General features: G+C 31.8%; 5 protein-coding genes across 6 annotated transcripts; 3 read left to right on the top strand and 2 right to left on the bottom strand.

Annotated features, from left to right (window-relative positions):
- Nucleotides 1-17,446: 17,446 nt before the first annotated feature.
- LOC119609106 (gustatory receptor for sugar taste 64a-like) lies at nucleotides 17,447-18,312 on the bottom strand (the record flags this gene model as incomplete). The annotated part of the gene is made up of 3 exons (XM_037963802.1): nucleotides 17,970-18,312; nucleotides 17,708-17,899; nucleotides 17,447-17,641 (listed from the first exon to the last, which is right to left on the bottom strand). Coding segments are annotated over exons 1-3 (730 nt in total), but the record flags the coding sequence as incomplete, so codon positions are not given.
- An 8,927-nt stretch (nucleotides 18,313-27,239) lies between these two features.
- LOC119609105 (gustatory receptor for sugar taste 61a) lies at nucleotides 27,240-30,751 on the top strand (the record flags this gene model as incomplete). Its single annotated transcript, XM_037963801.1, has 6 exons — nucleotides 27,240-27,390; nucleotides 27,570-27,739; nucleotides 29,667-29,789; nucleotides 29,933-30,087; nucleotides 30,166-30,418; nucleotides 30,662-30,751. Coding segments are annotated over 6 exons (942 nt in total), but the record flags the coding sequence as incomplete, so codon positions are not given.
- A 2,908-nt stretch (nucleotides 30,752-33,659) lies between these two features.
- Nucleotides 33,660-46,604, top strand: LOC119609104 (centrosomal protein cep290). The gene is given in 17 exon segments (XM_037963800.1): nucleotides 33,660-33,885; nucleotides 33,937-34,037; nucleotides 34,109-34,205; nucleotides 34,208-34,278; nucleotides 36,392-36,814; nucleotides 36,872-37,458; nucleotides 37,520-37,881; nucleotides 37,943-39,094; nucleotides 39,151-39,304; nucleotides 39,368-39,599; nucleotides 39,667-40,379; nucleotides 41,880-42,030; nucleotides 42,105-42,622; nucleotides 42,698-42,830; nucleotides 42,888-43,915; nucleotides 45,971-46,166; nucleotides 46,226-46,604. Coding segments are annotated over 17 exon segments (6,489 nt in total). The 3' UTR covers nucleotides 46,571-46,604.
- LOC119609110 (nedd8-activating enzyme E1 catalytic subunit) lies at nucleotides 45,630-48,436 on the bottom strand. Of its 2 annotated transcripts, none has more exons than XM_037963805.1 (5): nucleotides 48,171-48,436; nucleotides 47,125-48,105; nucleotides 46,200-46,951; nucleotides 45,939-46,119; nucleotides 45,630-45,867 (listed from the first exon to the last, which is right to left on the bottom strand). In XM_037963805.1, exons 1-3 carry the CDS (start codon nucleotides 48,322-48,324, stop codon nucleotides 46,743-46,745), a joined length of 1,344 nt encoding a protein of 447 aa, XP_037819733.1. In that variant the 5' UTR covers nucleotides 48,325-48,436; the 3' UTR covers nucleotides 45,630-45,867; nucleotides 45,939-46,119; nucleotides 46,200-46,742. The 2 variants fall into 2 exon arrangements, with proteins under 2 accessions (XP_037819733.1, XP_037819735.1); XM_037963807.1 differs by having other exon boundaries at nucleotides 45,630-45,798.
- Nucleotides 48,437-49,555: 1,119 nt separating this feature from the next.
- LOC119609115 (lactosylceramide 1,3-N-acetyl-beta-D-glucosaminyltransferase-like) lies at nucleotides 49,556-54,871 on the top strand. The gene is made up of 6 exons (XM_037963812.1): nucleotides 49,556-50,152; nucleotides 50,382-50,827; nucleotides 51,583-51,739; nucleotides 52,495-52,516; nucleotides 52,552-52,644; nucleotides 52,856-54,871. Exons 2-6 carry the CDS (start codon nucleotides 50,464-50,466, stop codon nucleotides 53,705-53,707), a joined length of 1,488 nt encoding a protein of 495 aa, XP_037819740.1. The 5' UTR covers nucleotides 49,556-50,152; nucleotides 50,382-50,463; the 3' UTR covers nucleotides 53,708-54,871.
- The last annotated feature ends 312 nt before the right edge of the window (nucleotides 54,872-55,183 follow it).

The following is a 55,183-nucleotide window of genomic DNA, read 5'->3' as shown; positions in this document are numbered from 1 at the left end:
TAATAACTAACAACGAACTAATACAAACTAACTAACTAACTAACTAACTAACTAACTAACTAAACTAACTAACTAACTAACGAACTAACTAACTAACTAATAACTAACTAACTAACTACTAACTAACTAACTAACTAACTAACTAACTAACTGACTAACTGACTAACTGACTAACTAACTAACTAACTTCCTAACTTTTACGATCTTAGGGATGTCTACATACAAAATTAACGAATGTTTATCAAGGACCGCGGAAGACAAGGCCAAGAAATTTTCGATAATTTGGTAAAAGTGAAAAGTGGTTTTAATTAAATGTCGATACAGTATCGTCTAAGTTGGGACAGGAAGTGAATCACGGCCGAGATGAGAACCATAAGAGGAGAAGAGATAAGAGTTTTTTACAAAATTTAACCGAGACTTTGATCCTCGTTTTCCCCCTAAGCCACCACCCAATTGCTCTTTGATATTTGAAATCTATTCAATAACAATTCGTTCTCACCAATACAGGTGACCCATATTTAAAGGGAACCGAATAAGATGTCATGTCTGGTATGATAATGATAATTAGATCCTTCTAAGGAATCCGAATCCGGCTAGATCTAGAATCACAAGTTATATAAGTAATATAATTAAGCTGAGAAACCGTCTCAACAAAAAAAATCCTAAGAATAAGACTAAAAATTCCCCAACTCTTATTAGATATTACTTTTGTTCCAAAGTCTGTGGGTGGATAAATCGCCATCACGAGTAACTTCAAATTCGAAAACTGTCAAAGGAACTTGCTCATTTGAACCAATTTTTGCACCAGGAACCATATCGAGTGAAGGGTGTGCTAGAGTTCGAATGTTCACAAACCGCTGGACTAGTTCCTTCTAATCAAATTTCCTAAAGGGTTTCATGCGAATTGTGTTTGAATATTCACAAATTGCTGTACTATTTTCTTTAAATTAACTAACAAAAATTTATGTCTTCTTTAAGAGCCAAAAAATAATAATTAATCCAAAACCAAAGTTCTTCTTCAGGCTCTTTCTCAAACACTCTAAATATTTTTCATAATATTAAGAAAATCTCTATATATTCATTAAACTCAAATTTCATTAAAGATTACTACAGACATTTTGGAATGTTTGGAATTTTATTTTAACAATTTTTTGTGTGTGTCACTAAATATTCCTTCCCATACCATAACCATTTCATTCCAAAAACACCACATATGGTCTTACAACACGCACTATTTGATGATGTTATTTAATGTGGAGCATTTATGTTTGAGGAATTTATTGCAATACAATTTTTATTACTTTTTTTTAATATTATTTTTCTATTATTTAGAACTTTCTGTTGGCAGGAAGAAGAATCCTTTATTGTACTGACACAGGAAGAATCCTTTATTGTTAAGATTGTGGTAGTATTTTGTTGAGACAAATGTTTGCTATTGTTAGGAAAAATTTAAAGTTTTTTCGGTTTTGAGAAGGTCACTTCAGACTCTTCATTGTTTGTAGCTAATCAAAGGTCCTGCGTACTACTGCAGAAATTGGATCTATGCTTAGGAACGACTCCAAAGAATTAGTCATGGGATTAGCTACACATGAATTTCCTTTAGTGAAGAGGTCAAGGTCTGTCAGAGAGTACCTTAAAGTAATAGATCCCTAATGTAACCAGTCACAGGAATAGTTTTGTTCAAACACATCGTATTTGTAGACCAATTGAATAGGGTCTTGAGTTGTCGACTTAACCTTACACATTTTTTACTTTATTCATCCTATATTCCTGATTAAGTAGGTGGGTATATTCATTATTATGATTATTATTTCTGTCTACTTGTAAGACTGTTCAACCATTTATTATGATCTATATTTTCTTTCCACAAACTGCTGTTGCTGCTGCTGGCGGCTTTAAATCTGATAACAGTAGGTGGTGGTTGCAAAACTTTTTAGTGTCACTTGTATTTCTTTTAAATTTGAAACTTCTGTCATTTTAACTGACTTTTCTTCTCTACTGAAAGTCTTTTGTGTAAGAATTTTCTTTAGAATTCCGGCGAAAGCAACAATTGTGTCCTTGTTCGAGAACATGCATGTGTATTTTTATTGTGAATTGTAAAGTTTTTTTTTATTTCAATATGGTATTTATGTGTTTCGTTTCCGGAACTCTTCCTGCTGCTCTATACAGTTTTACATATTTTCCAGGATTGTAGAAGAGAATGGTTGTTCTTTATGTTGATTTTATTGTCGTCATATAAGAATAAGGCAGGCATACAGAGAGGAAAAGGATTGGACACTTTTAAAGAAGATTTCTTTCATGAAAACCTATTTAGGCAACGACAACTTAACGTCGTCAGTTTGGTAACACATTATTATTTTTTTTTTGTTAATTAGTTAATGCTGTTGATTTGCTTGTTGTTAGTTTGACAACTATCCGTACATAATTTCACAACGGATGTTATTCAAAAATTATAAAACACTTTGGTGTCAATTTGGTACCAGACGTGTATAATTTTAAAACGTCTTTTTTTCCTCTGTGTAAATAACGCTTCAATAACTTGCTTGAATTCTATACACAAAAATACTAAATTGTATCACATCGCTACTGGAAGTACGGAGTACATGTTGCTGAGGTATAAGTGCGAACATGAACTGGACACATTGGACCACTATATACAAACATTGGACGTTCGCGATCTCATAACAGAGACAGAAATTGTTGGCAAGTGTAAGGCACGACGTGAGAGAGAAGGTCAAGGTCATGCGGAACATTAGAGCAAACATCTGTAGGCATATGTTTCGTCACTGATAGCTGGGATCTACTCTGAAAACACAGAAACTGATCATAACACTAGCATCAGGAACCGAGCTGTAATGTAATCTATAAAATAGAGTTGCGCTAACATATTTTCCCTAAGCAGAAGGCAATTAGGGCGATATTGGTAAATGAAGTTAAAGCTAAGACCGTATTAGACTTCAATAGAGCCATAACCGAAAACTGTTCCAGTGGTAAGCACCAGATCGCTCGGGAAAATAGTTAATGAAAGAGCAAACATGGAAGGAAACAGAAGAGTACGGAGAATGTCGAGATGAGAAACATGAAACACTTTCCGTTATTCCGTTATCTCATACGCTCACTTAGAATAATGGAACAGAGATCCGATGGGTTGACCCTCACACAAAATTGCACGAACGGATTCAGAGTATAGAGAATGTCGATATGACAGTGAAACGCTGAAACATTTTCCGTTATTCTTATACCATACGGTCACTTAGAATAAAGGAATGGTGGATAGGACCACAAAGATTCAATGGTGTGACCCTACAAAAAATTGCACTAACGGATTCAGACGAATACAGAGAGACAGTGAAACGCTTAAACACTCCGTTATTGCCAGGTGGTCGCTCAAATTAGATTAAATATAATTATTTCTGAACTTCAGCCGCTCAGAACTATACATTTCATCCAATTCGGATTCGGATGAATGTAGAGCATGCGGATATTACAATACAATTCCGGAACACTTCTTAGAAGAGACATCAGTCAGGAACAATGATTATAAATTCTGAGAAACTACGTTCAAGAATCTATGTTTCAGACAATAATAACTCTTTTTCATAGATCTCTACATTTAGCAACATTTTTCATGTATAGCACCCGATGTAGTGTACGTACATCCCACCTTCAGCCTATTTAAGTCAAACCTTTATCATGAATTTTGAACTTAATCTATTTTGTCCATTTAGATTAGTACAGGCTACCAGAAAGAAGACAATTCTATTAAGACATCGCCATGTTAAAGTAACGCGTACCTTTAGGTTCTGAATCGGTCCCTACCTCGAAATGAAGAAACCTAAATTTGTCTATGGCGATGTAACTAATTGCTGGATTTATTAAACGCAACTTTAGTTAGCAACTAATTTCGGTTTTTGAATCTATTAAGTGTCCTATAAAATTGTGGGATTTAACTCGTTTAATACCTCGTTTAAGCTAGAGGAGATTGTCTACTTGAAGGGGACCATTTGAATGGTGCCCCAAATATTTTTGGAACAGTTTTTTGTTAACGCATAGGTTTGGTTTATAAAATTCTACTGGAAGGTTTTGGGTTTAATTTTAATTTAAGTTTTCCTCCCATTTACGATTTAAATCTTTCAAAGCGCTGGCCTTAATTTATGTCCTAGTATCATTTTATGTTGTAGAGTATTTATTTATATATTCGTATTATTTTTTATTTTCGTTACTGTCTCACTGTCATTGCATACTAGAGTACTATTTGGTTGTAGGTGTGCATAAAATAGGATTCCTTTTTCATTTCATGTCTTTTTTTCTTTATCTTCTCATTGTCATTTTTGTCATCATTCTTTCTATCGTTGGTTGGTGTTGGTGGTGTTCGTCGTATTCCTCATTTTTCTAGAGTCATAAATGTAGTACTTTAAGCCTTTGAATGACATTTTAATGATAATTTTCCGTCTGACAGTGGTAAAACCATTATGTGGTTGCGGTACGTTTTGTTGGTGATATTTTATTTTTATTGTTCTATTTATTTATGTGGGGAAATTAGAAAAATGTACAACAGGACTTTTAAATCGGAGGAAAATTAAATTAAAGAATTGAAATAAACATTTTTTTTTAAGTTTTTTATAAACTTCACTGTTCTAGTTTAATTCTAGAACAGTTCTAGTTCAGTTCTAGTTCAGTTCTAGTTCAGTTCTAGTTCAGTTCTAGTTCAGTTCTAGTTCAGTTCTAGTTCAGTTCTAGTTCAGTTCTAGTTCAGTTCTAGTTCAGTTCTAGTTCAGTTCTAGTTCAGTTCTAGTTCAGTTCTAGTTCAGTTCTAGTTCAGTTCTAGTTCAGTTCTAGTTCAGTTCTAGTTCAGTTTAGTTCAGTTCTAGTTCAGTTCTAGTTAGTTCTAGTTCAGTTCTAGTTCAGTTCTAGTTCAGTTCTAGTTCAGTTCTAGTTCAGTTCTAGTTCAGTTCTAGTTCAGTTCTAGTTCAGTTCTAGTTCAGTTCTAGTTCTAGTTCAGTTCTAGTTCAGTTCTAGAGTTCAGTTCTAGTTCTAGTTCGTTCTTATTCTGTTGTAGTTCTGTTCTAGTTCTGTTCTAGTTCTGTTCTAGTTCTGTTCTAGTTCTAGTTCTGTTCTAGTTCTGTTCTAGTTCTGTTCTAGTTCTGTTCTAGTTCTGTTCTAGTTCTGTTCTAGTTATGTTCTAGTTCAGATCTATTCTAGTTCTGTTCTAGTTCTGTTCTAGTTCTGTTCTAGTTCTGTTCTAGTTCTGTTCTAGTTCTGTTCTAGTTCTGTTCTAGTTCTGTTCTAGTTCTGTTCTAGTTCTGTTCTAGTTCTGTTCTAGTTCTGTTCTAGTTCTGTTTTAGTTCTGTTCTAGTTCTGTTCTAGTTCTGTTCTAGTTCTGTTCTAGTTCTGTTCTAGTTCTGTTCTAGTTCTGTTCTAGTTCTGTTCTAGTTCTGTTCTAGTTCTGTTCTAGTTCTGTTCTAGTTCTGTTCTAGTTCTGTTCTAGTTCTGTTCTAGTTCTGTTCTAGTTCTGTTCTAGTTCTGTTCTAGTTCTGTTCTAGTTCTGTTCTAGTTCTGTTCTAGTTCTGTTCTAGTTCTGTTCTAGTTCTGTTCTAGTTCTGTTCTAGTTCAGTTCTAGTTCAGTTCTAGTTCTGTTCTAGTTCTGTTCTAGTTCGTTCTAGTTCTGTTCTAGTTCTGTTCTAGTTCTGTTCTAGTTCTGTTCTAGTTCTGTTCTAGTTCTGTTCTAGTTCTGTTCTAGTTCTGTTCTAGTTCTGTTCTAGTTCTGTTCTAGTTCTGTTCTAGTTCTGTTCTAGTTCTGTTCTAGTTCTGTTCTAGTTCTGTTCTAGTTCTGTTCTAGTTCTGTTCTAGTTCTAGTTCTAGTTCTGTTCTAGTTCTAGTTCTGTTCTAGTTCTGTTCTAGTTCTGTTCTAGTTCTGTTCTAGTTCTGTTCTAGTTCTGTTCTAGTTCTGTTCTAGTTCTGTTCTAGTTCTGTTCTAGTTCTGTTCTAGTTCTGTTCTAGTTCTGTTCTAGTTCTGTTCTAGTTCTGTTCTAGTTCTGTTCTAGTTCTGTTCTAGTTCTGTTCTAGTTCTGTTCTAGTTCTGTTCTAGTTCTGTTCTAGTTCTGTTCTAGTTTTGTTCTAGTTCTGTTCTAGTTCTGTTCTAGTTCTGTGCTAGTTCTGTTCTAGTTCTGTTCTAGTTCAGTTTAATTCAGCTCTAATGTTATAGGATGTTTTATATATGTATTTCTTATTATAAAAGATTATTTGATACAACTTTAAACGTTTACATGCCAGTAATGTAATTCATAATTTATTCCCTCCTCTGCAAAGCAATATTTTTAAAAACTTGATTTTTGCTCACAAAACCCGTTAAAATTTCCTAGAAATGTGGCAAAATATGTATTTTGAAACATTTTTTTACGTTTCTTTAAAAAGTAATGAATTCTCCAAATTTAAATTTCAACACAAGTGCAAGTAAAGAATACACAGTCTGTTATATCAAAAACCTTTCAAAACAAATATCTACAGACATACGTTTAAAAGCGTATGTTAAACGTAACATTCAGCTATATGAATTTTTCAAAATTTTAAATATTTGATTCTAAAAAACAAACACCCACACAAATTTACATACGCAAACAGTTACCCACACACGAACTCTGACATGACACAATGCCCAGAAACCAAGTCATAACATTCGTCAGTTGTACAACATTATAATCGTGAGAGTACGTGCGAAAACGTCTGTTGCCATTTTTGTGGCAAATAGAAAATAAATAAAAAAGTTTAGATGATGAAATGTTAAATGAACACACAACCGCCAAAATATTTTGAAAACACATACGCGAGACATTTGAAGGCATATGGATGTGATTCCACTGAATGAACGTTTAATGTGTGGCACTTAGATTGTTACAACAATGGAAAAGAAATAGAAAAAAAATTTAAAATTTTCTGAATTTTACCAAAAAAATCTTAATCAATTCCATCTCTGCTAAAATATTTGCCAAATGCGTATATGTGTGAGTACGTTTTCGTAGGAATGAGTGTGTGTTTTTGTATTTTCCCTGCATGTTTATTTCCGTTTCCTGTTATCATAATATTACGAATAAACACACGTCTGTCATGATGAGAACGATTATGATTTACATTTATTCCATTTTATTTAATATTTTCTGTGTATTATTGTTGTAATAGAGGAAGTAATGTTTGTTATTGTTGTTATTATTGCTTATTTTGCCCTAGATAAATGCCAAAGAAAAGGGCTGCAATACATGAATATTTGTAATAACAATTCACAAAAAAATAATAAGTACATAAATATGTATAATGATTTGAAATTAGACAACAGGGCAGAACATAAAAGGCACCTGGAGGAAAATGATAACTTTAAAGGTTATTCGTCTTCAAATTTATGAGTTTAAGGAAAAAATGTCTAGTGCAATAAACTTTGATTACACTGGTACAAACTGGTACCAACTGGTACCCAACTACTATTTGAAACGGTTATTCCCCAAAAATTCCTGTATCAAGTGTTATCTTATTTCCTCACAAACCCTTGGCACCCCTTAAGCAAAAGTTTGAACATTTTCTTTCAAATAGCACCTCATGTTTATTTAACAATATAAGAACATGTGAAGAATTTCTTCCCCTATTTGTGGGTTCATAAAACGTGTACCAGAGAATTGTTTTTTTGGCTCGAACCGTGTTTTCTTTCTTTTGTTTTTTTTTTGTATTTTGTTGTAAGAAGAAGCCTTAAAGGCATCCAAATACAATTTTCCGCACGCACTTACAATTTTCGACATAAAAAATAAACGAATAAAATTGGATTTTTTCGTTTAGCAATTCAACTGCTAAACTGCACGAAAATAGAAAAAAACGAGACACTTGGAACAGAAAATTATTGGATAGAAAAGAAAATAGAATTGAATAAAAATACCATAATAATGATAAAATAGAATAATGTGAAACAGTCATGGATAGAAGTGTTCGAACAATAACATAGTGTATTCTATCGTTTAGTCTACAGTCTAGTCTATAGTCTAGTCTATAGTCTAGTCTATAGTCTAGTCTATAGTCTAGTCTATAGTCTAGTCTATAGTCTAGTCTATAGTCTAGTCTATAGTCTAGTCTATAGTCTAGTCTATAGTCTAGTCTATAGTCTAGTCTATAGTCTAGTCTATAGTCTAGTCTATAGTCTAGTCTATAGTCTAGTCTATAGTAGTCTATAGTCTAGTCTATAGTCTAGTCTATAGTCTAGTCTATAGTCTAGTCTATAGTCTAGTCTATAGTCTAGTCTATAGTCTAGTCTAGTCTAGTCTAGTCTATAGTCTAGTCTATAGTCTAGTCTATAGTCTAGTCTATAGTCTAGTCTATAGTCTAGTCTATAGTCTAGTCTATAGTCTAGTCTATAGTCTAGTCTATAGTCTAGTCTATAGTCTAGTCTATAGTCTAGTCTATAGTCTAGTCTATAGTCTAGTCTATAGTCTAGTCTATAGTCTAGTCTATATAGTCTATAGTCTAGTCTATAGTCTAGTCTATAGTCTAGTCTACAGTCTAGTCTATAGTCTAGTCTAAGTCTAGTCTATAGTCTAGTATACAGTCTAGTCTATAGTCTAGTCTATAGTCTAGTCTATAGTCTAGTCTATAGTCTAGTCTATAGTCTAGTCTATAGTCTAGTCTATAGTCTAGTCTATAGTCTAGTCTATAGTCTAGTCTATAGTCTAGTCTATAGTCTAGTCTATAGTCTAGTCTATAGTCTAGTCTATAGTCTAGTCTATAGTCTAGTCTATAGTCTAGTCTATAGTCTAGTCTATAGTCTAGTCTATAGTCTAGTCTATAGTCTAGTCTATAGTCTAGTCTATAGTCTAGTCTATAGTCTAGTCTATAATCTAGTCTATAGTCTAGTCTATAGTCTAGTCTATAGTCTAGTCTATAGTCTAGTCTATAGTCTAGTCTATAGTCTAGTCTATAGTCGTCTATAGTCTAGTCTATAGTCTAGTCTATAGTCTAGTCTATAGTCTAGTCTATAGTCTAGTCTATAGTCTAGTCTATAGTCTAGTCTATAGTCTAGTCTATAGTCTAGTCTATAGTCTAGTCTATAGTCTAGTCTATAGTCTAGTCTATAGTCTAGTCTATAGTCTAGTTATAGTCTAGTCTCTATAGTCTAGTCTATAGTCTAGTCTATAGTCTAGTCTATAGTCTAGTCTATAGTCTAGTCTATAGTCTAGTCTATAGTCTAGTCTATAGTCTAGTCTATAGTCTAGTCTATAGTCTAGTCTATAGTCTAGTCTATAGTCTAGTCTATAGTCTAGTCTATAGTCTAGTCTATAGTCTAGTCTATAGTCTAGTCCATAGTCTAGTCTATAGTCTAGTCTATAGTCTAGTCTATAGTCTAGTCTATAGTCTAGTCTATAGTCTAGTCTATAGTCTAGTCTATAGTCTAGTCTATAGTCTAGTCTATAGTCTAGTCTATAGTCTAGTCTATAGTCTAGTCTATAGTCTAGTCTATAGTCTAGTCTAGTCTATAGTCTAGTCTATAGTCTAGTCTATAGTCTATAGTCTATAGTCTATAGTCTATAGTCTATAGTCTAGTCTAGTCTAGTCTAGTCTATAGTCTAGTCTATAGTCTAGTCTATAGTCTAGTCTATAGTCTAGCCAATAGTCTAGCCAATAGTCTAGCCTATCGTCTGGTCTATAGGGTTGTCTATAGTCTAGTCTATAGTCTAGTTCTTGTATATAATCTAGCCTACTATCTAGCATACACTGCAAATTTCGTATCTTTTCACTTTGTATGAAAACGTTTACCTTTCACTGTCCAATACAGGACAAAGTGTATATGAACTTATATCCTGTATTAAAACCACAATTACACAACCACATCTAACAATAATATTTATCTAATGCCACCACTACAGGTGCATAAATTCATATATTTTTAATTTTTTTTTTTTTTTGTTATTGTAACTGTCATTAAGTATGAATTTCGATAAGTTTTTGTCTATCCATAGATACCACAACAGCACCAAACATACATACATACACCTGTGGGTGGTGGTTCACGTGAGTTCATGTGTCTATATGTATAATAATGACATTTAATATAATTGTTTACATTTTTATCTATTTCCTTCCTTCCGTTTAAATGTAATTTGAAAAATGACAAAAAAAATAAAAGTAAAACAAATCACTAACGTTATTTTTGTTGGTGTTAAAAATCAATTTCTGTTAAAACGAAATGATTGAATTTATTTTAAACGAAATCACTTCAATTATACGTAATTTTCAACTTGATTTATTTTGAAATAAATAAATTATTTATTAAGCATTTATTGCTTCGTCGTATGTAGTATGTACATTTAATATTAAGGCGATGTTAAAAATGAATTTCAGATTTTGATTGTTTTTTAATAACTAGATTACTGAAATCTGTTAGAAAGGAAGCCATAGAAAATCACTTACCTTATTTAAATCCATTAGTTAGCTTAATATGTTGGTATGATGTCTGGTAATGAATTCGAGTCCAACGTTGAGTAGATTCCTTGATGATATGTGGTCCATTTTGTGGTTCATTTAGGTGGTTTGTTGATAATTCCCTTCAACTGTAAAATATTGATTTTGTACTTACTCTTCACTGTAAAGAAATAATAAAAGTGAATTAATTAATTTAGTCATTAGATATAAAAAACATTAATATTAAATAAACAATTGGGAAATGATGGCATAGACTATAACGTGATTGTAATGACTAAAATGAACTAGATAGATAGTCCTAACGATCGTCATCCTGTAGTCTTAACCATAGTCAATCTACAGTATGACTGTTGTCCAGAATACAGTCAATCTACAGGCTAGACTATAGTCAGAACATAGTCCAGAGTATAGTAAGTCCATGATTCGGATTTTAGTCAATCTATAGCCAGCCATTAGTCTTGACTGCAGCCAGTCTATAGTCCTGTGAGTTCTAGTCAGTCTATGATCTAGACTATACTCAGTCTGTAGTTCAGATAATAGTTAGTCTATAGTCCAGACTATTGTCAGTTTTTAGTGCTGACAATAGTCAGTCTATAGATTTAACTATAACCAGTCTATGATGTGGACTTTCTTCTGTTGACGGACGAACTAAAGAAGCTTTAACTCATATTTAATACAGATTTTCTACTTGTCATATAAATTGTAAATATTATTCCAACAATTAGATAAATTAAGCAAATATTTACTATATAAATACGATTTACAATAACGCATCTGGCAAATGTTCAAGTTGTTTGCAACCACATTTCACAAGGATTTATTATTTTTTCCCCATATTCCCATTTAAATTAATTAAATATTTAGAAACTATACTAAGTTGCAGCAGGGAGGTGATGAATATCAGTTATTAGTTAAACAAAACTGAAATTAAAAGTGAAATACAAATGCAAATTTAAATACAAATGTTAAAAGACAGCATGACTAAATGCATGACGGACTGGCTGACTGACTGACTAGCTCGCTAACTAAACAAACATTCATTGTAGCAAAGCTGTATTTGCTGCATCAGTAGTCTGTTGTTGTAGAGATTATTTGCTCAGTTTCGTTGTTTATTGTTTTGCAAATTCAGTTAGAGATGTTAGTAGTTGATACCCATTTAAAACCTTTTGAATACACCCGTCGTTTACCCCTGATCAAACTTAGCAATTAACAAATAAGCCATAGAAACTTTGCAACAATTGCAAGGGGATTTTTTTCTATTTATTTCATTTATTCAACAGCTATTTGCATAAACGGCAGTTGCAAGTTTTGCAACAGACACTGTATCAGTAACTGAAGCATTTTTTAACATGACAAACGGGTAACGGAAATTGGAGATTCCCCCATCAACGACCAACAACTCTTTGCAGGACAAAGTATATCGAGTCAGGTTAGCAGCTCGAGTAAGTTTTTTTAGTCTATAGACAAGAATATAAACTTAACTATAGACTAGACTATAGACTAGACTATAGACTAGACTATAGACTAGACTATAGACTAGACTATAGACTAGACTATAGACTAGACTATAGACTAGACTATAGACTAGACTATAGACTAGACTATAGACTAGACTATAGACTAGACTATAGACTAGACTATAGACTAGACTATAGACTAGACTATAGACTAGACTATAGACTAGACTTAGACTAGACTATAGACTAGACTATAGACTAGACTATAGACTAGACTATAGACTAGACTATAGACTAGACTATAGACTAGACTATAGACTAGACTACAGACTAGACTATAGACTAGACTATAGACTAGACTATAGACTACAGACTAGACTAGACTAGACTATAGACTAGACTATAGACTAGACTATAGACTAGACTATAGACTAGACTATAGACTAGACTATAGACTAGACTATAGACTAGACTATAGACTAGACTATAGACTAGACTATAGACTAGACTATAGACTAGACTAGACTATAGACTAGACTAGACTAGACTATAGACTAGACTATAGACTAGACTAGACTATAGACTAGACTATAGACTAGACTATAGACTAGACTATAGACTAGACTATAGACTAGACTATAGACTAGACTATAGACTAGACTATAGACTAGACTATAGACTAGACTATAGACTAGACTATAGACTAGACTATAGACTAGACTATAGACTAGACTATAGACTAGACTATAGACTAGACTATAGACTAGACTATAGACTAGACTATAGACTAGACTATAGACTAGACTATAGACTAGACTATAGACTAGACTATAGACTAGACTATAGACTAGACTATAGACTAGACTATAGACTAGACTATAGACTAGACTATAGACTAGACTATAGACTAGACTATAGACTAGACTATAGACTAGACTATAGACTAGACTATAGACTAGACTATAGACTAGACTATAGACTAGACTATAGACTAGACTATAGACTAGACTATAGACTAGACTATAGACTAGACTATAGACTAGACTATAGACTAGACTATAGACTAGACTATAGACTAGACTATAGACTAGACTATAGACTAGACTATAGACTAGACTATAGACTAGACTATAGACTAGACTATAGACTAGACTATAGACTAGAGACTAGACTATAGACTAGACTATAGACTAGACTATAGACTAGACTATAGACTAGACTATAGACTAGACTATAGACTAGACTATAGACTAGACTATAGACTAGACTATAGACTAGACTATAGACTAGACTATAGACTAGACTATAGACTAGACTATAGACTAGACTATAGACTAGACTACAGACTAGACTATAGACTAACTATAGACTAGACTATAGACTAGACTATAGACTAGACTATAGACTAGACTATAGACTAGACTATAGACTAGACTATAGACTAGACTATAGACTAGACTATAGACTAGACTATAGACTAGACTATAGACTAGACTATAGACTAGACTATAGACTAGACTAGACTAGACTATAGACTAGACTATAGACTAGACTATAGACTAGACTATAGACTAGACTATACTAGACTATAGACTAGACTATAGACTAGACTATAGACTAGACTATAGACTAGACTATAGACTAGACTATAGACTAGACTATAGACTAGACTATAGACTAGACTATAGACTAGACTATAGACTAGACTATAGACTAGACTATAGACTAGACTATAGACTAGACTATAGACTATAGACTAGACTAATAGACTAGACTATAGACTAGACTATAGACTAGACTAATAGACTAGACTATAGACTAGACTATAGACTAGACTATAGACTAGACTATAGACTAGACTATAGACTAGACTATAGACTAGACTATAGACTAGACTATAGACTAGACGATAGACTAGACTATAGACTAGACTATAGACTAGACTAATAGACTAGACTATAGACTAGACTTATAGACTAGACTATAGACTAGACTAATAGACTAGACTATAGACTAGACTATAGACTAGACTATAGACTAACTATAGACTAGACTATAGACTAGACTATAGACTAGACTATAGACTAGACTAGAATAGACTAGACTATAGACTAGACTATAGACTAGACTATAGACTAGACTATAGACTAGACTATAGACTAGACTATAGACTAGACTATAGACTAGACTATAGACTAGACTATAGACTAGACTATAGACTAGACTATAGACTAGACTATAGACTAGACTATAGACTAGACTATAGACTAGACTATAGACTAGACTATAGACTAGACTATAGACTAGACTATAGACTAGACTATAGACTAGACTATAGACTAGACTAGACTAGACTATAGACTAGACTATAGACTAGACTATAGACTAGACTATAGACTAGACTATAGACTAGACTATAGACTAGACTATAGACTAGACCAGGGGTCGGCAAACTATGGCTCGCGAGCCAAATGCGGCTCTTTGGATGTGGAGCTGTGGCTCTTTAGTTTCATACACAAATTTTATTTATTTTATAAAAAAATATTTGTATGCATATTTTAAAATCTTTCCGAATCGATTAACGAGCAATGTATTAAAACTAACAAAACACTTCGCAAACGTTTCTACAATATACAAAACTTTTTAACTTTGCTTAATCGTTCTGTGCATGAACAATACAAAAACAAATACTTTTTGAGTGAGAAAGAAAGAACACAATTAGCTTTTCGCTCATTTCCTTGCTTTTATTTGCCCCTACAATTGTACATTTGAGAATAAATCCTCATTGAGCCATTTGAAATTGGTATTGGATTTCTAGAAATGCAGTTGATCAATTTAAAAAGTAAAGCTTTATGTTGTGGAAAATTGTCAAAGTTTAAAAGCAAGTTGGAAGATTTAGGTAAAAAGCCAACTAACAAATGAAAATTTAGAGTCATTTTTGAAACTTTAAACAACAAGTTATGATCCAAGCTTTCTAAAGGCATACAAACCTATCACTCCCATTGCATTTGTTCTATGTACAAGTTAATATTGTAAGAAAATGTTTAATTCTTTAAAGTGTTAATTGAAAAGTTCCCTATAAACGAATGGGGTATCATATCAGTGATCCTACGAGGTGCCATTAGATAAGATGTAAATCATGATCATACATTCCGAAGTTTTCGTGTTTTTCGATTTAAAACATATATTTTGGAAATTTAAAATATAGTAATTAATTAATAATGTGGAGAATTTTGATACAGTTAAATACTAAAAACTTAGTCTATCTCAAAACTTTAAACTTTAATCTTTTTTTTATAAAAAGGTGCAAAAAATTATAAATTTTTGTATATTGCACATTTTAATGACAGTGATCTATGAAAGATTGATATATTTTTGACATAAAATTTTTGCCTATAAATAAGGGACCAGAAAGCGTATTAAGGACCCATCCTTACAAAATTTGGTAATGAAGTTTTGTTTGTGTTGATTTTCATCACTATACTTGTATTTTAGCCTGTTGTAAGTCGGAACTTTCGAAAGTGGACTCCATATGGGGGGAAGGGTCAATTTTGAATCCATCCTTTTTAAATTTGGTACAGATATTTTTTGTTCTTATAAAACCTGTTTGTGTCGAATTTCGTCGCTTACTGCTATTATTAAGTCACTTAAGAGCGATAGGGACATTTTCTAATGGGGATGTAATATGGGGGGTAGGATCAATTATGAGCCGATCGTCACCAAATTTGGTAAAGTGATTATTGTTCCTGTTTGTGTTGAATTTCGTCATAAAATTGTCATTATTAAGCCAATTATGAGTGTTAAAATCAAATTTGGAAGATAGATTTTTGTTCTTATACAACTTGTTTATGTCGAATTTCGTCTCTATACTGCTACTGTTAAGTCAATTATGATCGTTAGAGTAATTTTCTGAATGGAACCTTATATTGGGGTTGGTCAATTATGGTTCAATGTCCGCAATACATCACAGTATAATTTCTGTTTGTATAAAAAGCTTGTGCAAAATTTTATCTCGATTGCTGCCTAATTAATATACATACTGAATTATGACAAATGCATTTTAAATTGTATCACTGTCGCTCCACTCTAATAAACTGTTATATATTTATATAACAAGTGTTAAAAAACGCATTCGAATGACCCATAAAAATTCTAAAAGTGTTTGTAGTCAAAAATCTATAAGAAAGATTCCTTGCAGAATCGTCTTGTAGATAATTAAACAAAAAATATGTTTTTGAAGTGAATTCATAAAGTATTTGTAAAGTTTTAATCAACAAACATTTTGTGGCTCTTTTAAAACCCATGTTTTGTAAACTGTAAATTTTGGCTCTTCAGACTCAAAAGTTTGCCGACCCCTGGACTAGACTATAGACTAGACTATAGACTAGACTATAGACTAGACTATAGACTAGACTATAGACTAGACTATAGACTAGACTATAGACTAGACTATAGACTAGACTATAGACTAGACTATAGACTAGACTATAGACTAGACTATAGTCTAGTCTATAGACTAGACTATAGACTAGACTATAGACTGTAGTCCAGAATATAGACTAGACTATATACTATGGTCCAGACTATAGACTAGACTATAGTCCAGAATATAGACTAGACTGAACTGCAGATTATAGTCCCCACTATAGACTAGACTAGACTATAGTTCAGACGTTAGACTATTATTCAGACTAGAGATTAGACTATAGTCCGGAATATAGAATATATTATAATCCAGACAATAGTATAGAATAGACTATAGTCCAGTGTATAGACTAGAATATAGTCCAGTCTATAGACTATAGTCCAGAATATAGACTAGAATGTAGTCCAGACTATAGGTTAGACTATAGTCCAGACTACAGTCCAGACTATAGACTAGACTATAGTTCAGTCTATAAACGAGACTATGGTCCAGATTATAGACTAGACTAAAGTCCAGACTATAAACTAGACTATAGTTCGGACTATAGGCTAGACTATGGTACAGACTATAGCTATTAATTAGTCAATAGAAAAAACGATAGACTATATAGAATATACTCCAGACTAGCCAATAGCCTTGACCTAAGTCTAGTCTGTATCCCTTACGACAGATTAGTCTAGATAGTACTTTGTCTATAGACTAGACGATTCTCCAGATTATAGACAGTACTCCATAATAATTACTACAGATTAGTCTAGATAGTACTTTGTCTATAGACTAGACGATTCTCCAGATTATAGACTGTACTCCATAATAATTAAAAAAAAAAAAACGTTTTTACACGAACGGATAATAAATCCGTCTCAAACTCACCAATATAAAAATGCCGACTGACATATTATAAGGTAAAATTTCAAAAACATAATTATAATTTCGATGAATATAATCTTCGAATGAAATCGTTTCGGTATAATTTCGTACAGTTGCACATAACTCAATTCCTCTCCTATAGGAAATAACGGCCGAGCACAAATACAAAGCATGTTCCACTAAAAATTCCCCAAATAATAAAAAAAATTAATGAAATATTTTAATTTCCCTTTGTACTCACCAGCTGAACCAATTATGATCAATAATGCTGAAACTCTCACTCTACTGGCCAATGATTTTTTTGGCATTTCATAGGGTTTTTGGGTGAAAGTTGTTTCCACTCGAGACCAATAACGCATTATATTGGGCCAACGTGGAGCCAAAGAGGCAAAAAGTAAAGTGGAGCACTGAACACAGCTAAAGAAAACCAAACCCACTGGACGGAAATTATTGGGAAATTAATTGTAATTCTGTAGTATAGTATTTATATTAACAGACTTACCAAAATTCTTGGCATTAATGCCAACTTTAACTAAAAACTTCAGCATAGTTAAGGTCAGTATAGAGCTGGAGCACAAGAAAAATATTGTGAAAATAACTTGTAGAGATTTATAGGAAAATTTTAAACGTTTTGGATTTGGATTTAAAACACCCATAACAGGCATTAAGGCAAAACATTGGCCCAAGAAGAGAACTGTAAATAATATTGTTAAAACGAACTTTACATAAGACCTTTGTCAGAAGGTCGTTTTACATTAACTTACTTGGACTCACTGCCCTGTGGAAAGTATCTTCAGTGCTATTTTTAATTTCAAATTCATCCTCTTCATTGAAATTCTCCTCGACAACATAATTTTTATTCGGTTTAATAACACTAAAACTATCTTCTGGCACTGAAACATTTTCCACCGGAGTCTTGTTGTGTCTCAAGGTCAAAGTACGATTAGTATCAACATCACTAATATAACGATTATCGGATAAAAACTCAACATCTTCCACCTCTTCGACACTATAGAATCTCTTCGCTGAAGGTTTGCTTAAACTTTGTTCATCATCACTATTTAATTTGTTATTTAAAACATTTATATTCTGCACTTGATTATTCATGACAACTTTAAAATAATTGCTAATATTGTTACTTTTCGTTAAACCGTCTGGATTGTTTTTAAAAAATTTTTGTAATTTTTCACGAGACAACATTTTTTAATGATTTTTCATTGCTAACAAACAAACATGTCGGTTGTTGACGTTTTAAACTGGTTGCAGGCAATGAAAGGTTATGTTAAATTTGTTAAAATACTCAAAGGTTTTTCTGTATTTTGTTATTGTTTTTATTTTGTTTATCACAAAATAAAATACCACATTATTATAAATATTTGATTAACTAAATGGCGGGTAGTTTGCAAGCACAACAACAACAGTTTTATAAACGATTGTCATGCAAATATTGCTAAAAACTGCAGACAAGAGTATGTAACGTACAGAAAAAGGTGCCAACATGTTGAATGTTCATAGTAATTTAGGAAGACCGTATGTAAATTTTTAGCAAATGAAAAATTTGAAGGTAAAGTGTTTTTATGACAATAAAATTGGTTACGTATGATTGATATTTCTAACAAACTGCAATTACACATCAATCATAAGTTTAGTATACATATCTTATATTCTCAAAATATTTAAGGCGTATGAATAATTTTCAGGAACAAATTAAATGTCACTCATTCAGTTTGTTATTTCGTTAGAATAAAATAGACTAGACTATAGACTAGACTATAGACTATAGACTAGACTATAGACTAGACTATAGACTAGACTATAGAGTAGACTATAGACTAGACTATAGACTAGACTATAGACTAGATTATAGACTAGAGTATAGACTAGACTATAGACTATACTATAGACTAGACTATAGACTAGACTATAGACTAGACTATAGACTAGACTATAGACTAGACTATAGACTAGACTAGACTAGACTACAGAATAGACTATAGACTAGACTATAGACTAGACTAGACTAGACTAGACTATAGAATAGACTATAGACTAGACTATCGACTAGACTATAGACTAGACTATAGACTACACTATAGACTAGACTATAGACTACACTATAGACTACACTATAGACTACACTATAGACTAGACTATAGACTAGACTATAGACTAGACTATAGACTAGACTATAGACTAGACTATAGACTAGACTATAGACTAGACTATAGACTAGACTATAGACTAGACTATAGACTAGACTATAGACTAGACTATAGACTAGACTATAGACTAGATAAGGACTAGACTATAGACTAGACTATAGACTAGACTATAGACTAGACTATAGACTAGACTATAGAGACTAGACCTATAGACTAGACTATAGACTAGACTATAGACTAGACTATAGACTAGACTATAGACTAGACTATAGACTAGACTATAGACTAGACTATAGACTAGACTATAGACTAGACTATAGACTAGACTATATGACTAGCATAGACTAGACTATAGACTAGACTATAGACTAGACTATAGACTAGACTATAGACTAGACTATAGACTAGAATTAGACTAGAATATAGACTAGACTATAGACTAGACTATAGACTAGACTATAGACTAGACTATAGACTAGAACTATAGACTAGACTATAGACTAGACTATAGACTAGACTATAGACTAGACTATAGACTAGACTATAGACTAGACTATAGACTAGACTATAGACTAGATTATAGACTAGACTATAGACTAGACTATAGACTAGACTATAGACTAGACTATAGACTAGACTATAGACTAGACTATAGACTAGTACTATAGTCTAGTACTATAGACTAGACTATAGACTATACTATAGACTCGAATAGACTAGACTATAGACTAGACTATAGACTAGACCTATAGACTAGACTATAGACTAGACTATAGACTAGACTATAGACTAGACTATAGACTAGACTATAGACTAGACTATAGACTAGACTATAGACTAGACTATAGACTAGACTATAGACTAGACTATAGACTAGACTATAGACTAGACTATAGACTATAGACTACTATAGACTAGACTATAGACTAGACTATAGACTAGACTATAGACTAGACTATAGACTAGACTATAGACTAGACTATAGACTAGACTATAGACTAGACTATAGACTAGACTATAGACTAGACTATAGACTACTAGACTATAGACTAGAATATAGACTAGACTATAGAACTAGACTATAGACTAGAATATAGACTAGAATATAGACTAGAACTATAGACTAGATATAGACTAGACTATAGACTAGACTATAGACTACACTATAGACTAGACTATAGACTAGACATAGACTAGCACTATAGACTAGACTATAGACTAGACTAGACTAGAATATAGACTAGACTATAGACTAGACTATAGACTAGAATAGGACTAGACTATAGACTAAACTATAGACTAGACTATAGACTAGACTATAGACTAGACTATAGACTAGACTATAGACTAGACTATAGACTAGACTATAGACTAGACTATAGACTAGACTATAGACTAGACTATAGACTAGACTATAGACTAGACTATAGAGCTCGACTATAGACTAGACTATAGACTAGACTATAGACTAGACTCAGACTAGACTATAGACTAGAATATAGACTAGAATATAGACTAGAATATAGACTAGACTATAGACTAGACTATAGACTAACTATAGACTACACTATAGACTACACTATAGACTAGACTTAGACTAGACTATAGACTAGACTATAGACTAGACTATAGACTAGAATATAGACTAGACTATAGACTACACTATAGACTAAATATAGACTAGACCTATAGACTAGACTATAGACTAGACTATAGACTAGACTATAGACTAGACTATAGACTAGACTATAGACTAGACTATAGACTAGACTATAGACTAGACTATAGACTAGACGATAGACTAGACTATAGACTAGACTATAGACTAGACTATAGACTAGACTATAGACTAGACTATAGACTAGATTATAGACTAGACTATAGACTAGACTATGACTAGACTATAGACTAGACTATAGACGAGACTATAGACGACTATAGACTAGACTATAGACTAGACTATAGACTAACTATAGACTAGACTATAGACTAGACTATAGACTAGACTATAGACTAGACTATAGACTAGACTATGACTAGACTATAGACTAGACTATAGACTAGACTAGACTAGACTAGCTATAAGACTAGACTATAGACTAGAATAGACTGACTAGACTAATAGACTAGACTATAGACTAGGACTATAGACTAAACTATAGACTACACTATAGACTAGACTATAGACTAGACTATAGACTAGACTATAGACTAGACTATAGACTAGACTTAGACTAGACATAGACCTAGACTATAGACTAGACTATAGACTAGACTATAGACTAGACTATAGACTAGACTATAGACTAGACTATAGACTAGACTATAGACTAGACTATAGAGACTAGACTATAGCCTAGACTATAGACTAGACTATAGACTAGACTATAGACTAGACTATAGACTAGACTATAGACTAGACTATAGACTAGACTATAGACTAGACTATAGACTAGACATAGACTAGACTATAGGACAGACCTATAGACTAGACTATAGACTAGACTATAGACTAGACTATAGACTAGACTATAGACTAGACTATAGACTAGACTATTAGACTAGACTATAGACTAGACTATAAATAGACTAGACTAGACTAGACTAGACTATAGACTAGACTATAGACTAGACTATAGACTAGACTATAGACTAGACTATATAGACTAGACTATAGACTAGACTATAGACTAGACTATAGACTAGACTATAGACTAGACTATAGACTAGACTATAGACTAGACTAATAGACTAGACTATAGACTAGACTATAGACTAGACTATAGACTAGACTATAGACTAGACTAATGACTAGGACATAGAACTAGACTATAGACTAGACTATAGACTAGACTATAGACTAGACTATAGACTAGACTATAGACTAGACTATAGCTAGACTAGAGACTAGACTATAGACTAACTATAGACTAGACTATAGACTAGACTATAGACTAGACTATAGACTAGACTATAGACTAGACTATAGACTAGACTATAGACTAGACTATAGACTAGACTATAGACTAGACTATAGACTAGACTATAGACTAGACTATAGACTAGACTATAGACTAGACTATAGACTAGACTATAGACTAGACTATAGACTAGACTATAGACTAGACTATAGACTAGACTATAGACTAGACTATAGACTAGACTATAGACTAGACTATAGACTAGACTATAGACTAGACTATAGACTAGACTATAGACTAGACTATAGACTAGACTAGACTAGACTATAGACTAACTATAGACTAGACTATAGACTAGACTATAGACTACTATAGACTAGACTATAGACTAGACTATAGACTAGACTATAGACTACTATAGACTACTATAGACTAGACTATAGACTAGACTATACTAGACATAGACTAGACTAGACTAGACTATAGACTAGACTATAGACTAGACTATAGACTAGACTATAGACTAGACTATAGACTAGACTATAGACTAGACTATAGACTAGACTATAGACTAGACTATAGACTAGACTATAGACTAGACTATAGACTAGACTATAGACTAGACTATAGACTAGACTATAGACTAGACTATAGACTAGACTATAGACTAGACTATAGACTAGACTATAGACTAGACTATAGACTAGACTATAGACTAGACTATAGACTAGACTATAGACTAGACTATAGACTAGACTATAGATAGCTAGACTAGATAGACTAGACTAGACTATAGACTAGACTATAGACTAGACTATAGACTAGACTATAGACTAGACTATAGACTAGACTATAGACCAGACTATAGACTAGACTATAGACTAAACTATAGACTAGACTATATAGTACACTATAGACTAGACTACAGACTATTGACTGTAGTGTAGAGTGTGGACTAGACTATAGTCCAAAAATTAGTTGCATATCTGGTCTTATTAAAAATATTTACACATCATTGTACAGTTATTAAGCCTAATTATGTGCTGTCTATTTTTTGTTCAAAAACTGTAACAATAGTTCAGTTAATATTACTGTGCACTATGGGATATTAATGGAATTAAAATTATATATTCTTTTAAATCTGTCTGCAAACTTTTTCTTACAAGACTAAATTCCCATTTAATGTATAAAAATGTCAAAATTCATTTGAAATTATTGAAAAGCGTATAAGAACTGCTAGACTACAAAATACATTGAAAAATATGATTAAAACACTTTATTTATTATACAAAGATACTTAACACCAGCTTTACTGGGAAAGCAGCTTAAACACCTTTTAATTCTTTTTTTCTGGAAAGCTCAAAAAGGCAATAATTTTTTTAAATACAAAATATTATTCCAATTTAAAAAATAAATAAGAGGATGGATTATATATTTAACGAATGTGTATATAAGAGTCTTAAAGTCAATAAAACATAAAATTTTCTTACGGTCTTAAAACGAAAATGCCACAAGAAATAAGTAAACATTAACACAAGAATTATTTATTTATTTTGCAATAGAAAAGAGAAAAAAAATTAAATAAATATTTAATGAAAATTTAAGACATGAACACACTGGACAAATTTAATGACACACATAGGAGCATATAATGAATAATATGAGTATTTGGAAAAAGAGTTATCGGGTAGTTCCTGAACTATTCGTTATAGTGAATTGCTAGAAAAGATATATTTTTCGCTCAAAAACTGGTAAATTAAAAATTTATTTAATTATATGCAGTAATATTTTTATTAATCAACTCCTAAAACTATGCAATTTATCTGCGTAGTTTCAGTTCTTGGAATATTCTCGAATGGAATTTGAATGTTGACACAATGGAATTAAAAACTAATTTACAGTCCATATAAAAATTGTATTTGTATTTATTTAACAAATATTAAAACGCCACAACTCAAAAACAGAACATCCCAGAAGAACAAACAAAACTGTTTAAATAAATCCACATATTTCCCTAATGTGTAATTTTTATTTCAAATAAATTAACACTTAAAAGTAAATAAATATTTATTTAAAACTGTTAATTAAACTGTACATTTTAAATGATTATCATGTAACAAAAATCAACATGCAATAACAGAAATTTAACAAAATTCTACAAACAACAACTCCTTTACGTTACATCCAAAATGGCAATAAAACCTCCTAGTTTGTGTTTTTCAATTGACCATTTCACAACGCAAAATCATGAGTTTCGGTAGAAATTTAATTTGGCAGAAATTAAGACAAAACAATCATTTGCACAAAGAAAACTCTCGTAATTTTTTTATTTTACATTCTGTTAAATCCTTTAAACATTTGGACACTTTTCATCGTGCCACCAGGCCATGTAAGTGAAACGTTTTTAACAACTACTATGTATTTGTTTTATTCCCTGTAAATTCAGTAAATCCTCTTTTGAATATTGTTATCATTAGGTTTATTGTTTGCTCATATATTTGGTGTAATGCCATTGGTGAATACGTGGGAATACAATCCATATCGTTTGAAATTCAATGTACCCTGCTGGGCCATGACAACAACGGCATTATTTTTCATATTTGGTGGATGGAAGACAATGCATTTTACAGCACAAATGTTTAAAAGTGGCATAAATGCCAAAATATAGGTAAATCAATAAGTATTTTGAAAAGTTTATTAAAGATATTTTCGCTTTCTGAGTATTTAAATATATTTAACATTTGTTGAAGATATTTTTACACACTTTATAAGGTAAAACAAAAAATTTATTTAGTTTAAATCATTCGAATGATAATAAACAAGTACAAAACTAGAATAGAACTAGAACAAAACTAGATCAGAACTAGAACGGAACTTGAACAGAACTAGAACAGAACCAGAACAGAGCAGAACTAGAAACAGAACTAGAACAAGAACAGAACTAGAACAGAACTAGAACAGAACTAGAACAGAACTAGAACAGAACTAGAACAGAACTAGAACAGAACTAGAACAGAACTAGAACAGAACTAGAACAGAACTAGAACAGAACTAGAACGAACTGGAACAGAACTGGAACAGAACTAGAACAGAACTAGAACAGAACTAGAACAGAACTAGAACAGAACTAGAACAGAACTAGAACAGAACTAGAACAGAACTAGAACAGAACTAGAACAGAACTAGAACAGAACTAGAACAGAACTAGAACTGAACTAGAACTGAACTAGAACTGAACTAGAACTGAACTAGAACTGAACTGGAACTGAACTAGAACTGAACTAGAACTGAACTAGAACAGAACTAGAACTGAACTAGAACTGAACTAGAACTGAACTAGAACTGAACTAGAACTGAACTAGAACTGAACTAGAACTGAACTAGAACTGAACTAGAACTGAACTAGAACTGAACTAGAACTGAACTAGAACTGAACTAGAACTGAACTAGAACTGAACTAGAACTGAACTAGAACTGAACTAGAACTGAACTAGAACTGAACTAGAACTGAACTAGAACTGAACTAGAACTGAACTAGAACTGAACTAGAACTGAACTAGAACTGAACTAGAACTGAACTAGAACTGAACTAGAACTGAACTAGAACTGAACTAGAACTGAACTAGAACTGAACTAGAACTGAACTAGAACTGAACTAGAACTGAACTAGAACTGAACTAGAACTGAACTAGAACTGAACTAGAACTGAACTAGAACTGAACTAGAACTGAACTAGAACTGAACTAGAACTGAACTAGAACTGAACTAGAACTGAACTAGAACTAAACTAGAACTGAACTAGAACTGAACTAGAACTGAACTAGAACTGTACTAGAACTGAACTAGAACTGAACTAGAACTGAACTAGAACTGAACTAGAACTGAACTAGAACTGAACTAGAACTGAACTAGAACTGAACTAGAACTGAACCAGAACTGAACTAGAACTGAACTAGAACTGAACTAGAACTGAACTAGAACTGAACTAGAACTGAACTAGAACTGAACTAGAACTGAACTAGAACTGAACTAGAACTGAACTAGAACTGAACTAGAACTGAACTAGAACTGAACTAGAACTGAACTAGAACTGAACTAGAACTGAACTAGAACTGAACTAGAACTGAACTAGAACTGAACTAGAACTGAACTAGAACTGAACTAGAACTGAACTAGAACTGAACTAGAACTGAACTAGAACTGAACTAGAACTGAACTAGAACTAACTAGAACTGAACTAGAACTGAACTAGAACTGAACTAGAACTGAACTAGAACTAACTGAACTGAACTAGAACTGAACTAGAACTGAACTAGAACTGAACTAGAACTGAACTAGAACTGAACTAGAACTGAACTAGAACTGAACTAGAACTGAACTAGAACTGAACTAGAACTGAACTAGAACTGAACTAGAACTGAACTAGAACGACTAAACTGAACTAGAACTGAACTAGAACTGAACTAGAACTGACTAGAACTGAACTAGAACTGAACTAGAACTGAACTAGAACTGAACTAGAACTGAACTGAACTAGAACTGAACTAGAACTGAACTAGAACTGAACTAGAACTGAACTAGAACTGAACTAGAACTGAACTAGAACTGAACTAGAACTGAACTAGAACCGAACTAGAACTGAACTGAACTGAACTGAACTGAACTGGAACTGAACTAGAACTAGAACTGAATTAGTACCGAACTAGAACTGAATTAGTACTGAACTAGAACTGAATTAGAGCGCATTATTTTATTTTTTTTTACATTGAACCAAATATCCATATTTATTTACCACATCCATTAAGGAAAGTCTTCTTGATCATTCAAGCTTCGTTTTTCTTTATGATTTATTTTTAAATATGAAAATAAAATTCTCACATTTTCCTCGCCCTTCTTCTTTCTTACAGTTGGAATTGTTTTCTTTTACATGTGTTTTATTATTTGCATAAATTTCTTAAATTTAGCCAGAAATTGGCCACAATTAATACATTATTGGACACGTATCGATTTGCTGTTTTTAATGCCTCCCTATAAACCACCTAAATGGTCATTACGTAAACAATTACATACACTACTAATTGGTTTTTGGATAACGGCTTTGGGTAAGTTCTGAAAAAACACGTAATACATGTTTAACAGAAAAAATTCTCTTACACCAATAAACACCTTTATCTCAACAAATATTTTCAATTTGTTAGTATTTTGACTAATTAAAGACAATTTTTCATTTTATTTTTGGGCATGCATGTGCGTGTCTTCCTTATTCTTTGTATAAATATAGTGGAACATTGTTTATTTTATGCTTCCGGTTATTATAATTTCCGTATGCGTCGTATACACTGCCATCCCGATGAAGAAAAATACTCTTTCAAGGACTATATACAGCTGGATATATTCACAGATATTTTTACATATTTTCCCTACAATATATTTGTGGCTGTTTATGCATTTGTATTGAATATCAATTTATTTTTTCATTGATTTTTATTTTTACTAAAACTATAACTTTTTCATGGAAGACACTTTTCTACTTTTAGCACTAAATGTTGGCAAAAATTACTCAAAGCACGCAAAAAATGTTCACGTTAGTAGGGAAACTTAAACAAAACTTTAAGAGAAGTAAATTTTTTTGTGAAAAGAATTAATTTATTTTTGCTTGTGGTTGAGATACGAATTTCTGTTTGTGTTCAATTACTATTAAGGAAAGTCTTATGTCTTTATCATTAAATTCAAAAACCTCTTTTTAATAAATTTTTTGCACAAGACTGTCGACTTCGGCAATACTTTATAGTATTTTGTTGAACAGAACTAGAACAGAACTAGAACAGAACTAGAACAGAACTAGAACAGAACTAGAACAAAACTAGAACAGAACTAGAACAGAACTAGAACAGAACTAGAACAGAACTAGAATAAAACTAGAACAGAACTAGAACAGAACTAGAACAGAACTAGAACAGAACTAGAACAGAACTAGAACAGAACTAGAAACAGAACTAGAACAGAACTAGAACAGAACTAGAACAGAACTAGAACAGAACTAGAACAGAACTAGAACAGAACTAGAACAGAACTAGAACAGAACTAGAACAGAACTAGACAGAACTAGAACAGAACTAGAACAGAACTAGAACAGAACTAGAACAGAACTAGAACAGAACTAGAACAGAACTAGAACAGAACTAGAACAGAACTAGAACAGAACTAGAACAGAACTAGAACAGAACTAGAACAGAACTAGAACAGAACTAGAACAGAACTAGAACAGAACTAGAACAGAACTAGAACAGAACTAGAACAGAACTAGAACAGAACTAGAAACTATACAGAACTAGAACAGAACTAGAACATAACTAGAACAGAACTAGAACAGAACTAGAACAGAACTAGAACAGAACTAGAACAGAACTAGAAACAGAACCTAGAACAGAACTAGAACAGAACTAGAACAGAACTAGAACAGAACTAGAACAGAACTATAACGGAACTAGAACTGAACTAGAACAGACTAGAACAGAACTAGAACAGAACTAGAACAGAACTAGAAACGAACTAGAACCTGAACTAGAACTGAACTAGAACTGAACTAGAACTGAACTAGAACTGAACTAGAACTGAACTAGAACTGAACTAGAACTGAACTAGAACTGAACTAGAACTGAACTAGAACTGAACTAGAACTGAACTAGAACTGAACTAGAACTGAACTAGAACTGAACTAGAACTGAACTAGAACTAACTAGAACTGAACTAGAACTGAACTAGAACTGAACTAGAACTGAACTAGAACTGAACTAGAACTGAACTAGAACTGAACTAGAACTAGAACTGAACTAGAACTGAACTAGAACTGAACTAGAACTGAACTAGAACTGAACTAGAACTGAACTAGAACTAGAACAGAACTAGAACATAACTAGAACAGAACTAGAACAGAACTAGAACAGAACTAGAACAGAACTAGAACAGAACTAGAACAGAACTAGAACAGAACTAGAACAGAACTAGAACAGAACTAGAACAGAACTAGAACAGAACTAGAACAGAACTAGAACAGAACTAGAACAGAACTAGAACAGAACTAGAACAGAACTAGAACAGAACTAGAACAGAACTAGAACAGAACTAGAACAGAACTAGAACAGAACTAGAACATAACAGTACTGGAACAGAACTAGAACAGAACTAGAACATAACAGTACTGGAACAGAACTAGAACAGAACTAGAATTAAAAGACTGTAGATTTTGTACAATATTTCGATATGTGCGTTAATATAGATGTAAATTCGTTTATTGCTTTCGTTTAACACGATACATACTAAACACAAATTCACCTAAAACTGCAGTTTTTCTTTAAATTTTTCCCCACATTTCAAGTTTTTAAGCAGTACTTTTACGTTTTTGTGGAATTTTTTGGATTTTTTCATAATGTGCATAAGTTTGGGACTGGCAACACGTTTTCAACAATTTAATACTCGTATAGAAGTTTTGGCGGGTTGTGTAAGTTATCATTCATTCAAAAGAAAATACAATATGAAAAAAAAAAACTTTTTTAATTTGAATTTATTTTACAAATAAAGATTTTAACACATGTTAGTTACATAATATTTACATATAACTGTATATTTATTTTTTGCCATTAGTATGTACCAGATGCTGTTTGGTATAAAATACGTCGTGAACACATCATATTGTGTGAATTCATGGAAAAAGTTAATGATCAAGTATCAACAATTGTGTTTCTATCATCACTTAACAACATGTATTTCATTTGTAATAATTTATTAAATATATTTACGTGAGTATTCAGCAGATTTATTGAATGTAATTTTTAAACATATGTACATATGTTTTATCTATGTTTCTTTATTTTTAGAAAACTTCGTTATCTGATTAACTATGTTTACTTTTGGTATTCCTTGATATTTCTTTTAAGTCGTACCATTTGTGTTTTTATGTTTGCTTCGAAGATTCATGATGCCTCAGTGTTACCTTTGCAGACTTTATATCTGGTTCCCAGTGGCTGTTGGACCGAAGAGGTCCAACGTTTTAGAGCACAAATTTTAAATGAATTTATCGGTTTGACAGGCAAACGATTTTATGGAATGACTCGAAAGAATTTATTTGGGGTGAGTTTTTTGTTTTAATATGAGAGAAATACTTCTTAAAACAAATAGAACATGGAGATTTGCAATTAGAATATCGAAAAATGCCCCAAAAGACTAAGAGAATTCGTTCTTAACAGCATACATCTTATTAGAACTTTACCAAAGTATTTAGAAGTATCCTCTCTTTGGATTTCCTTATTTATTATAAATAAATTTTATAATTTATATATTTTAAAAATCTTAAATATTCATTGTTTTTTCCAGATGATGGCTACCATTATAACTTATGAATTTATGCTTTTGCAGTTAGATAATAAAAATAAAGAAAATTCTTTACCCGATTTATGTACTTAAATAAAGATAAAATGTGGATTTATTAATTCTATTATTCTTTAGATAAAGGATTTTTGAAAATTAACAGCATTAGATTAAATGATTAATATAATATGGAAAACTAATCGAGAATTACCATTCAATTCAAAACAGATCGAACGAACAATATTCTCTAGAATTAATCAAGCGATCACTAATGTATGGAAAACTAATCGATCGATCCATCTTATAGAAATAGTATAGAGTAGTGTACGATTCTATAGAAAACTAATCGATCGATACCATTCTACAGAAAATATATCGAACGATCACTATTCTATAGAAAATTTATCGAGCAATCACTATTGTGTAGAAAACCAATCAATAGATTTTCTATTCTATAGAACTGATCAAGAGATCATTATTCTATAGAAAATGGATCGAGCGATCACTATTTATTTATAGAAAATTGTTCGAACAAGCATTATTCCTTAGAAAACTGATCAAACTATCACTAGTCTATAGAACTGATCACTACTTTTTAAAAGACAAATCAATTGATCTATTCTATAGAACTGATCGAGCAATCATTATTCTACAGAAAACTGATCGACCGATTAATATCACATAGAAAATTGATCACTATTAAATCGAAAACTAGAACCATAGAAAACTAATTGAAAAATCACTATTCTATAGAAAACCAATCAATAAATATATTCCATAGAACTGATTGAGTGAACATTATTCTATAGAAAATTGCTCGAACCATCATTATTCCATTCAAAACTGAACTAGTCCTTTCTATAAAACTGACCAAGCGCTCACTATTCTACAGAAAACTAGTCCACTGTTCCATATAAAATTTATCACTATTCTGTAAAAAATTGATCGTGCGATCACTTTTCAATGGAAAACTAGCAGAGCTATCACTTTTCTATAGAAAACTTATCCAGAAATCAATATTCTAAAAAAATAGATTACAATTCTATAGAATACAAATCAAGCTATTACTTTTATATAGAAAACTTATCGAACTTATTCATTGATAACTATTCTATAGAAAACTGATCAAGAGATCTCTATTATATAGAGCTAATAAAGAGATAATTTTTCTATAGAAAACTGATTGAGCTGTAACTATTACATAGAAAATTGATCGAACGAACCCTATTCTATAGAAAATTGATCGAACAAACACTATTCCAAAGCAAATTGATCAAACCATCACTATTCTATAGAAAACAGATAGAGAAATACCTATGCGATAGGAAATTTATCGATACATCTATTTTATAAAACTGATCAAGAGATCATTATTCTATAGAAAATTGATCGAGCGATCACTATTATATTGAAAATTTATCGAACAAGCAATATTCTATAGCAAACTGACTACTATTCTTTAAAGGACCAATCAATTGATCTATTTTATTGAACTGATCGTGCAATCATTATTCTATAGAAAACTGATCTAGCGATTAACTCTTAAATCTTATTAACAGATCTATTCCATTTAAATCATCGAGAAATCATTATCACTTTTCTATACAAAACGGAACTGGCGATCACTTCTCCTTAAAATATCCTATCAATTGGTATTTATCAAACTTATCCAGAAAACTTATCAAGCGATCACTATTCTACAGAAAACTAGATCATTGTTCCATAGAAAATTGATCAATATTCTATATAAAACTGATCGTACTATCACCTTTGAATAGAAAACTAGCAGAGAAATCAATATTCTAAAGAAAATAGATCACAATTCTATAGACAGATCAAGCTATCACTTTTATATAGAAAACTAATTGATCATTGATCACTAATCTATAGAACAGTGATTGAGCGATAACTATTCTATAGAAATATATTCGAATCTATAGAAATCTATTCGAACTATCTCTGTTCTATAGAACAATTATAGAGCGATTACTTCTCCAAAGGAAACTGATCGATAGATCATTTTAGAATTGAATTCTGATAAAAATATCAGTAGAACACTGCTCGAGCAATCACTATTCTTTAATCGAGCGATCACTTTCTAATTAAAAATTAATCGAACGACTACAATACCGTTCAAAAACGAGGGAACGATCAGTATTTTAGAGCAAAAAGGTCGAGCTATCACTATTCCATAGAAATATGATCAAGCTAACTCTGTTATAGAAGTACATACTATCATATGATTAGGTTATTGAGGCAGTCGACTTATGACCGACTCAGTTGGGTCTTAATGGTCCCGTTGTATGTGATTACTATTCTATAGAAAAGTGTATGAGCGGTCACCTCTGTATACATATACCACTGATACCTGCGATTCTAGTCTAATAAATCACATTTATTAGACTTTAACTGAATGCCACGTACAAAAAATTAATAGAAATTTAAACATTAAGTTGTGATATAAATGACATTTACAATAAAACACGGTATTTCAATGTCAATGTCCTTCTGGACATGATGTACACTACTCATACAAAAATAATGACACTTTACTCTACCACTCTCCTTTTACTTGACTATTCTAAACAATAACAAACTAAACAGGTAATCAAAATAAGAAACGAAATAAAAAATCAAAACAAAACTGAAATACTACTCTAACTAACCCACCCTTAAAAACACCTAACCAATGAACCCACTCAGCACGTGATACAGGTTCAAAACATTAAACCACCACTAATGCTGGTAATGTGTTTTACCGACACTAGACCGGTACAAACTTTTACATGCACAAACCCTCCCGGCTAGTAAGTTAACACTTGTGTTTTGAGTGAAACGGTAGTCAAGGTAACATGGTAAAGGCACTCAAGGATCTAAGGAATAAAGAAAAAAAGTATACTTTTCATTTTCATTATTCATTGCCGTCAAGAATATTTACCATGTCATATTGGTAGAAATAAATTATTAAATAAAACAGAAAAAAAATAATTATATTTTTCCAAACATGGATTTACCCGATGTGGTGTCTTTAAGAAAATTTAAAGATTTTTCTAAACAACAGAAAGAGGAACTTTACGAGACCTTATTGGAACTTTCAGAGGCCATAGAAGAATTACCTAAGAAATCAATACGTAAGACTTTGGAATTGACATTGGCGGTTTTGGAATACAAAGGTGAACAGGTTAAGGACTTGGAAGAGCAATTAGAAACTAAAGATAAGGACAGTTTGGGTAAGTTACAAAAGTTATGTATTTTTTTAGTCTAAATTCTTGTTTTAATAGAATCCCAACATGATCGTTTAATGGATGAAAATGAAAAATTAAAACGCATGGTAGCCAATTTGGAGGATGACAAAATTGAGTTAAAGCATAAAACCAAAGAGGTGATGATTCATTTCTTTGTTCATTTCCGCAGTTTTATTAAAATAGCAAATTTTATTTATTTCTTTACTAGTTAACTGAGGAAATTTTTTCTTTACAAAAACGTTTACGTGATGCTGCCAATGCTGATGTCAGCGATAAGGATTCTTCCGATCCCTTATCCGAATTAGATAACAAGAAGCTTTGCTGCGCAATATAAACACCAAAAATAAACATATTAAACGTTTGCTCAGAGAAATCGAGGTGGGCAGTGATTTTAAGAAAGTCTAGTTCAGTTTAGTTCAGTTCTAGTTCAGTTCTAGTTCAGTTCTAGTTCAGTTTCTAGTTCAGTTCTAGTTCAGTTCTAGTTCAGTTCTAGTCAGTTCTAGTTCATTCTAGTTCAGTTCTAGTTCAGTTCTAGTTCAGTTCTAGTTCAGTTCTAGTCAGTTCTAGTTCAGTTCTAGTTCAGTTCTAGTTCAGTTCTAGTTCAGTTCTAGTTCAGTTCTAGTTCAGTTCTAGTTCAGTTCTAGTTCAGTTCTAGTTCAGTTCTAGTTCAGTTCAGTTCTAGTTCAGTTCTAGTTCAGTCTAGTTCAGTTCTAGTTCAGTTCTAGTTCAGTTCTAGTTCAGTTCTAGTTCAGTTCTAGTTCAGTTCTAGTTCAGTTCTAGTTCAGTTCTAGTTCAGTTCTAGTTCAGTTCTAGTTCAGTTCTAGTTCAGTTCTAGTTCAGTTCTAGTTCAGTTCTAGTTCAGTTCTAGTTCAGTTCTAGTTCAGTTCTAGTTCAGTTCTAGTTCAGTTCTAGTTCAGTTCTAGTTCAGTTCTAGTTCAGTTCTAGTTCAGTTCTAGTTCAGTTCTAGTTCAGTTCTAGTTCAGTTCTAGTTCAGTTCTAGTTCAGTTCTAGTTCAGTTCTAGTTCAGTTCTAGTTCAGTTCTAGTTCAGTTCTAGTTCAGTTCTAGTTCAGTTCTAGTTCAGTTCTAGTTCAGTTCTAGTTCAGTTTTCTAGTTCAGTTCTAGTTCAGTTCTAGTTCAGTTCTAGTTCAGTTCTAGTTCAGTTCTAGTTCAGTTCTAGTTCAGTTCTAGTTCAGTTCTAGTTCAGTTCTAGTTCAGTTCTAGTTCAGTTCTAGTTCAGTTCTAGTTCAGTTCTAGTTCAGTTCTAGTTCAGTTCTAGTTCAGTTCTAGTTCAGTTCTAGTTCAGTTCTAGTTCAGTTCTAGTTCAGTTCTAGTTCAGTTCTAGTTCAGTTCTAGTTCAGTTCTAGTTCAGTTCTAGTTCAGTTCTAGTTCAGTTCTAGTTCAGTTCTAGTTCAGTTCTAGTTCAGTTCTAGTTCAGTTCTAGTTCAGTTCTAGTTCAGTTCTAGTTCAGTTCTAGTTCAGTTCTAGTTCAGTTCTAGTTCAGTTCTAGTTCAGTTCTAGTTCAGTTCTAGTTCAGTTCTAGTTCAGTTCTAGTTCAGTTCTAGTTCAGTTCTAGTTCAGTTCTAGTTCAGTTCTAGTTCAGTTCTAGTTCAGTTCTAGTTCAGTCTAGTTCAGTTCTAGTTCAGTTCTAGTTCAGTTCTAGTTCAGTTCTAGTTCAGTTCCTAGTTCAAGTTCTTAGTTCAGTTCTAGTTCAGTTCTAGTTCAGTTCTAGTTCAGTTCTAGTTCAGTTCTAGTTCAGTTCTAGTTCAGTTCTAGTCAGTTCTAGTTCAGTCTAGTTTCAGTTCTAGTTCAGTTCTAAGTTCAGTTCTAGTTCAGTTCTAGTTCAGTTCTAGTTCAGTTTAGTTCAGTTCTAGTTCAGTTCTAGTTCAGTTCTAGTTCAGTTCTAGTTCAGTTCTAGTTCAGTTCTAGTTCAGTTCTAGTTTCAGTTCTAGTTCAGTTCTAGTTCAGTTCTAGTTCAGTCCTAGTTCAGTTCTAGTTCAGTTCTAGTTCATGTCTAGTTCAGTTTCTAGTTCAGTTCTGTTCAGTTCTAGTTCAGTTCTAGTTCAGTTCTAGTTCAGTTCTAGTTCAGTTCTAGTTCAGTTCTAGTTTCAGTTCTAGTTCATTCTAGGTCTAGTTCAGTTCTAGTTCAGTTCTAGTTCAGTTCTAGTTCAGTTCTAGTTCAGTTCTAGTTCAGTTCTAGTTCAGTTCTAGTTCAGTTCTAGTTCAGTTCTAGTTCAGTTCTAGTTCAGTTCTAGTTCAGTTCTAGTTCAGTTCTAGTTCAGTTCTAGTTCAGTTCTAGTTCAGTTCTAGTTCAGTTCTAGTTCAGTTCTAGTTCAGTTCTAGTTCAGTTCTAGTTCAGTTCTAGTTCAGTTCTAGTTCAGTTCTAGTTCAGTTCTAGTTCTAGTTCAGTTCTAGTTCAGTTCTAGTTCAGTTCTAGTGCAGTTCTAGTTCGGTTCTAATTATCTCAAACATTCTAATCTATCTTTTTTAAAGTCTCTACAAAATCAAAATATCGAGCAATCAAAAACCATATTAACATTGGAAAATGACTTGAAACACAGTAAAGATACGCTATTGAAACTTAAAGCCGATATAACTCTATTGGAAAGTGAGAAAAAGGCACATAAAGAGTCAATGGAAGATCTGAATATAGAAATAAAACGTTTGGAAGGCAATATTACATATCTGGAAGATGAACGTGAAAAAAGTGAGAACGATTTAAAAGATTTTATAGAAAAGCTAGAGAAAAAGGCTTTATCGTGGAAGAAAATGTTAGAGGAAAAGGATAAACAATTAAAGAAATACAAAAGTAAAAAAGAAATCGTACCAGATGAATACAGTCAAAAGGAAGAAACAGAAACCAAAGAAGAAAGTGAGCCTTCAGAAGAGCAGGAAGAGATAAGCAAACTAATGCATGTAAGTGAGAATGTTTAGAAACTGAGAACTATTTATAAAAAATTTTTCTTCAAAAAGTCTTTAGAATCACGTGACAAGCTTATAGAACAGTTGGAGGGTAAAATAAAAATGATGGCCGAGGAAATGATTGCCTCCACAAAACTTATGAATAAGCTAAGTGCCGAAAAGGAGGAGGAACGTAATCCCCGCAAACCAAGACAGTGCTGCAAGTCAGTGGAGTTAGCTTTAAAAGCCAGCAATGAAAAATGCCATGAACTTTCGGAAATGTTGCAAAAAGCCGAAGAGGAAAGTTGCCTTAAGGCCAAACAAGCTATGGAAGCAGCAAAAGCCTTAACAGCTTATCAAAAAGGAGAAGATGGTTTAATGTCTGCCTTGAGAAAATGTTCTTCATTAGAGAATAAATTACAGTCCAGAGATAAACAAATCAGAGCTTTGGTCATGGAATTGAACTCCATGCATGAAATAGCGCAGGAGAATACTTTATTAAGGAAACGATTAAATATACCAGAAGATGTGGTAATAACGGCGAAAAACTTACAAGCCAAAGAGCGAAGTAAAGAGAAAATGATCGAGAAATTGACTTTGAAGTTAAGGGCCTCAGAAGAAATGCGATTGCAATTGAAGTTGGAAAAAACGGATTTAAGGTAGGAGTTTGATTAACAGCTATTGATATAAAATGTTGGTAATAACTTTCTATAATTTTAGAAAACAACTTTTGCAATTACAACAAAATACAAAAGCGTCTTTGTCAGACGAGATAGAAGAGGAAGCCAGCGAAGTTAGTAAGACCCCTATAAAAACTTCCAAAAAGTCTCCTAAGGTTAAAACTGAGCAGCATTTAACAAGTTCTCCTGTTAAAGAAGTTGGTGAAGTGGAAGATTCTTCTAATTCAAGAGAAACCTCTTTATTGGTAACTGTCTGTAGCCAATGTCAGGGTAATGTAAGAGTAGAACTACAAGATTCAAATGATCATGATTTACAAGCAAAATATCAAGATATATTACAAGAAAATGAAATTCTAAGGCAGGGAATGTTGGAAATTCTGGAGAAATTAAGAGAATATGATGGTAAGTTAACTAAAATAATGAAACCATGATATTTATTTAATGCTTTCAATTGATATAATAGATTGTTCAGATAATATTACCATTGACAATGTAATGCTTACGAGATTAATTCAGGCCTTAAAAAGTTCCAATTCACCCTTTGATACTCCCAAACGAATAAGAGAACAATTGGCCTTAATAAAGTCACGAGAAAAAGCTTTAGAAGAGCTTTTGCTTAAACAACAACCTCAGCAAGAGGAGAGAGACATGGCAGCAGAAGAACTAAATTCCATAGAGAGTATGCGTGAAGATGGTGAGATAAGAGACATAGAAGATCCAGCTTTACCAATGCCCGAATATTTGGATACTTCCACTAGACCTACTACGCCCAATAAAAGTATAAATATACCCAATATAGCAGAGGAAGAGGGTACTAACGAAACACAAACTCAACCAGAGCCTGAAATGACTTTGCCCGAAAAACGTCAACTGCAAAACGAATTGGAGGAACTTAAAATCTTTAAGAAATACTATGAGGAACTGAAGCTGCATATGAATGCCAATGAAAGGGAAATTATGCAAACTTATGCCCAGCTAACCGAACAGATTGTCACACAAGAACAAGAGCTAATGAGAGAACGCAGAAGTTACGCTTATATGAGAGAAGACTTTGATCAAAATCTATCAGCCTTAAATCAATTGGAAATAGAGAATATTAAAACCCAAGCCCAGCTAAAGAAAGAATTATTGGAAAGTCAAGAGGAAGTTGAAAAACTTAAACAAGATTTACAAAATCACAAAAATCTCTATGCCTACACAACGGAAGACTATAAAAGCTTGCAGCAAGCTCTCAATGAAAATCAAATGAAACTGGCTTTACTTACAGAAGAGCTTTTGTCGGGCAAGCAGGATGTTAGCATGAAAATTCCCGAGCTTTGTATGGATTATGGTATAATAAGAGAAGATTTACAATTGGATTTTATCACACAGCAAGAGTATGAAGAGCAAAAGCAAATGGTGAAAGAGTTTGAGGCACAACGATTGGAAATGCTAAGAAAAAATACTCAATTGGAGTCTCTATTGGAAATAGCACAAGAACAAATATTATCACAGCAAAGGCTACTCAATGATATCACCGATAATCATGTTAATTTAAGACATCTAGTAGCCGATTTACAAAGTTCTACGGAAGAGAAATTATTAATGGCTAAAATGCAAAGAGATTTAGATGCAGGTAAAGTTTAAATTTTTCTCTATAAAATTGATATTTAACGTTAATAAAACTTTTAGCCAAACTAGAGCTTAATCATATAAGAAATGAACGGGATTCGCTAAAGCTACAGTTTGAGAGTGCAGAACAGGATTTGATTAGTCGGAACCATATGATAGAGGATTTAAACAAAAGCTTCCAAATAGAACGCCAAAATAATAATGTTAAAATCAGGTATGTAAATGAATTTAATCTAATATTAGTAATATTTTTATAAAATCTTTTTTTTTAATACAGATTTCTACAAAAATCCTTATGTTGTTTAAAAGAGAAATATGCCAAATTTACACCCTTGGTCTTCCTAACTAATTTTGTTTATGCCTATCAAAACTTCCTAAAGAAAAACACTCATTTAAATGACGATAAAATAAATCAAACTGAATTATTAAATGGCTATATAGAGGAAGTTATTAAGGCTGCTTTAAAGGAATATAGTTTAGAAATGGAAGATAATCAGAAAGTCATAAAGGTAAGCTTACTCTCTAAAACTGTCTTAAACTTTCAAACAAAACATATGTTTTTAAATCATTTAAAAGCTGGTGAAAACAGAAACCCAATGCAAACTTTACGAAGATCAGTTGAAACAATATGAAAAGAAATGTTCCGATTTGGAGAAAGATTTACACGATATAAAACTAAAAATGGCTACTGAAACCGAACATTGGCATACTATAGAGGCATTATTTGGTACAGACAAGGCTGCGGAAAAGTCCGATAATGAACCTGAAAATAATGGAAAGCAGATAGAGCAATTAACCAAGGAAATTGGCTGTAATACTGATACTATTCCCATACCAGCTGAACGGAAGTTATCAGCCAGTAAATCACGTAGGACTTCTAAGGAATTTGTAGATAAAAACATGTCTCCCATACCATCTCCCAAAAAGAGAAATCTACAAGAAAATTCAACACAAACGGAAAAGGAATATGAAGAAATAAATGATATTTCCAAAACAGAAGCGCGCCCGGAAATTGAGCATAAAGATAATTCCTTGGAATCGCAGATTAAGGAAACTAATCGAGGGACTTGTAAAGAAACATCTGAGGCGGAAATCCAAACTGGTGTCGATTTAGTGTCGCAAGATTCTAAAGCTATTCAAACTTTAGAGGAAGAGTGTAAAGCTATTCAAGATTCTAAAGCTATTCAAACTTTAGAGGAAGAGTGTAAAGTAGCTGATGAAAGCGAGAAGATGGTAAAAGAGAGTGAATTGAAAGAAGCTTTAGAAAAGCTGAAGAAAACGGAAGAGAGGTAAGTTTATACATACTTCAATATGGTTTCCATCGTTCGTAAGTGTGGTGGAATTCATAATGACACAATGGACCTAAGTGACAGTACAGATGCTTTGCTCTTGTGTTAATATACAGATGCTTTAGTCTTTACTTAATGTTGTTGCCATTGCCAATTGTGGATCTTAAGAAGTCCAAGTCCACTATTAACATTTTTCACCATTCAATGATAAATCCTCCGAGTTGCCACTGAAGACGGCGGTTTCGTCCGTCAACTGACTGCGAATCCGGGTCATTTCGATCGATGACTGATCTCCTTATGGCGGCCTTTAGAAGGACCAGCCGGAGATTTTCTTCATCGTGCAGATCTGGCTCTTTTAAAGATCTTCTTACGGCGACCTTTAGAACGACCAACAGGAGATTTTCGTGCTTGGTGACTTCGACACCATCGCTTTAGAAGACAAGTCACTTCCAGAGACATTTCCCTTGCTTATCTCCTTCAGAATAACACTAAGAGAGAGAACCGACTGGAATTAAGATCTTAAAGATCTCCCTATGTAAGACCAGCCGGAGATGTACCAGACTTGTTCATCATGCTCGTTGGCTTCGTTGACGATCGGTTTAGAACTTTTCAATTGTTGATTTTTAGAAGTCCAAGGAGTTCTTGTTTTCAGATCTGGCCCTTTTAATGATCTTTTTACGGTGAGTTTTAGAACGACCAGCCGGAGATTTTCTTTATCATGCTTGGTGACTTCAAAACCATCGCTTTAGAAAACTGGTCACTTCCGGATACATTTCCCTTCTTATCTTCTTAAGGAGTCTACTAAGAGAGCCGACTGGAATTAAGCCAGCTCTCCTTTGGTATGACTGCCAATGATCAGTACTGATCATCTTGATCTTTAGAAGTCCAAGGAGATCTTCTTTTACAGTTGACAACTTTCAAGCCCCTTAACCCAGTCTGCACCATTGAAGTATATATTCTTCGTATTGTCACTGATGACGATATTTCGTCAACGCTGTCATTACTAATCCTCTCTTACGAATCATTTCGATAAATTTCTTCACTTTCCTATTTGATGAAGAGAACTGATAATACTCAGATCTCCTTAAGGAGACCTTTAGGAGAACTAGCTGAAGATGTACCAGTCTTCTCGATTGTGCTAGTTGATGTCCATACTATCGGTTTAGAAGGCTGATCACGGCCTATTCCATTACTGATTTCCTTGTTAAGACCGGCTTTAATTTAGAATGACTGCCAAAGATCGGTATAGATCCTATGCGAAACATTCAGACCTATTGACTTTGACACCATTAGTTTAGAAGGTTGGTTACTGGACTATTACTGATCTCTTTGTGAAGGCTACTATAAGAAATGGCTGGAAATAAGTCACCTAAACTCTTGTAGGATTGGATTTGGAAAACGGTATGACTACCAAGACTCTACACTACAACCTTTAAGCCACAATATAGATCTCCTATAAATATAAAAATTTATTAACGTATTTATAATTTTTTCCTTCAGTCTCATACAAGCTGAGCAACAAATAGAGGTATTACAACAAGAATTAAAAACAAAACCAAAAACACCGCCAACTCCAGAGCAACAGGAAAAGCCCTCAAACTCTCCAGAACAACACGCCCAACCTTCCAGTTTACAAACAGATGTAATAGAGGTAAATCCAACAATTTTCTTTAACCTTTAATCACTTTTAATAACTCTAAAATTGTTTAAAAAATTCCTCCACAGAAAACTATTTTATCCTTCCATACGCTCCTAACCGAAAAGGATAAGTCCATAGGAAAAATGCAAAATATTTTACAAACCGAAAGAGAACAAAATCATTTGAATGTGAACAAATTAAATACAGAAATTGAGGGTTTAAAGAGCACTATTGTAAATCTAAATTTCAATATCAAAACAAAAGATATAGAAATATTAGAACTTAAAACTAAAATGGAAACTCTTAGTGTCAGACGTAATTCCAATGAGAAATTGGAATTGGCAGCTAGAGGTGAGGAAAATGTGGATAATAGTTTAAATGAGATGACCGATGAAAAAATCGAAGAAATGTTTGAAGAGAATACAGTTAAGGCAACAACGGCTGGTGAAAGAGATACCTCGGCACCAGAGAAACATGAAGTGGAACATAATAGGGAAATACCCGAGAATTTGTCAAAACAATTAAAGGAACTTAAAGAAAAGGCCAGTTATTGGGAGAGTTCCTTTAAGCTAAAGGAGGAAGAGATACAAATACTTAAGGAAAAGTAAGTAGTTAGATTCTAAACTAAACAGAGACACAGATTTGGGATGCACTTAATTAACGTAAACTTTTTGTTTAGAATCAAATACCTACAAGATCGGGAGAAATCCACTAGCATTAACCACAATCCGGAAATGGAACAATTGCGCTCTTTAATAGAAGAGAAAGATAAACATATAAATGAGTTAATGGATACCTTAAATAACTTCCATGTACGTTACTTATACATTACATAGATATTTCATACTAATATTCCTCTTTCTCCTTAGGATGACCAACAACGTTATATCAATGATTCCTCAAATTATTCAGCCGATCAAATAGCCAAATTGGCCAATGATCTAACACGCACCGAGGCCACTAATAAAATCTATCAAACACAAGTTGAAGCTTTACGCAAACAACTAAACAATCTAACACAACGTGAAAAACAAGCCAGAGATTTAAATCAATCCTTGCGCAATCAATTAATAAAACGTCCAGTGGTCTCCATTAAAACCGAGCTAAATGCTCGAGTTAAAAGTGAAAATCTCCAAAGGAGAGTACAACAATTGGAGCTGGATTTGGAAGATGCCAAAGCAGAGATACAAAGGCAAAAGGTTATTATAGAAAGCAAGAGAGCACGTAGTGCCAATGAAGTAGGTTTATGGGAGAAACAAAAGCGATGGCAACAGAATGCGGAAAAATTTAAAAGCAAACTAGAAGAAACCGAAACTTTGTTAGAGAAAACTCGCAGTCTTTTACAATCTGCCCGCAACACCATTAATCGTTTGGAAAAAGATAAACAAATTCTAGAGGCAAAATTGGGTAGAATAACTCAGCACAATGTTCAACATTCCATGAAATGCTGCCGCACTCCCTCCTGTCCTAATTTACATCATCAAACATCTAGTATGGGTAGTGGTAACGGTGGTAAATATACCCCCTCCGAAAGTCCTGAAACATATACAGGAGCCAGCAGTGAGTGTAGTTCGCCGGGACGTAGCTCCTTACCACCGCACTGCAGTAAAGCTCATTTTAATCATGTTGCTTTACAAAATCCCCATAATGACATCATTGAGGCTTTAAAGGCACGCATTGAAATGCAACAGCGTAAGATAATGGCTTTAGAGTTGGAGGGCAAGGGCAGCAATGCTTTAACTACCGAAATGGAAAAATTACAGGAAAAACTATCTTCCGTAGAAGCTCAAAATATACGTTTAGAAGCGAAAAATCTTCAGCTACAATTGGATAATGATCTGCTAAGGCAGGGAGATGGTACGGAACGTTTACAGAAACGTATTAAACATTTGGAAGAGTGAGTAGAAAGTTGATAGAAGATGTGTTTTTTATTTTGATTTTTAAAAAGAGTTAAAAGTTTAAAAATTTTGAGGAAAATCGATATTTTGCCAGAATTTCAAAATTTTACAAAAATTTCAAAATTTTACTAGAATTTTAAAATTTCACTAAAATTTTGAACAGACTAGAAATTTGTCTACAATATTGAAGTTTCACTATAATTTAAAAATTTTAACAAAATTTTAAAATTTCACCAGAATTGAAAAATTTCAAAAATTCAAGTTAAATTTTATTTTAACTTGAATTCTAGTAAATTTTGATGTTCAAAATTTCATTAGAATTTTCATATTTCACCAGAAAATAGAAATTTTTCTAAAATTTCGAAATTTCACTAAAATTTTGAAATTATTCTAAAATTTCGAAATATTAATAGAATATCAGTGGAATTGTCACCAAGTCTTCGAAACTTCACTAGATTATCGAAATTTTACTGCAAAATCACAATAATTTAGAAATTTCAATAAAATTTTCAAATTTCACCACAATTTTAAAGTTTCACTAAAAAATCGAAATTTCAAGTAAATTAGTAGAAATTTAACATTTCAACAGAAATTCAAAATTTCACTAGAATTTTCAATTTGAAATTTCAATAAAATTTTTCAATAAAACTAGAATTTCAAAATTTTTTCACCAGAAATTTGAAATGTCACAAGAATTTCGAAAATATAAATTTTTCTATAATATTGAAATTTCACTCGATTTCATATTCTAAAATTTCGAAATTTCATTAGAAATTCGAAATTTCACTAGAAATTCAAAATTCCACCATAAAATCAAAATTTTTCTAAAAATTCAAAATTTCACTAGAATTTCAATATTTCACTAGAAATTTTAAATTTCAGTAGCAAAAATCTAAATTTTGATAGAAATTCGAATTCGCAAATTCACTAGAAAATATCACTAGAAATTTTTTTACACTTAAATTTCAAACTTTGACCAGAAAATATACATTTTTTTTTTTTTTTTTTTTTGAAATTCGAAATTTCACTAGAATTATTATAAATTCGAAATTTCATTAGATTCTACTAAAATGTTCATTTTAGACCAGAAGTTATTCAAAAATTTCGAAATTTAACCAGAAATTCGAAATTTCACTAGAATTTCCAAATTTCTAGCAAATACTTTAGGATTTTGAAATTTCACTAGAATTACGATATTTCACTAAAAATTCGAATTTTCACGAGAAATTCAAAATTTCTCTAGAATTTCGAAATTTTTTCGAAAAAAATCTAAATCTAAATTTGAATAAAAATTAAAATTTTCACTAGGAAATTTAATAGAAATTCCAAATTTCAAGATTTCACTAAAATTTGTATTTCAGTCTAGAAAATATTCTTAAATTTCGAAATTTCCTTTGAATAACAATATTTCTCTAGGAATTGGAATTTTCACCAGAAATTCGAAATTTCACTAGAATTGGAAAATTTTTAGAAATCTCTGTAGAATTTTGAAATGTCACTAGAATTTTGTTATTTCACTAGAAATACGAATTTTTATTAAAAATTTTACATTTCACTAGAATTTCGAAATTTTTAAAAAATCTAAACTGTAATAAAAACTAAATTTTTCACTAGAAATTCTCTAGAAAATATCACTGGAAATTTGAAATTTTCCAATAGTTTCAAAATTTTTGGATTTTTTAATTGAATTTTACACTTAAAATTCTAACCCAGTTTTAGGCGACACATCGAAGTTCGAAATTTCATTAGAATTTTATTATGATTATTTTGAAGATGTTTCTATTCAAGTTTCTAAAATCAATCTAATTTTAAAAATTTTAACCAATATTCGATTGAAGTCATATTTCTTGATAAAATAAGCTGCTTCTGCAGGCGGTGTACGCTATTTTAACGGCATATGAAAACATTATCGAAATCATTTTCAGTTATTTATAAAGAAAACTCCACTTACCTAAAAATAATAAAAACATTCAACACAATTAATAACAAATACAAAGACTATAAAGTTTAAACTATAAATACCTTTAATATAATCAAATAATCTTCCTTTGCAGCTATATAATTGCTTTAAAAGAAGAAAGAGCCTCGGCAGAAGCACGCAAAGAATTATGCAAATGTAGTGGTATAAAACTAAACACCCAAATAGGTCAACCGGCAGAAACTACAATATTATCATTGAGAAATTTGGTGGAAAAATTAAAAGCTGAAAATAAATATTTAAAAGATGGTAGACGGTCATGTGAATCAAGAGTAAGTTATATTATTGTTAAATAGAAAATATACCTTTTCATAACACTATTTTATAACAGGCTTCCACAGAGACTACTACTACCAACGACACCGCTCGCTTACAACAAATGTATACGGATTCTTTAGAGAAAATTTCCACTTTACAATCAGAATTAAAACTACAAACAAAATGTCCTCATTGCGAGAATAAAGGTAGAATGTTGAGTATGGATACACAAACACAAGATGAATTGAAATATGTTAAAGAACAATTGATAAAGAAATCACAATTATTGCAAAAAGCTAAAGTTTTATTAACACGTGCCGCCGCCAAAGAAAAGGTGCTAAAAGAACAATTAGCAATGTGGAAACGTAAATGTTCGGAATTGCAGAATGTGCCAGTGATTGATGAGATAAGTGAATAGTTTGGTGCATGTGTACGATGAGATGATGATGAATTTTTTTTATAAGTTTTTCTTTTTATTTTTGCTTTACTGTTGTATATTTTTTTTTATTTTTTACTTTATGTTGGTTTAAATTGTTTTATTTTTTGTGGTTTGCTATTGTTTTAGTTTTTTTGCGTTTTTTTTAATGAATTTAATTCATTTCGACTTCATTGGCATTGTATTTTAACTGTAGTGTTACAGTATTTGGTGTTGTCTGATCGGTTACAATAATTTGTTGACCATCTTTGAGTCCTAATTCACCCAAAGATTGTGTCAAATTGCCGCGTGTACGTTCTTCAATACTTTTAACCGTGGACATGTACAAAGTTTTATTTTTACCCTCGATAATTGTTGTAATGCCTGAAATAAAATTAAAAAAATAATAATTTAAACAAGTTGTTTACTTTGAAAATTTTTATCATATTGGAAATAAATATCGGAAAACTAATTTCCAATTAGAAGAAGCTTCTTATTAGTCTCATAGCCTCTACTTTTAATTGTTTGTCAAAATAAGTATTTAAATGTACACTTACCCGGTTGTTTCATTTGATATTTAGGACTTTCACACAGCATTTTAATTAAATCCTCCAAAGTTGTGGTATTGGGATCTTCAATATTCACTATCTGAAGACCATTGCTACAAGCCAAACAATTTTCAGACTTTTCGGCAGCATAAGTATACGTATAGATACCATCAATATCATTAAAATTTAAATAATTAGACATGCTATCATAACAGCTAGTGGCCAATTTAAAAACTTCCGTGGCACAAGCAGCAGCAATAACGGCATTTGTACTAGCCACTGCGGGTATTATATGTTTTAAAACACCCTGCACCAGACGATACGTAATGCCAGAAATATTAAATTGACTGGCTCTTTCACTGGCCCGCTCATAGACCCAGGCCACATGTTGGGGATCATCACCATCCAAGGCAGAATTAAAGGGATTTTCCTTATCCCATTGTATAATTTTCACATATTCTATACAATGTTCGGGTAGACGTGGGGTATTGGCTATGGTGCACAAAGGATAGGTAATTTGTGGTGGATATAGATCCAAGGTACATTCGATGCAAGCCGTAAAACCCGGTAATATAACACGGGCATTACCCTTAAAGCCTTCAGTGCCACCATCAATCATGGGTATTATGGAGGAAGGATCTACAGAACCATCCTCTTCATTATAGCTAAGCATGGATAACAGCATGCCGTTAATCCAACGACGCGCCACTATAGAATCCAAACCACACACTATAATATGGAATTGCTGATAGAATGATTCATCAAAATCTTGGATTTTACAGAAGTGAGGTGTAACACGACACGTAGGCACACGATTATTAATAAATTTAGCGGCACACTCAGCCTTGGAGGAACCTATATCACTGCGACGAAATAAAAATTGACGATTTAAATTCGATAAGTCGATGGTGTCCATATCGATGACATGCAAATCACCAAAACCCATTAAGGCTAAATCCTTTAAAAGCTCACAGCCCAAGCCACCAGCACCTGTAATATTTAAAGTAACATTTACTTATTAATGTTTAGTTGGTGTATAAATTAATTCTTGTTACCAATTACTAAAATTTTGCAAGTAGTTTGCAAAAATTCTAAATTTTCGGGTGAGGGAGTAAAATCCGATTTACAAAAAGGTCCTGCCCTTTCCAAAATATGACGCAAACTATGCCATCTTTTGCTAGTTAAAGAATTGGCTGCAACCGTTGCCATTGTTTTGCTTGTAAAATTATAAATATTACTAATTGTTTTGAAATGGGAAACAAAATAGTAAATTTGCACAGAAAAAAAAATTGCCGGCTTTTCGAAAAATGATTGCACTCAACAGCTGTTAGGGATGCCATATTGGTTGGAGAGAAAATATTTGATATATATGAAAGTTGTTTGCGGTGAAAATCAATTACACTTAGATAATATGATAGGATTCTATTAATAAATTTTCAAACTATAGATTTTATGTAGAAAAATTCGGATAGACGGATTAGACACAACAAAAACGATTTAGAAAAAATCAAAAAAATTTTATTAAAAAGATTACAAAAGTCAACCCTTTAAAAATTGTTAAACGAAATGAAAAACTAATAATTCAAAAATTACAAAAAGTCGTATTTTCGTCTATACAGTTTTTAAGAATCGCAACTTTATAATTTTAAAAATTTTCGTTGTTTTGATTTTTAATAATGTATCTAAATCTCAACTTTTTCTGACTTGTTTAAAATTGTTTCGACTTCTACCGACTTAAGGCCCAAATAGACTACACAAGCGGCTTGACAAACATACTTTTTTTCATTCTCACACACACTACACAAACATTGCTCGTACAAACACCGATTTTTTCACGTTTTTGTGGACTTGCAAAGATACAGATGTCAATTTTTCTTAGAAATGTAAATTTAAAAAAATGATTATTCATGAATATAAACCATACAAACGGTTTGACAAAAAATCAATATCTTTGTGTAAAAATGATTTTTGTACAAACACGAAACACCCTCATACACTACACAATAGGCTTGCACAAACGTACAATGTTTGTTTGTCAAGCCACTTGTGTAGTCTATTTGGCCCTTTATTTGTGTATTTAGAAAATCGACTTTTTTAGATTATAGTCTAACCCCCTTATTCACAAACAACATTTTCATTTTATAAAAGGTTTATAAAACGAAATGTCCATACAAAATCTAATTTATAATCCGTTTATAAAATAAACATTTTCTTTGTGAATAACTTATATATAAGTTCAATATCCTAAAATATACGATTGCTTAAAAGTCATTTTGTAAAATCTTAATTTTTTATACATAATTCCTTTAAATCTTTTTAAAATTCTGGCAACATACATTTTCGGAACTTTTCACACAGCTGTTTTTGACATTTGCAATTTTGTAGAATTACCATTACCATAAAAACGGCTTGTGGCAACTTTATTCAATCATATTTGAAACATGTGGCAATAACACAGTATTTGCACGGACAAAAAACAATCGTAAACAGAAAACAAAACTGATTTAACTTCATATTTTTCTTTCTTTACACACGGAAATAATAAATCTAATCTAATGAATAATTGAGATATGTGATTGATAACAAACAATATCTATTAGATTTGTCGTATAACAACATATGTAGTGCTAAAAAGTATATATTTTTTTTACTTTTCATTTGGTATTCAGACGGTCGCGTGATAAAAATTTTTGTGCTACATTAAAATCAAAAAAAGCTGTATAAACAAAGCAACAAAATTATAAATAAAAGTGAAAAAAGAAAGTTAAATGAAATAATTTAGTAATTATTTAAGAAAAAAGAGTAATCAAGTCTATGCAATTTATGAAAAACAAGAAAATAATATAATGCACACGAAAATAATTTGAAGGTCGCTTTTTAGTTTGTGTTTTTTTCTTTTGCTTGTAAATAAAACTACTCTCTTTTGTCCAGACTTTGTTGTTGTTGTTGCGGTTCTCTTTTATACTGCAATAAGAAAAGTACTTGATTTATTGTTGTTATTATATTATTATTGCAAAGAAGGTGTTGGGCGATGGTGGTAAGTAAAAAATAAACAAAAACAACAAGAATTTAATAAATAATTACAATATTGTACAGTAATTGTGTTTTTTTGACATTTTAAAGATAGATAAATATTTAATGTACTTTTTTTGAACAATATTGATAAGATTAATAAATTATGTACCTATTTATCTTTAATAACTAGTTTTACTTTTTAAATACCTACATTGCTTAATAAAAATAAAACTTTTTCAATTATTTTTCAGTTAAAATGTATAGCTATTTAAAAGAAAGAAATTAATGTACAATAATACAATTATTAGAATATTAAAATAAACCAGCCAAGCAATGGGTCGTTATGAGTATGAAAAACTCACACTATTACCTTTAAGTTCAAACAGTTCCAATTCAACCATTAATCCCTCATCGGCATCTTCATCATCGGCCGATGGTGATGATAATAGTGATCATGAACATGAAGATTCTGCCGTTGAATTCAAACAGAATAACACAAAGCAATTTCGCAAAAAAATAGCCGGTGCCATACGTACAACTTCAGCTACTTTAACAGCGAATAATCGACGTAAGCTGCACATAAATCGTGGGTTGGGAAAACGCCTAACACGCCTATTATTGTGTGCTTTTATGATTCCCATGCTGTTATTTTTAACATTTTATAGTACTATATTCTCGGGTGCCTCATCAAGACATTGTAAGTATTTTATTTTTTTGATTTCTTTTCTTTGTATATTTCTCATCATTTCTTTTATACTCTACACCTTTGTGAGAAGTTTGTCATTCCTTTTGTAATTTCTCAGTTTGCAATTTTTCGACACTATAAAGCTATGTCCGTCTGTATGTTTGTTGAAATCATTTTCTCAAGACCCCGGGATCATTATCCTATAAATACATCTACGGTAAGCGAGATTTCGTTTCAAACTCGTGAAAATATTATTTTTTTATTATGATATTGCTATATTTATTAATTTTGATATCGTGATAAAATTCTACAAGAATATGTTTTATATATGTATGTATATACAAATCGTTCTATAAAAATTTTATGTGATTAGCCCATAATCGGTCATAGTTCCCATATAAAGACCTCTTCTATAAATCACTTAATCATAAATAACTCATAAATAAATTATTTTTATTTATAAATAAGTATTTTTATAAATGATTTTGCAATACTTTTTCTAGCCTTTAGTATTTATAAAATGTAAAATCTTATAAATACGACGTGTTAATAAAAAACTAGCTTTTAGTTGAAGGGTGTGTAAGATTGAGTATAACCGAATATAGCACTCTGACTTGTTTAAAACTAAATTTGTGTTTATACATTGCATGTAGTGGATTTTGGTTGATTGTTTTTTACATTGTTGTTTTGTAAAATAATTGTTGCTCCTTTGTTTTGCTAATACATATATATTCTTTCTTTTGTGGTTTTTTGTTTTCTTCTTACAGATCCCTTGTCCGATTGGGATTTTAGTGTGTCACTTAATATTAGTGATTATGTTTTGCCATTAAATGATACGACATTATTGGAACCGCGTCATAAATGTCATGAGAAAATGTTCATATTAATTGTTGTGTGTTCGGGTTTAAATAATTTTGTTGCAAGGTATGTAAAAATATGTTTTATATGTACATATGTATTAATGTAAAAATTAAAATCTTTGTGGGAATTATAAATATAAAATTGTATAAAATAAATTTATCTCAAGTTAGTTATTAGTCATAATTAGGGTTTTTATTAATAGAATTCCCAGGACAAGTTTTTCCGGTATTTGAAATAATATTTATTAAACATTTTGGAATTTTTTTTCTTAAAAGAATTTCAGATATTTTTTAATTTTTATTAAGTTTTTTAACTGTTCAATTTTCCCTCTTTGTTAGTTAGATAGATAGAAAGATAGATAGATAGATAGATAGATAGATAGATAGATAGATAGATAGATAGATAGATAGATAGATAGATAGATAGATAGATAGATAGATAGATAGATAGATAGATAGATAGATAGATAGATAGATAGATAGATAGATAGATAGCTCGCTCGATCGATAGATAATAGAGTAGATAGATAGATCGCTAGATAGATCCTAGATAGATAGATGATAATCATCGATAATAGAGAGATATAGATAGATAGATGCTAGATAGCATCGATAATAGATAGTTAGATCGACTCGCTATCTAGATAGATACGCTAGATGACTATATAGTTATTTCGTTAGTCACGTACTACCAAAACACATTTTCGAGAGCATTTACCAAATTCCATTAAAAATTCCTTACTTTTTTAAATCCATTACTTTTAACTTTCTAATCATATAAACTCCACAACTTCCTCATTCTCTCTCACTCTTTTTCAGACAAACTTACGAGAAACATGGGGCAATACTAAGGCATTCATTACAGTATGTTTGTAGAAATTGCACTCGCATTTACGCGACAAAATATTTGCAACCAAAACGCCCAACGCATTGAAATTATTTCAAGAATTTTTCAAATTAAATGGCAATGTGAGTGAGCTAATTCTACAAAAGTATTACACTATACATACTTATATGTTAATATATTTACTCTAATGTATTTAACTTAGTTTGAAAACAACTTTGTTGTATTTGCTTTTTTATTTAATGTTTATTTTATAATTTTGCTCTAGTTGTTTGTGTTTTTCTTACTTTACAGTTTGTCATTAACACTTTCTATTGTTTATTTATTTGTGTTTAGCAAACGACAGCAATTCCACCAGCCACAATGCCAGTAAGAATATTATTTTTATTGGGTCATACAAAAATTGACACGGCTGGCGGTATGGGCGGCAGCGGGGGTGATAATGAAACTCACATACGTCTTCAACAAGAAGCCGAACAATATGATGATATAATACAGGAAAATTTTTTAGATACTTACAATAATTTAACCATCAAATCGGTCATGGCTTTAAAATGGATAACGCGCAACAAATGTTTTGAAAAGGCTGTCTTCTTTATGAAATGTGACGATGATACGTTCGTTAATGTACCCAATCTGTTGCAATTTCTATTGGGTGGCACCGTTCCACTGTACAATGAAACTTTAGATTACTATGATAGTCGTACGTATCAGACTTTGTCTGCCATAAATCGTTTAAATGCCACCACCAATTATATGGTGGGTTATATGTTCTGTAAAGCTCCCGTTTTGGCAAATGTCAAGAGTAAATGGTATATGCCTTATTATATGTACACTAAAGATTATTATCCCACTTATTTATCGGGTTCTGGCTATCTAATGTCCATGGATGTGGTACCACGCCTTTACGAAGCTTCCTTAAATACTAGTTTAGTATATTTGGAAGATGTTTATGTTACCGGCATGTGTGCCGAAAAGGCTAATATACAAAGACATCATCATCCTTTATTTAACTATGGGCGTTATAAGCACTCGTGTACATTGAAAGGTATGATAACTCTACATAAACTCACCAACGATGACATGTATGCTGCTTATAATTTTGTAACAAATGTTACATATCATTGTCCGCCACCAGGTAAATATTTTAAACGTATACGTTTACGTCGATTAAGTGGCTGTGGTTAAGATTTAGTAATTATATTTATATGGTAAGTCCTCTTAGGCATAAAGACACACTTTTTTAAGGGGAGTGTTTAAGATTATGAAATTTGTTTAAATTGTTTTTTTATTGGTAATTTTTGTTAATTAGCACAAATTTATAGATAACTAAAAGTTAAATTGTAGATAGCTCAAATTGTATTGTAAGCAGTATTTCTTGTTTTAAGTTTTTTAATCTAAAAATTGTTTACATTATTCTAAGAATTCTTATTTCGAAATAAAATTAGTTTTTGTAAGATTTAGATGGATTACTTTTCGAATTAAAGGGAAAATCAGTCACCTCCAAAATGCACACTTTTCACTTAGAAGTGAAATGTTTTATCAGCAAAAGATTGTTTTGAATTTTCACCCAGTGACCAGAGTATACTATCCTAAAAGATTTCTTTGTGCTGAATCCAATTCTGATCTCTCTGTTAGGTTCTCAAGATGTATCCACATGAAAATTTTCGGATTTAGGACAATATGTGAAATTTTTAGTGAAAAATCTGGGGTTTTAATGAAATATAAATTTTTTGCAAAAATGGGTCTTTTAAAGTCCTATTTTTTACAAAAATTATATTTTGTGTTACATTTTTAGTGAAAATTAAGATTTTAAGTGAAAAGTGTAAAACTGAAAAGTCGGTTTTTTTGTAAAAAAAAAATAGATTTTTAGTCAATAAGTGAATTTTAATTGAAAAGTGATCAGATTTTGTACAAAAATTTATATTTTTAGTGAAAAATTTAGTTTTTAAACAAATTTGGATTTCAATAAAAAATCGGATTGTTCACAAAAACTTAATTTTTAGTGAATAATTGAAGTTACCTTAAAAATTCGTATTTGAATAAAAAATATCACTTTTGGTCAAAATTTTTAGTTAAATATCAGATTTTTAATGAATTAAACTTTGGTATTTTTAGATAAAATATGTGATATTTTGCGTAAATTGAGAGATTTTAAGTGAAATTTAAAATGTTTATTAAAATATTCAGATTTTTAATGAAAAAGTCAGAATTAAGTGATATATCCATCCATTTAAATGTAAAAATTGAGATTTATATTGAAATTTTAGAAATTTATTAAAAATTCTGATATACATATCAAATTATAGTTTATAGTCTGGATTATAGTTTAGTATATAGTCAGGACTAAAGTCTAGTCTATAGCCTTGTATATTGTCTAGTCTATAGCCTTGTATATTGTCTAGTCTATAGCCTTGTATATTGTCTAGTCTATAGCCTTGTATATTGTCTAGTCTATAGTCTAGTCTATAGTCCAGTCTATAGTCCAGTCTATAGTCTAGTCTATAGTCTAGTCTATAGTCTAGCCTATAGTCTAGTCTATAGTCTAGCCTATAATCTAGTCTATAGTCTAGTCTATAGTCTAGTCTATAGTCTAGTCTATAGTCTAGTCTATAGTCTAGTCTATAGTCTAGTCTATAGTCTAGTCTATAGTCTAGTCTATAG

This window comes from Lucilia sericata, unplaced genomic scaffold, assembly GCF_015586225.1.
Source record: "Lucilia sericata isolate MDLA Ls3-8-SP2 unplaced genomic scaffold, ASM1558622v1 Contig000929F_arrow, whole genome shotgun sequence".
NCBI classification, from domain to species: Eukaryota; Metazoa; Arthropoda; class Insecta; order Diptera; family Calliphoridae; genus Lucilia; species Lucilia sericata.
The sequence above is the reverse complement of the archived record's forward strand: the minus strand, read 5'-3'. Positions and strand labels throughout refer to the sequence as shown.

Coding starts and splice junctions, on each gene's coding strand:
- LOC119609110 (XM_037963805.1), bottom strand. CDS start 48,324: ATGGCAACGGTTGCAGCCAATTCTTTAACTAGCAAAAGATGGCATAGT. Junction 48,106..48,170: donor TTGCAAAATTTTAGTAATTG/GTAACAAGAATT, acceptor TAAATATTACAG/GTGCTGGTGGCTTGGGCTGT. Junction 46,952..47,124: donor ATATCAAATGAAACAACCGG/GTAAGTGTACAT, acceptor ATTTTATTTCAG/GCATTACAACAATTATCGAG.
- LOC119609115 (XM_037963812.1), top strand. CDS start 50,464: ATGGGTCGTTATGAGTATGAAAAACTCACACTATTACCTTTAAGTTCA. Junction 51,740..52,494: donor TTAAATAATTTTGTTGCAAG/GTATGTAAAAAT, acceptor ACTCTTTTTCAG/ACAAACTTACGAGAAACATG. Junction 52,517..52,551: donor AAACTTACGAGAAACATGGG/GCAATACTAAGG, acceptor GTATGTTTGTAG/AAATTGCACTCGCATTTACG.